Below are 70,304 nucleotides of genomic sequence, written 5' to 3' on the forward strand. Positions count from 1 at the left end.
CCCAGGATGTCACATTAGGGTGGGGAGTTTGTTTTTCTATTTATTTATTTATGGCTGTGCTGGGTCTTTGTTGCTGTGTGGGCTTTCCTCTAGTTGCGGTGTGCAGGCTTCTCATTGCGGTGGCTTCTCTTGTCATGGAGCACAGCCTCAAGGGTAAGTGGGCTCAATAGTTTTGGCTCCCAGGCTTTAGAGCACAGGCTCAATTATTGTGGTGCTCGGGCTCAGTTGCTCCATGGCATGTGGGATCTTCCCAGACCAGGGATTGAACCAGAGTCCCTTGCATTGCAAGGTGGAGTCTTTACCCACAAGTTACCTGGGAAGCCCCAGGAGTTTGTTTGGGTTGCTGCCCTGTGTCTACTAGACCCAGCACAGTGCCTGCACTGAAGAGGGGCACAAAGGTAGAAAATTCTTTCCCCAGCTTTCAGTCTCCTTCCCACGGACTCAGGCTGGTCCCACAGAGGTGGGCCACCTCCTGCTTCCAAGAGGGTGAATTCTCCCACCCTGCCCACATTACTTCATTCCCTGCCTGGTCCGGCAGTGAGCTCTGCCCTTCCTCATCACTGAATTCCCAGCATCACATAGGGCTGTGCCTGGCACACATAGGGTTGCCAGATTTAGCAAATAAAAACACAAGCCATCCAGTTAAATTTAAATTTCAGATAAGCAACACATAAATGTTTAGCGTAAGTATGTCCCCAATACTGCACAAGATACACTTATACAACAAGCTGTTCATGGTTTGTCTGACATTCACATTGATCTGGCAGCCCCACGCACTCATGAACTTCCATGAGTGTGGGTAGTCAGGTGCATGCTTCTTCCAGAACACCTCTGTCCTTTCCTGCTTCTGACTCAGCCAGGGGCTCTGTCATCGTGGGAAGACTTTCCAGTTGTCAATGCCCTCATCTGTAAAAGAGAAAATAATATCATACCAGTTTCTCCCCTCCCAAGATTCTATGAGGATTAACTAGCCTAACTGCTAATAAATAGATTGCTGGTGGCTCAGACAGTAAAGAATCTGCCTGCAATGCAAGAGACCTGGGTTCAATCCGTGGATTGGGAAGATCCCCTGGAGAGGGAAATGGCTACCCACTCTAGTATTCTTGCCTGTAGAATCCCATGGACAGAGGAGCCTGGTAGGCTACAGTCCATGGGGTTGCAAAGAGTCGGACACGACTGAAGTGACTGAGCATGCATGCACGCTAATATATATTCAACCCTCTTCTTACCTACTTCCAAGCCACTGCCTCCTTCACCTCTTTGGATCACCCCAGGCAAAGGCACTATTAGCATTCCCATTTTGAAGAGAAGGAAACTGAGAGATGAAAGTACTCGCTGAAGTCACATGACTGTGTCCCACTCATCTTAGGAGGTGCAGTTGCCACCACCACACTGACGCCCTGCATTAGGCCTCCAGGCAAAACTCACTTTGGAACCAGGGCGGAAACCAATAACTCGTCCCCGGTGACACCATCAAAACAGTGTGATCACAGTGTAGGTGCTCATTAAATGTTCCCGTGCTGTTGTCCCAGACAGATCAACCAGAGGTTGATATTGTGGGTTTGTTTTTTTCATCCACTGAATTAACTGGTTATTTTTGCCAGCCATCGGTTTAACCTGGATTGTATAAAATGCTGCTCCATTTCCAAGACAATCAACCTGTGTGATTCTTGTGGCCAGACAGGCCAGATCAGCTGCATGAGACTTCAGGAGGGTAGAGACAGCTGCTCCTGGCCTCAGCCAATTCCTGGCACTCAGGGTTCACTACAGCTCAGGGAATGTCTGTTGTTTGAATGACTCGAGGAATGGCTGAAAGGAGGGGAAATGCTGGTGACCCCCTGTGGCCTGACACGTGAATGGGGCTCAAGGTCATTCCCAGGCCCTGACAACATTCTCACTGCGCCCCTGCACCCCCAGCCCTGCCCTCAAGGAATGCTCAAGACTCTCCTGCTTTTCCTCCAAGCTGCTGAAGTTAAACTGCAGCAAGACCTTCCCCCTCCTTCCGTAGGCATGTTGGTGAGACCTGCCTCTTCTTTAAGGGAGGGGCTGAGACTGCCTTGAGTCTGTGACAGGGGTCCCCTCCATGGTAGGTCCTGAGCAGGCCCTCCCTTCTGGGGCCCTGGGCTTGGCTTCCTCACCAGCAAGTCACCCTGAGCTTGAACCCTCCAGAAAAAGCTTCCGGCTTGTGCTAAGAAAGCAAGAGGCATCACTGTGCCCAGTTGCAGAAGAGACCTCACCACTTCCTGGGCTGGGTTTCTCTGAGTTCTGTGAGATACAGCTACGGTTCCATAACTTTTAAGCCTCCCCCCACCACCGCTGCCTGCCCCCTCCCCGCCCTCTCCCCCCAATGCAAAAGCTGTCTCTATTAAGAAAATTCCAGGCAGTTCTGGGATATGCAGAGGATATTTCAAGAACTAAATATATTTGGGGCAGGGGGTCTGACCTGGGTTCAGATTGGAACTACTCCATGTGTGACACCCCCACCCCGCCAGTTTCCGTGTCTGTAAAATGGGAATAATAATATACCTGCCACCCAGAGTAGGTGTCAGATGGCCTTCTTGTTTGGTAAGTTTCTGGCACAAAGTAGTAAGTACTTGTTAAATAAATAGAGACTCAGGGCAGGGTCTAGGAGAGGACACACCGAATTGTTGAGAGGATGGAGATGTGCCAGGGAGGGGGGCCTCTTACATAATATTTTAATATCTTTTTAATTCCAGGAGAATGTGTTCTTGTAGCACTTGTGTAATTAAAACTTGAAATAAAAGTACACCCTCGCACTTCCTCCCGCGTCTTTAGAACTCCGGAGCCGCTTCTCCCCACCTCGCCCACCGCAGGCCAGTGGCCCTTTGGGCAGCAGACCTAGGGTGTGGATTCCCCCCGAGCCTCGCTGGCCCGGACAGTACAAGTCCCCGACACGTATTTACATGACAAGGGTTTCTGGGCGTTTCTCGGAGCAGTCCGGGGCTTGTCTACAGGAGTTCTAGTTTTCCCCAGTCGACCTCCTCTAGGTCGAGATAAATTGCGCGGGGGGCGCAGTGGACTTGGGGCCTCTTGGAGCTGCAGATCTGGAATCGGGGAGTTGACTGCGAAATCAGGTAACGGATGACCTGAAGGGCTCCCCGCTTTTCCCTAATTTCCCCTGCCCGGAGTCCGAGGGACCTCGTGTTTCTTTGAAGGGGGACAAGCTTCCCCCCAAAGCCTCGGTCAAGGACCTCGGGTTGGGGGGAACGCACCCACAAAGGCTGGGACCCAATCCCGCTCTCCCGGGCCTGGCCTGCGCGGGGCAGAGCTTCCAAACTGACTGCCGTTTGGGAGGGGATGCTGCACCCTTCTTTCGCCGCGCGGGTCCCGGGTCTACGCGGACCGCTTTGCTCTGGCCCTTTAAGAGCCCGCCCCCTTCCCCGTCACCCCGCCCCGCGGCCCGGGGAGGGGGTGCGGGAGAACCTCGGCGGGGATTGGCGCAGCGCGCGCCCCCTCCCCGGCCCCCGCGCGGTGGGAACCGGCAGCCCCGTCTAGCGCTGACGTCAGACCGTCTGCCTGCCTCCGACCGCGGTCTCGGAGCGAAACCCGATCTCCTTGGACTTGAATGAGGAGGAGGAGGCGGCGGCGGCGGAGGCGCTCGGCTGGGGGAAGCTAGCAGCAGAGGCTCAGCCCCGCCGGCAGCGCGCGCCCCGGCTGCCAGCCCATTTCCCGGACGCCACCCGCGGGCACTGCGGACGCCCCCGGGGCTGCGGAGGGGCAGCCGGGGGGGCGCAGAGGAGCGCGGCCCCGAGCACTGAGTCCCGCGGCGCCCCGGTAACTTGGCAGCGCCCGGAGCCCGGCGAGCCGGGGCGCGCCTTCCCCGCTGCGCGCCTCCTGCATGCGGGGCCCGAGCGCCGGGCGCCGGCCGGAGCCCCCCCCGGCCGCCCCCGAGCCCCCTGCGCCCCGCGCCGCGCCGCCGCGCCGTCCATGCACCGCTTGATGGGGGTCAACAGCACCGCCGCCGCCGCCGCCGCCGCCGGGCAGCCCAATGTCTCCTGCACGTGCAACTGCAAACGCTCTTTGTTCCAGAGCATGGAGATCAGTGAGTGACCCCGCGCCCCCCTCCCCGGAGGCCCCGTCAGGTTCGGACCCCGAATCGAGATGCAGATGCGGGCGGGGGCCCGGGCCGTGCGCGCCCCCTCGGGCTGTGCGCCCTGCGCCCCGGCTGCGCCCGCCGCGCCCCGGGCGCGCCCTCCCGGCTCGCGGCAGCTGGCGGCCGGCCCGGCTTTGTCCCGCGGCGCTGAGAGCCTGGCACGGCCCCCGCTGCCCGCGCCCCGCCCGCCGGGACTCGGACCCGGGGCCGAGCGGCGCAGAGGGCGACAGGGCGCCGTGCGCGGGAGGGCTGGGGCGGGTGGATCCTTGAAGTTTCCATTTTATTTCCCTAAGGGGCAGTCGCAATGGAGCAATTAGGCCGGCTCTTTATCAACTTTGGCTTGGGGGCAGCGGGGGGAGTCGGGCGTGTGAGACACTGTCTGGCCTGCGCGGTGTCTGGAGCTCCGGGTGTGTGTCTGGAGTGTGCGTGGCGCTGTGGGTCTCGGTCTGTGTGAGTGGGTTTCCGTGCCGTCCGTGGAGTGTGCTCTGACTGTGTGTCTCTGTCTGGGTCTCGGCTTCCCTCTCTGTGTCTGGCTGCCCCTGGAGTGTGTGCCCGAGCCTTCTTGGTCTCTGGGTCCCTCGGTGTTCCGATCTGGGTGCCTCTTTTGAGTGTGTGCGTCTTTCTGAGGGTCTGGGGACCATTTGTGTCCAGGTTTCTGAGTCCAGGGCTCAGCGCTGGCGAGACGTGGATCCTGAGTGTGTGTCATTGTGTGAGTGTCTGTGTCCCCGACGCACCTATAAATAGCCTCTGTCTGGACAGCTTGGCTCAGTCTGGCTGGGACGGTGGTTGCAAATGAGTCAAAGTTTGGGGCTGTCTGTATTTGGGACTGACTTGCTCCGAAAGGGGGAGGTAGACTTAGGGTGGGGAGGGGAGTGTTTGAAGCTTGGTGCTAACTCGCCCTGCACTCGAAGAAGTTGAGCGGGGAATAAGCTTGGAGTCCCAACATCCGTAGCCCACCTAGGTGGGCTTTGGTCTAGGTGGTGAATTGACTGCCACCCCCCAGGGGACTGCCTTCTAGCCTATACCCCCTTCCCCTGCCCATCCTTTTGGGGACCTCTTGCCTCTCTGAGCTTCACATTCCCAGTCTTTGCTCCCAGTCACCCCAGGCGGGGGTGGCACACAGCCCTTCCCCGCAAGGGCCAGCCTTCCAGCTGGGACCAGGAGTCCAGAGGCAGCCGCCACCAAGGCGAGGGCAGTCACTGGGTGACTCATAAGCCAGTTTCCGCAGGCGGCTGCCACAGTTTTCGGCCCCTGAGCCTGTACAGTGAAGCGCAAGAGGTAAAAATAACCCGTGACCGGCCAGGCTGGGGCAGGCTGGCTGGCTTTGGTGGTGGGTCCTTCCATCTGCCGGTCCCCCCCCCGCCCCCCACCTTCCCCGCCCTCCAGTCCTGGAATTGAAAGCCTTGCTCCCCCCCACCCCACCCCTCCCAGCTGCCCCGAGCCAGGCCAGTGAGATGCCAGGAGAACCTGCCCAGAGCCAGCGTTTGCGGAATTGAGTTGCACTATACCAGATTGCTTCCAAAGGCCCTTTGTGAACTCAGGAGGCTAATGAAATGCACGAGGATATTATTAAAATATGTTCGCACACGTTTGGAGAGCCTCGTCCTTCAGTGGTGCCTTATTTCTTCCCCTCCTGTAAAGCTGCCTTAGGGAGCTCCCCCTGCCCCACCAGAGGTCGGCATTGGCAGCCAGAACTTATCCATTATGAGGGCTGGGCACAGTCAAATGTTCCATTCTTCTTCCTTTGTGTTCAGAACTTTTTAAAAAATTCATTTTTATTTCTGTGCCTTCTTGGGCTAACTAGCCCTAACTTGGCTGACACGGAGGGGCTGTTAAGTCTGTTGCCTGTTGTGACTGCTGCTCGTCGGCATCCGAGAGGGACCCTTGAGGTTAGCGCCTGGAACCCGGGCCTGCTCCAGCTGGCCCCGAGGTGGCCCATTAGTCACCATGTTCCGTGTATTTTTTACACACGGCCCCTGCTTCCTGGAAGAAAGCCCAGGGCAGGGAGGGAAGCGGACTGTAAGGCGCAGGTATAATATAACAGTTTGTTGCAGGTGCTAATCAGGTTTCCCGGAAATGGTCTGATGAGGAAGCCTTTAAGGCCTGGAGTTTCTTTATACAAAAAGGAGGAAGGAAGGATGAAAGGAAGGAAAGAAATGGACAGTGGCCACTGTGCACTTCCCGTGGTCTCAGTTGGGGGTTCAGGTAGGTCAGAGTTGGATTTGGAGGTGGGCTGAAGGGCAGTGCCCAGGTGGAGAGAGATGGCCCTTAAGTCCTCTGGGCCTTAGCTCTCTCATCTGAAAAAGGACACCGTGATGGTTGAAAAAAACAAACAAATTCTGCCATCTTTCATGATGAGACCTCTCCCCTCCAGTGTCTGGCTTGAGTAGTGCTGGGCCCTGGTGTGGACTTCAGTGGCACCAGATTTCACACTCGGGGTTCATACCCTCAATTCAGAGATGCAGGGAAGTGACAATGAGAAAAACTTTGCCCAGGCCCGCAGTCAATGCTTAGACATAGGTACTCGTGGAATGCACACTCCATCTTGAATATGGAATGGGGGCCCCAGAGTAGGAGCCCACCCACCTTCACCTTGCGGGCTGGAGATCAGCAGCATCTCCTTTGCCTCTGGGAGACTGGGAACTGGGTGGGCTCTGAGGATCATCTTGACTTTGACAAGACACTGCCCAGACTCTCCAGGGGCCCACCTCTTTTCTGAGATTCAAGGAGGGCTGCAGTCTGACGGGAATTCACTGTTCCCAGAACATACCCCTTGAAAAAATATACCCGTTTTGTAAATGAGCCAGGGGTCTTGGAATCAGACACAGCCAGCTCGAGTGACAGCCCACCAGAGGTGATCACTGAGGAGTCAGATGCACTGACTTTTGAGGAAAGTATTCCTCCTGGCACATGTTTGCATTTTTCTTGGCATTCTTTGACCTCTTTTTAGTTCTTCTGCGTCTGTTAGAAATCACCCCCTTTCTCCTCCAGCTTCTGCTTGAGACTTCTGGGGGCAGACAGGTGCTCACTCTGCTTTCTGGACAGACTGAATTGTGGGGCTAGACAATAACCAGCTGTTGGTTCTGGTGGCAGTATTTCAGGAGGATCCTGGGAGGTGCCCCTGCCCTGACTGTGCCCTACACCTCTGCGGCAGTGTCTAATGTGGGAGCTTTTATTTTTTAAACACTGGCATCATGAGCTTCTGATTCCTCTTCTCTGACCTTTCCTCCGATCCCGAAAATCTTCTTGGGCACCAGAGACTCAGAAACTCCTAGGACAACCCAATTTTCTGGCAGTTTGTGTGGCACGTGTGCTGTGCATGTGTAACACTTGAATCCCGGGGAATGTCAACCCAGGCTCTAGGATGCCTGGGCCAGACAGTTCCTTGCTGGGACTAAAGGGACGGTTGTCTTGGGTGTTGGCGTATCACCCAGCATCCTGGCCTCTACCCTCTAGAGATCAGGAATAGGATTGTCCTCCCCCCACCAAGTTGTAACAACCAAGAATGTTTCCAGACTTTGGCAGGTGCCCTCTGAGAGGCACATTGTCCCTGGCTGACCATCGCTGTTTTAATCAGTTACTGGCTTTTCCAAGGGGACTGGGTTGGGGAGGAGGGCAGAGATGATCATCAGTTTCCTTCCGAAACCAGTCCCCATGAAGCCCAAGTTGGCATCTGCCACTCATCCACGTAGCCTTTATTGAGGGCCTGTTGTGTGCCACACGGGGAAGATTGGGGCTCCTTCTTGATGAAATTTCTGGTTTTCACCTTGAATTTGCTTTTACCACCATGAAAGACGCAGGCAGCCGTGAAGACAGATATTTCAGGTTTCTGGTTAAACTATTGATTCAACACCAGCTTTTATACCCGTGGGCCCTCTCAGTTGGGACTTTTAACCCACATGTTTTCTGTCTGGGTTTTAGGTTGAGGTGCTGCAAGAGGCTGAGTTTTGACTGGATCTCAGGTCAGGCCCTGGGCCATGTCTTCCCAGGAGGCCTGGGTCAAGCCAGCTATGTCGCCCAGTGTGACCTGAGGTCAGGGGTGAGCTTAGTGTTTGTCAAAACACAGAATAACTAGTGGCTCTTGTGCACACATGCTTACACAGGCACACACGTGCATGTGCACACACACCCCTCGGCATGCAAACACACACACACACACATATGGGTTCACACAGTCAGCTGCTACCCCTTTCTGCCTTTCCTGCCAGCTTCTCTTGGGGTTGGGAATGGTTACAGCTTCTTCTGGGCATGTGAGAAAAATAAAAAGGGAAAAAGTGCACACACACTTCCTCCCCGATGAGTTGTGCAAATATATGCACTCTCCCTTCAAAAGAGAAGGGAGACAGAGCTGTGGGTGAGGCTGCAGGGGAGAGGAGGCTGGTGGCAAGGAGTGGGGGGGAACTTCTTATGTTTGGGACTGCAAGATGTGAAAGATCACGTGCACCCCAGTAATCCCAGAGCAATCAGCTCAGGTGTGCCTAGGTACCCGCCTCCATGTACCTGCCCCACCTCATCTAGCCCAGGGCCAGGGTTTTTAAATGCTTATGATTCCAGCAATTGTCAAATCATAGGAAAGTGTTGGAGAGGAGGGTGCTGGTGGTGGACCCCCACCAGGAGGGCCCGCGTGGCATTGTCTCCTCTCGTGTTATCACCCACAGAGAAGTTGGCAGGCAGCTGGGCACCTGGGATCCTGAACAAAGAGGAGCTCTGACAGGTTGAGTGTTGGAGGCTATATTCCTGCCGGCCTTGGGCTCTTGTGTGGCGCATGTGCTGAGTAGCAGATCAAGGCTAAGGACCCATTCTGTGCTTTATAAAAGGAGTTGTATGCACGTGTGCCTGTGTGTGCGTATGAGGTACCCTTGGTTGGGGTAGGGCTGGGTGCTCTGTGTGCCACATGCCCCTTTGTATTTGTGTACCTGTGGAGCAGAAAGGATGTACCTGCTGCTTGGGGGCTTCCCGAGGCCCAAAGGGGACGGCTCAGGGTGGCAAACTTGTCCTCAGGGCGGGGGAGGGGGGGCTGCAGAGAACCAAGGACAGAAGTGCCGCCGAAAGGGACATGGACCCCGTGAGGCCAGATCTCCCAGTTTCAGGGGACTGAGCTAGATTTTGTTGTAAAACTCCTGGATTTTAAGTACAAGCAATTCCTTGTTTTCTCACCTGCTCGCAGACCCTTTCCAGCCAGAGGACCGCAGTGGGTTCAGAGCCAGAGGGATGGAAGCTCCGCCCCCATATCAGCATGCTGGCTATGTCCCTTGTCCCTCGGCCCATCTGTCAGGCTAGGTGACAACAGCTCCCATGTGCTGGGGTGTTGTGAGAATTCTCGAGGAGTCTGGCCTGCTGTTTGCACCCTGTGTTCCTGGGGGTCGGCGGTGACATTGGTGGACTTGGCCCAATGACCTACTCGTCCTGTCCCCAGTGGTCACACTGTGGCCCTTCACCTGTTGAGAAGACCTTCAGAAGAGGGTTTCCCCACTCTGAGCCTGGGGTGCCAGAATTGGCTGGGAATGTTGGAATGAACAGGCCCACGCGGGACCATGACCTTGAGAATGGAGGTGACTGAATATTTGTGTGTGTCATAGTTTCTGGCTGGCAAACCCCCAGCACATCCGCCCTTGGTCTAGAAGCTCCAGACATCTCTTAGGGTCCCCTGCTGGGTTCGTGGAGCCCACAGTCCACTTTGGAGGCAGAAGCTGGGCTCTGGGGCTGTGTGAGGCCCTGAAGTCAGCACCACCCTGACCTCAAATACCCACTGGATCCATTCCTTAAGATGGGAGCTCACAGCCCAGAGACTCAAAATGGTGTGAGGCTCTTGTTTTGAAAATTCATTTCCATTTTTAACAAGTGACTGTACGGGGACCAGGGGGTGTCCATCATAAAGATACTCTAATCTTCTTTTCGGGGAGGGGGGCAGATCCTCACGTCTCAGCCTCTGAGCCACCTGCGTCTGAAGTCGCGTCAACTTCTCTTTCGTTTGGGTGACAGCACAAAATCAAACCCTGACACCATGGGATCTCGCCAGGGCCTCCTCAGGCACCCGTGAGGTGTCTGTCGGCAAGCTGGGAATTGGCCTGGAGTGGCCCCAACAGGAGCTGGGGCTTCGGCACCCCGAGAGAGGCCGAGAAAGGTTTGGGGCATCCCCAGGCTTTCCCAGAGCCACAGAGCAGCTTCTGTCTTCTGTTTCCAGGGTGACTGATGGATTTTTGTTTCCACTCCCTTTCCTAGCTGGATATGGAGAGCTTATTATGTGCCAGGCACTGGTGACGCATTTTTCTCCATCTTCAAAACAACTCTGTGAGAGCTGTTGCTGTCACCAATTTGTAGATGCAAATAGTGGGGATCAGAGAGGGTAAGACACTTGCTCCAGGTCACACAGCCAGGAACTGATGTTTTGCTGGGATTCATATCTCAGTTCCCTGGCCCTGCAGCCCATGCTCCCGTGATTTCTTCCCCATGACACCACGCCAACTCCCATTCATTAGGGAGAAGCACCAACAAATCTCAGGCACACAGTTGTGTCCTTTTCACTCTAACAGTGCGCTGGCAGACTGTTCATTGGAAAGGTCTGCATCAAACACATGTCTTGCATCAGGCTATTGCTGTCTCCAGCTCCTTCCCCCACCTCCAAACTACCACCATCCGATCTGGTGTCAGGGGCTTGGAAAGTCACCCAGGACTGTCCCTGGAGGGGCCATATCTACTTTTCCAGAATTTCCAGGTCATCCGGGGTCTGGGCATGCCAGCCTTCTGGCCAAGGTGAAATGATGAGTATCTAGACTTTACAGGGGACCTGCGTGGAGCAGGGCATCCCAGACTAGTCATTCCTGTTTGGGCTCCAAGAGCCCTCTGTGGGTCTCTCCTTCCAGACCTGTCCGTATTGTTGAATGTTGTGTAATGAGTTGTGGCATCTCTCTCTCTTCTGGTTACCAAGTGCCAAGAGGTTGGAGATAGTATCGGTTTTGTTCATTATATCCTGAACCAGGTTGGTACCTTGTGTATGAGGGGGGATGGAAGGGAGTGGGGCGGGACAGACAGACTCCTAAAAGATTCCAGGCAGGACAGGATGTGGTCAGGATGTAGACCTGCAAGACCATCCTTTTGGGGTTCCATCCTGGGCCTCCACTTGCCCCTCTGCAGAACAGAGGGCAAGCTAACACCTACTTCAGAAATTGTCAAGACAGTTGCCCAGCAATCAAAAGCACCTCTGGCACAAAATGCCGTTTTGAATACTAGAGAGATTTCCACTGTTTGGGGCAGGAAGTTGTGCCCCCTCCCATCCTCCTCCCACCATCTCGCCTGAAGACCTCAGAGCCGCACGTGGGGGCAGGTGCAGAAGCCCACGCAGACACGCCCCTGCCACCGCCGCCTTGCCCAGGGAGGTTGGGGGTCTCCCAGTGTCACTTTAGTGCCACTAGGCTTCCCAGGTGGTGCAGTGGTAAAGAATCCACCTGCCAGTGCAGGAGACTCAAGTTCGGTCCTTGGGTCAGGAAGATCCCCTGGAGAAGGAAATGGCAACCCACTCCAGTATTCTTGCCTGGGAGAATCCCATGAACAGAAGAGCCTGGCGGGCTACAGTTCATGGGGTCGCAAAAGAGTTGGACACGACTGAGCACACACGCAAGAGCTTAGAAGTGACAAAGGCATATCACCAGGACCTGCCCCACATCCCCAGAAGGAGGATTTCCAGGGCACCTCTTTTCTGCACACACTTGCTTCAGACTTGGGGTGTTTTTCAGTTGCCCTTTCCACTTGATGTTGGCCCCAACGTGACTGTGAGACCCGTGGATTGGAAGGGGTGAGGCAGCTACTGTGAGGTTCCAGGTATTGACTGGATCTTCCTAATTTTCCCATAGAGTCTGATAATGTATTTGTTTTTCATTGGGGTAGGGGTGGAAGGAAGAAGGGATAAGTCTCTGGACTTATTGTCGGAGCCTCTCCACTACACTTGCTCCCATGTTGAAAGCATCAGGAAATGTGGAGTCTGATTTTCTCTTCTTTCCCTTCAGATGTATTTATGGGAAGAAAAAGTGAAAGTGCTTGTCACTCAGTCGTGTCTGACTCTTGTGACCCCATGCACTGTAGCCCACCAGGCTCCTCTGTCCATGGGATTCTCCAGGCAAAAATGCTGAAGTAGGTTACCATTCCCTTCTCCAGGATGTCTTCCTGACCCAGGGGTCAAATCTGGGTCTCCTGCACTGCAGGCAGATTTTTTACCATCTAAGCCACTAGGGAAGCCCTCAGATACATTCATAACTACAGTCAGTGTACTGTTGTATCAGTGGGCTTGGGAAACGGCTCTCCGGGCAGAAAAGAGAGCTTTACTTATTTGGTAATGAGTGTAAAATCTGAGTGACTCTGACCTCCACAAGCCAGCTTTAATGTCCCACTGTCCACTGTCCTCTAGAAACACCTCCTGGTGCTCCACGCGTGGCACCAGTGCTCGGCTCCCCAGGGCTGGATAGGTACAACTGAACCATTAAGAGTCATGTGGATTTGAGGCACCAGCTTCCCTTCGATGTTTGGAGAAGTGGTCCCGTATCTTTTGTCCCTGATATGGACTTTGGTGGTGATGGGGGCTGGCAGCAGTGCCACATTCTACTTGGGATGGACATCACTTCTGCATGATATTGGCACAGAGTAGATATTCAATAAACAGTGAAACAGTGGGTGAAAGAGTAGATTATGGTGTTCCTTCATTTCCCCCAGGGCCACTGGGAGCCCACAGTGAGGTTCTGTAAACTCCTGGCCCTTGGCCTGCCTGCCAACCTTGACCATACAGATGGGGGAACACGTGCAGGTCACGTCAGGCTTTAGGAACAGGAGAGTCTCTGTTGGTCCTCAAGGTCTACAGGAGCTGGTGTTTCCATCCCTGGCTTTGCAGGTGGGGACCAAAGTGACACATTCAGCCATGAATCTGTTTGGGTGTCAGTGGTTAAGGATACAGAAATACATGTTTTAATATATAAAACCATGTTCATGCATGTTTGCTCAGTTGCTTCAGTTGTTTCCGGTGCTTTTTGGCCCTGTGGACAGTAGCCATCCAGGCTCCTCTGTCCGTGGGATTCTCCAGGCAAGAATACTGGAGTTGGTTGCCATGCCCTCCTCCAGGGAATTTTCCTGATGCAGGGATCGAACCCACATCTCCTATGTCTCTTTCACTGTAGGCGGATTCTTTACCATGAGCCACCAGGGAAGCCCATAAAACCATGTATCATTGGATATAAGAAATACATATATTTGTAGGATAAAACATGCAGAAAATTTTAAGATGGGTGCATTCCACCCAAGACTAGGAGACATCTCTGAGGTCCCTCTACTCAAGGCCGTGGGGGGACCTCCCCACCTCTCCCTGTGCTCAGGACTGAACCTGAGGCTTTCCTTGGCTTTGCCCTGGGCTCCCTTGGAGACGAAATCAGGCCTCTCAGGCTCTGTCTTCGGAAGCAATAGAAGTGGTCGCTGAGTCCGTTTTCCTGCACATGTGCGGCATAGAAACTGTCCTTTCTCTAAAGAGGTTTTCTCAGCCCCACTCATCTTGGGTACCTGGTTGCCAACTGCTCATCCAGAGTGGATTTTGCAGGACAGCCCCACTGCCCCTTTGTCCTGCATTGCCCGAGATGGTCCAGGCAGCTGCTGGTAAGACGGGCTGCCGCCCAAGAGTATCAGCCAGCGGTGAGCTCAGGTTTATTCTCACTCATGGGACTTTGCCCACCAGAGTCAGACACTGCTGATGGGGATGCTTTCTGCTGTGCTCAAGCTGCCCCATAAGGTTCAGATGCCTGGCCCACAAGCATCAAGTCACGGGCTCAGTTCTTGGGTCAGGAAGGTCCCCTGGAGAAGGAAATGACCACCCACTCCAGTATTCTTGCCTGGAGAATCCCATGGACAGAGGAGCATGGCAGGGAGCCACAGTCCATGAGGTCGAAAAAAAGTCAGACACGGCTTAGCAACTAAAGTACAACAATAAAAGCTGCCCCATAAGGTTCAGATGCCTGGTCAACAAGCATTAACCCAAGCCCTTGTGGGTTGATCAGTCCCAGAGGCTACATGTCCACTGGGGAAGCTCAGAATTTGCACGTGGCCACCACAAACTGTTTCTGAATCAACCCAAATTTTATGCCAGGTAGAGTAGCCAATATTCCTCCAGTGGATGTCAGTTGAGAAGTGACAGAAGAGTTTGGTGACTGTAGGTCATGTGTTTCAAAACCCTGACCAGGGAAAGGAGAATCTGTATGGTCTGTTGTGGCTGCTACACTTAGATAAATGAAATAAACGTTAATACCAAGACATTTGGTAAGACTCGGTGCATATGTGCTTACTTCCAGACATCGCTCATGTGGCTATACATTTTAAGGTCTTAAACAACTGTCCAAAAGAAAGTAGAAAGTGAAGCTGGGGCAGGGAGGCTCCTTTCAGCCTGGGGAGCCCTGCAGGACTGCCAGCGCCCCCGTTTTGCAAATTCCCAAGTCTGAGAATTCAGGTTGGTCATAGGTCTAATTGCCTTCCTGAAAACAGTTTAGTCGGTAATAATTCTGTAAACCTATGAATCAACTTTGTGCAAACACCCTGAGTAATTTCTTTGTTCTTTTCTTTCTCCTTTGTAATTGGTGTCTGTAAAAGCCAAAGGTTTGGTCCTGGGGAAGGCATGATTCATTTATTGGTGTCTGTGCTGCCCCGTTATCATGCAGTCATTTCAGAATGCCGTCGCGGTGAGCCCAGGGTGATTCATAAGGGGCTGAACCGAGCAGCCGACGGGGGTCACGGCCATAGGGAAACGATTTTTCCTAATCTGTTTATGGTATGGGAGAGGGAGGTGGCTGTATTGAGGTGATGGGGAGGGTGTCAATTACATTGGTGAGTATAACCGATTAAATAACACTGGCCAGCCCTTTGAGCATCCCTACATTTGCCACTGTTGATGGACCACAACTAAATGCACTCCTATCTTGGGTATATCTCTCCCACATTTATGGATGCCAATCTCTGAGCAGGCTGACATGTAAGGACACCCCCATCAAGCCTCGAGCAGAGTTTCAACCCAAAAGCTGCAAAGGCAGAGAATGTTGCCTTTTTAAAAAGTCTCTGCCCTGGGTCCACCATGGAACAGTTTAAATATCCAGGCTTAAGGGTCTTCCTAGGTGGTTCAAGTGGTAAAGAATCTGCCTGCCAATGTAAGAGAGGCAAGCTCGATCCCTGGGTCAGGAAGAGCCCCTGGAGAAGGAAATGGTAACCCATTCCAGTATTCTTGCCTGGAGAATCCCATGGACAGAGGAGCCTGACAGGCTACAGTCCATGGGGTCGCAAAGAGTCAGACACGACTTAGTGACTGAATACACACAATACACATGCAAGGGCCAGGGGCCACTCCTATCCCCTCTCCATTTCTCTAATGAGGATAGTTATTAGATGTTTGCAGTTGTCAAGACTGCATTAACCTTTAGTATGTGAAGACTTACAGGTGGAGCTGCTATTGTGTCTAGTTTTATTAGTTACTTTTGGCCCTAAATAAAAATGTCACTGTCCTCCCATCCGGAGTGTGATTAGAGTCACCTGCTACGTGGCCTAGAGGTACAATTATGATTCCAACCTCCAATCGTCCACATAAATCTAGGCCCTGCCTGCTAGTGCATAATCCAGAAGTTGGTCTGTTGAGATAAGGAATATTCCTTCCTGCGGCCCATTCTCCCGATGTCCTCTTGTCCGGTTTATTTTGTCCGTGTGACTTGTTCCATTATTTCCTGTCCTCTGCATCAGCTCAGGTATCTGTGGATTCCCAGCTCCTCTATGTCTTTAACATAGTTAGAAGAGAATCCAGCTGGTACCTCGTGAGCTGCTTTGTGACTTTCACAGTGTGGATCAAGAATGAGTACATGGCATTTGAGCCAGCACTCCCCTTGTTGCCCGTGACAGACATTGCTAATCGATCCCAGCATGGGGGAGCAGCAAGGGCTGTGGAAATCCTGGAAGAGGAGGAATCACTCCTGAACACAGCCACCGATACTCCCCGTCTGCTTAGCATGTTACACGGAGGCCCTTGGGCTGCCTGACAAGTCAGGAACCGTCCCTACTGTCAGATCTAAGGCTGTGCCGCCACCTCGATGTGACCCAAATCCCAGCTTCCGCTGTCAGGCCTGGGTTCCTCACAGTTCTCTGGACTTGTTCCTGGTGAGATCTGGAACGAGACCCCTACCGGTGTTACTCTCACCCCCCCAGACAGTACTTCAGTTGTCTTTCTTTACAGTCAGGGTCACCAACTCAAACATCACAGAAACCTCTGTTTTCACCTTGAATGTGTATTGTGGAGTTCCTTTACACTCTAGTGAGAATGAGCTCTGGACCCTTCTCTGGAATAGACTCAGGAGATGGGGATGGGATTCAGAAAAAAGAGCAGGAGAGGAGAGAAGCTGGGCAGTCAGTATCTGGGGACTGAGCTCCCAGTGACTTACTTTGTTTTATTTTTTTGGCGATCGCCTTCGTGGCTTTTCGAACCCCAGCTAGTCCTGCTGATGGTCTCGGATGCTCACTGAGCATCATGCACGCCCTGTGGCAGCCTTGTTGGCATGGAGGAGGCGGAGCCGGGGCACGTGCCAGGGTGCGGAGATCGCCAGCCTGGAGCAGAGCAGGACTTGATCTTGGGCCGCTGGGCTCCAGAGTGTCTCCCCCCAGCTTTATAACCACCTGTCACCCGTGTGCTGGTGTGGCTGACTTCAGGCCTCCTGCCTTTGCCCTCCGGCTTTTGCAGCTGGCCTGGCGTCCTGTTCCTCCCTCCTCCACACACTCTCCTTCTTGGAATGGTCATGGGCAGCCATCCCGGGGCTCGGGGCCAGCGGGAGCAGGGCTCTATCCTGGGTTGGATTGCCGCTGACAGGAGAAAGGGGTCATGATGACCTGTGGGGTGCTGGGCCCTCGGCAGAAGCGTGAGAAGAGGGTCCGGAGACCATTCCCACCGAGGACCCTCTCCAGTCCCCTTCTCAACCCTGCTCTTCTCCGTTCTGCTGACTGTGGAAGCCACAGCCACAGTGCCTCTGCAACCCTGATCCTCAGACGCACCCCAGGGTGGGAGCAGGGCTTCTTAAAACTCCCCAGGGAATTCCAGGGTGCAGCTAGGGTTAAATCCCACTGGGCTGGCCCCCACTCGGCAGTGCTTGCAGATAGAGGAACTGAGATACAGTTGAGGAAGTACCGGAAACCTGGGCATGAAACCCTTCTGTGGCTGATGGGAGCACTGCCACTAATAATGTCATCACTGTGAGGACAGCGGGCTGGCGGGACTCCACGCAAGCCAGGCTGGAGCAACGCTTGCAAGCTGCACCATGAGTCGGGCAGACGGGCCCATGGGGCCCGGGCCTTGCCTTCCAGCACCCGTCTGGAGTTCCAGGCCAGGTGCTTGAACAGCCAAGCAACACCTGAGGCCTCTGTTCGCCATGTTGCAGGGGGTTGGTCTGGGGCCTGGTGGCTTGAGTGGTAGCCAGGGGCTGTATGTTACTGTCTGTTGGGTAACGGTGGGGCGCCTGGTTTCACCAGGATGAGGATGAGCACCCAGTGTCCTGGCTTCCTCTTCTGCTCCCTGTGGCTGCCAGACATGGCCTGAAACCTGGCCTTCGACTGGATCTGCCCCCTCCTTTTACCTCCTGCATTCTTGGTTTAACTCTCTGTGGGTTTCTGCTTCATGGGGGTGGCACCTTGCTTCTTGAAGGGGCATCACACAGAGGCGGGAACAGGGCACTGGTGGGCTTGTAGCCGAAGGCAGACTATTCCAGACATAAGGTTTTCCCATCACTGAAGCCCCCCGATGATCCCTGCTCATAACCTCTGTCCCCTACCGTCTCTCCCCATCTTCTCCCTTCTTAATTTTGTTCATGTAAAACAGGCTTAATTGAAACCCAGGGTTCTTGTGAGAAGGAAGACACTGCAAAGGCCCAGTCAGATCTCACCAGCTGCCCCTTCTCTTCTCTTCAGTTGTTAAACTTCCTCTTGGAATCTGTGTTTTCCCCTGCTGTGATGTGTTTATTGAGGTATAATTTATAGACACAAAGTGCACAGACGTTAAGTGTACACTGTGATGAGTTTGGGCAAGTGTCTATGTCTCTGACAACCATCCAGGTTGAGAGGAAGGTCCTTCCGGCTCCTCACAAGCCCCTCTGCCCCTTGCCTCTCCGCACCTGCCCCCCGAGGCAGTCACTGCAGATTCCATCACCAGAGATTAAATGTTCCGAGTGGAAAGCTTTGCATAAATGGAGTCCCACCGTATGTTCTTTTTGTTTGCTTTCTTTTAGTCAGCCTCCTGACTTTGAGATCTGTCCGTGTTATGTGTCTCGGTTGTGGTTCCTCTTTATTTCTGAGCAGCTCTCCATTGTATGGATGAACCATGGGCTGCCGTTCACACAGGGGAAAGCCTCGTCAAAGGGGCACATGAACCCAAGGGAATGACTGTTTAATGGTGGAATTCCAGGAGCCTTCATGGGGAAGAGGTTTAATAACCTGAATCTGAGCCCCATAAACAGGCATCGAGGACCTGGGCGTCTGTCCAGCTCCAGCATGGGGGGCTCAGGATGGTGGCAGAGGCGTTGGAAACTTAGCAGGCCATACTTCTGCTGCCACCTGGCACGACTGCACCAGCCGCAGAGGCCAGTCCTCCAGCCTGCCTCACCTGGCCCGCATTCCTCTGCAAGGAATGAGGATGTGGGTGACCCCAGACAGGTGTGAATCATGTCTGGGAAGGTGGTTACTCAGAGGCAGAGAGCACTGAGGCTGAGTTCCTGCTGGCTGACGCCGATGGACAGTTCGGACCTTGGGATGGAGCTGTGTGTCCTGGGGGTTGGGCATGCCTCATTGGAGAGTGTGGAGCTGGCAGAAGGGGTCCTTGACACTTGGACTCAAGTGTTGCCTGAAGAAGGAAAGGACCCTCGCAGAGTGGCTTTAGAGACAGAATGCGTTTAGAATCACAGCTCTGTCACTCCCCAGGCCTCAGTTCTTCATCTGTAAAATGGGGATGCTAGTAAGTGTTCTGACTCTCTGGGCTGCATGTGACAACACACAGCTCACTTGCAGGTATTTACTGAATGCCAGGCACCATGCCACATGCAGCTTTGCAGGAGCTGCTGTTACTAGACTTGTTTTTCAGATGGGCAGACAGTCCAAGGCTCAGAGGACAGGAGTCACTTGCCAAAGGGCACACAAGGATAATTGACTGAGTTAGATCTGGGACCCCCATGATACCACTTGAGTCATAACCTCCTGACCTTGTAAGTTCAGAGAAGTTGACAGACCCCAAACCGACTGGCAGCCCATGAGAAAACCTTAGATGGCATGTGGACGGGCATTTTAGATTTAATAGTTATGTTTTTAGGTTAAAAGATGTTGAATGTAAATTAGGAAGGATGGGACAAGCAAAGTGCATCATTGATTTCATGAGTGTTGCTTAAAACAAGGCTACGTAGTCAAAGGGATTGAATATTTACTTTTTTTAGATATCAAGAAATTTAAATTCCTGTAACAGGGTATTTGGAAATGGCAAAGCTCAGGAAAGCTGGTTGAAGTGATGTTTAAGGTGCACTTACCAAGGAGTCCTCGGGGGTCTTTAATAAGCAATTATAGGCTCACAGCACTTTGCTCTTTGCCCCTCTAGGGTCAGCTGGCTGTTTAAAGGTCGGGGTCAACTCAGTTCTAATGAGATCAAGGTCGCAGGGTCATGTCAGAGGTGGGAAGCCAAGGGGATAGTTCATGGGCAGGGAGTTATGGATGGAGGGGGAAGCCCCCGTCCTTCCCCTAGACACACAGCTCCAAGCAGCTTCCTGCAGGTGACAGGCTCTGGCTTTATGCTCAGGAAGGTGGGGAGAAGCCAACCCATTGCCCTGGCATCAGTGACCTGCTCCGCACAGCTGTGTATCCTCGGATCTCTGTATGTGTTGGAATCAAGATTTCTGTGTTCTTTCTTTGTAAAAGAAAAAAAAAAAAATCTCTGTAGTTTAATTGCCCTCCAGTGCTTGGAATGATGTGATATTTTGCAGAATAGACCTGATTTATTGTGTAGGCGCCTAATGCACCTTTTTGGCTTTGGGGAGAGGCAGGCATAAGGGAAGTACAGAGTCCCATGGGTCCCAGCTCCGTCCTGGGTCTCACAGTGGGGCATGGGCTCCTGACTGGCTATCTGCTGCACTGCCCCCACCATCCCCTGATTATGTCTGGGATACGCCCCTGCATTGGGGGCAGTCCTGCCGCCTGTCTGACTTGGGGGTTGGCAGAGCTGTGTTTATTTCGACTATTTTCAAAACAGTCAAAGCATGTGACAGACGGTGGAGGGAGCTGTTTGAAGACCCCTTCTGAGGCTGGCATTGAGCGTCTCGGCGGGTGTCACAGCTCCCTGGTGGGCCCCACTGGAGAGGCTGGTCTGATGGGGAGAACTGGGCTTCCTTCCAAAGAGCCTCAGACTCGGACCTTCCTGCCCCTGCACCCCCAGTCTCAGATCCCAGGCCTGGGGCCAGCCTGAAAGATCTGAGAGGAAAGGGCAAAGAGGCCGCTCTTTCAACCCACTGGCCTTACTTGTGGGAGCACACAGCCTCGGCTCCCCTGCCCTCTGCTCATCCGGGCCTGCCGCCTCCCTGACTACCTGTCTAGGAATTTTTATTGCAGCCCACAGAGGCATTGCAGCTCAGCTGGAATGTGGAAGATCCTGGGCGTGTGGCAGGCGTCAGACCCATGGGTCCTGGCCCCTGGGTGGGAATGCAGGCTCAGCAGCCCCTGGCCTGCTCACCGGTGAGCTGGGCCAATGCAGTTCCACTGCCTGGGGGCCCATCTGGCCTTTGCACCCCCTGGTCCCACCTCCTTGATTCTGGGTAGATTTTGGTCTGACCACTTCCCCAAGACCTTAACCCAAGCCAGGGGCTAAATCAGGAGCTGATTGTGATCAGGTGTGAAAGCCAGGAAACTAGTCTTAAGAGTAAGAGCTCTGTGTCTCAGAGAACAAGGGCCAGGACTCTGCCTGTAATGTGGAGTCCTCCCGGCATCCCCGGCAGGACTGTGATCACTAGGTCCCTTGTATAGACACGCACACGCTGAGGCTGGGAGGGTGCTGCCTGAGGGCTCATGGCTGGTGAGTGGTGGGCCGGGCCCTGCACCCCAGCAATCTGGCTCCCATACTTATCTGTGTGGGCTACAGGCTTGGCCAGGGAATGGTTATGGTCCTTGTGGATCTGATCAGCCTTGCCATTCAGCGCCAGGAGGGACCAGCCTGGCCAGTCCAGGGTGGCCTGGGGTCGCAGAGCTCTGCCCTTTCTCTCGACTCTGAAGAGTGTCCAGGTGAGGTGGCAGTGGACAGAGGGGCCCCAAACTCCAGGCTGACTGGTTCCAGCTTCCATGGGTCACCCCATCAGTGGGTTTCAAGCCAGCAATGCCAGCCGGCATGGGAGAGCCGTCCTGCCTCTTCTCCATCTGGCAACCTCGGCTCTAGAGGAATTCTTCTGCGACTAGGAGTGGCCGTGTCCATCCCTTGCCGGCCTCAGGCCACGTGGACACCCAGCTTCCCTGAAGGAGCAGAAGAGGGGGGCTTCTGGGGGAGGGGCCAGGCCCTTGCTCCTGGCTGCCCTGTGGGTATCAGCCCCACCCTGTGGTTCCAGGGGCACATCTGATGTGCATTGAAGAGGAGCAGCCTTCAAAGTCCTTGTTGAGGCCAGGCCTGGAGTGCGGGGAGTGAGCAGGCAGCCGACCCAGATCCAAGGAGAAGAAATCCAGGCCCCGACCTCTGAAGCTTAGGAGACTGTCCTTGGGGCAGCTGCCTCTGCTCTCTGAGCTTCTGTTTTCTCCTCTGCAAAATGGGGGTGGTGAGAGCCACCCACGTTATGGGGTCGTAGTGAGGACTGCGGGAGAGAAGACTGTTCAACTGAGTGACGGGTACCTCGTAGATGCTCCACCAGTGCAGCCTCTCCTATGGTTAAGATGTGGCCAGTATTGAGGGAGAGATGGCTTTGGGAATCCTAGGACCTGCCCACGAGAAGGGAGGAAAAATTGGCGTGGGAGCCCTTGGCTCCAGTGGGGAAAGTTAGACAAGGGTTTGAGGCATGCATAGGAGTTCTACCTAGGGAAAGTTTTCTCCCGTGAGGTTAGAGGTACCAGCCCCTCCCAGGAACATTCAGGGTTCTCTTCACCCCACTGTCCACAGGAAGTAGAGGCACAGTGGGAGTGGCATTAGAACTGAGGCTGTGGGTACTAGGGAGGTGGTCTGAGCCACCTGTTGTAGGTGTATCATGGACGAGACCTAGACCTGGAGTTGTGGACCTGGCCTCAGCCTGCTCTCTAGCCTCAGGCCATGTCTTCCCTGCTCAGGGAGGGATGAGGGTGCTGGCATCTACCAGTCTCCACTCTGACCCGTTTCATTTTCCACTGCAGAGGAGTGCTTTCTTTGGGGGAAAGTTCCCTCTTCCCTCCCCCCAGAGGCCAGGAGAAGAGTTCTGAGGAATGGGAGCTGCTGCTTAACAGGGGGCCCCCCTGCAGACCCTGCCCGTGGGCCTGCTTCCCTGGGCTCCCCGGGCACCTCCTTCACCCTTGTCTCATCCTTCCCAAGAGACCCTGGTGACCCAGTCCTGCGGCACGGCGGGGGACCTTGACTCCCGTGAATCTGCCCCTCTCCCTTCAGAGCCTGCCCCAGGCCTGTGCCCACCCCCCCCCCAACTCCAAGCCCTTCTGTGGATGCAGGAAAGGAGCCCTCAGCCCATCCTAACTAACAGGTGTGCTGGAAGGCTGGGGTGGGTGTGTCATCTATTATTTTGTGCTCATGTAGGAGCCTCACTAATGGGTAGGTTGCCTCAGTATTTCATTCGTGAATTCAGCACATTTACTGAGCACATTTACTTCCCACGTGGCTCAGCTGGTAAGGAAACTGCCTGCTAAGGCAGGAGACCTGGGTTTGATCCCTGGTTCAGGAAGATCCCCTGGAGAGGGGAACGGCTACCCACTCCAGTATGCTTGCCTGAAAAATCCCATGGACAGAGGAGCCTGGCGGGCTACAGTCTGTGGGGTCGCAAAGAGTCAGATGTGACTGAGCACGCACAGGGGACCACGCTGAGCATCTACTGTGTGTTGGGCCTAATGCTCTGGAAGGTCACAGCCACGAGAAAGGCAGCCCCACTTGAGTGGGGCAGACAGGAAGTAAGGAAACCAGTGAACGTGAAACAGCTTTCCCCAAATCCCACAGGAAGAGATGGGAGAGGAGGGCCTGGAGGCCAGGGCTGGCTTTCTCTGTTTCCTCTGCTTTTCCATCAACCTTGTAAACGGGGGTGTCCCATGGGACCAGTGCAACCCGTTTTATCAGATGCATGGGTTCTTAATTCAGATGTGGAACTGAAAAAGAGAAACTTCTGGACTTGCCCACTTGGGTGCTGATCTGGAAATTGGAGGTGTGCCAGGAGTCAGCATTTTTATGTTTTCTTGTAGGAGATACAGGTTCGAGACCCCACGGTCCTGGATTCTGATGAGCAGGATCCCCAGCAATGCCGGCGTCCAGGGCCTCCCCCCCATCCACCCAGGGGTTGTGGTGGGTCAAGACTGGCCTTGAAGCCCTTGTGCCCTCACCGAGCATTTCCTAGGACAGAGGCCCAGCAGAGGAGTCACCGGCTAGCCCGTGCGCTGCTTTTCAGGCTTCTGCCTTTTCCATGAAGACCTCTTGAAATGCCCATAGCAATGTTTACCCACCCTAAAGAGATAATGATAATTTCACAGTGAACATAGCCTGATTCTTCTGATAGAAAAAAGTGATACATGCTCCTTATTTAAGAAAAATTCAAAGAATTTGATAAATGACAGAGACAAACGTCTAAACGCTCACAGCCCCATCACATGGAGATTAGTTCGTTCCACAGGCCTGTCTCCAGGCACCTGCAATGCAGGCTGATAAAGGGGGGATAGCAGTGGTTGGAGAGATGGGTGCAGGGCCCCCACCATGCCCCAGCAGTTTTGGGGAGGGGGAGGGAGACATCCCCTCTGGGTGGCCTGTGCCCTGTCTCCTCCCTGAGACGTGGGGTCTGAGGCTGGTGTGGGGACTTCCTGCTCATCCTGGCTGCCTGGGTAGCAGCCTGTGCCTTTACGTCTCAAACAGGCTGATGCCCATTGGAGAGGCCGGGCCAGTGCCCAGAATGAAACAGGTGTCTGCTGCTGTGGGGGGTGGTTGTGCAGTCTCTTACCTCCAGCCCTCACACTGGCCAAGCAGTGCTGCTTCTGTATCCATTCAATAGATCAACGGTCCTGAGTCAGACTTCCATTAAATCAAAGGTCTCCCTGGTAAAACATAGTCTGAGAAACCACAGATCTTACTCTAGCCTCTTTTTACAAAGGTGTCCTAGAGGCCCAGAGAGGGTGAGTAGGAAGGTGGAGTCACACAGCCAGTGTTTGCTGCCCAGATGTCCGAGAACACATCCCCTCCACTACTCGAAGCAAGGCCTTCCAGATGCACGAAGACACTCCTCACCTCCAGGGTCCCTGCTCGGGACTCCCCAGCCTGGCCACCTCAGCCCAGAACACACTTGAAGCTTCTAAACTGGTCATGATAAACAGCTGACTTATTTTATCTGCGTGCGTGTGCGTGTTCAGTCACTTTGGTCATGTCTGACTCTGCAACCCTACAGGCAGTAGCCCACCAGGCTCCTCTGTCCATGGGATTTTCCAGGTGAGAATACTGCAGTGGGTGCCATGCCTTCCTCCAGAGGATCTTCCTGACCCGGGGACCGAACTTGTGTCTGCTTGTGTCTCCTGCATTGGCAGGCGGATTCTTTACCCACTGAACCACCTGGGAAGTCCCTGACATTTCTGTACGTGCCTGCATTCAGGCGCTGCTTCTAGGGCTTCCTGTGAATTAGTTCCTTGAGTGAATTAGTTTTTAGCAACGGGCCGAGGGATTCCCTGCATTTCATTTGGAGATGGCACATCCAACTTGGCAGCCACCCAAGCCGGATCCTCGAGGCTGGGCTCTGGCCACATCCCTGTCCCCCAGGAGTGCAGGCAGTGCCTGGGACCCCAGAGATGTTGGGTCCTCACACACCCCTCCCGGCCACTGCTGTGCCCCGACCTTTCCACCAGGGAGGCCAGGGCTCCGTCCTGGTTATACAATGCCCTCTTCTCACGTTCAGACCGGCGGTCTAGACGCTCACGCTCCCTTTTGTTCTGGAGGGTCAGGGGTTGGAGAGAGGCCCCAGAGAGAGGGACTTGGGCCGAAGCAGGAAGAGATCTTCCCCCAGAGAAGAAAGGAGAGGGGAAGGGTGAAGGGACACCCATTTCAAAGGAGGCAGCCCATTGTCTCCCCTCTTCGGCCAGTGACCAGCCTCCCAGAAAAACGCACTGATTTGTAATGCTGGAGGCCGCTCCCAGCGGAGACGCGCCGTGAAACCCGATGGAGCTACGCCCACTTGGGCCTGTGTGCCCGGAGCTGCCCAGTAGACACCATCTAAATAAAACCCCACAGCCCGTGCCAGGAGATCTGGGCCAGGCTGCCAGCCGGATCCCAAGGGTAGCGCTTGGCCCGGCCTGAGCCCAAGAAACCCCGTGGGAAGAGACACAGCTGTACCACATACCCCAGCCTCCAGCCTTTGTCCACCTCGTGTTTTCCCCATGTCTGGGTGCTTCATCCGGGGTGGGGTAGACCAAAATGTCCCTAAGACGCCTTGTCTGTGACCGTTGGTGACAGGAAGCTCAGGGCGTCTCTGCCTGGGAGCTGGCGCTGACCAAGGAGAGAGACAGTTGGAAGCTCTAATTCTAGGCCTGGTTCTTAACTAGTGAGGTCTGTAGGCACTAAGAGCCTCAGCTGCCTCATCTGTAAATTGGGACAAACATGAGCTAACCCACACTCCCTGAGTGGCATCCCTCTTGACGTTGGTAACTGTGACATTGTTTGTCTTGGGATAGAGCCCCCCACCCCCCCTGGTGAATTCAAGGCCAGGAGACAACCTGAGCAGAGGCCATGGCAGTCAGGAAGAGAAGCATCTTAGGGTGCAGGATGGCATCGGGAGGTGGGGGCAGCTGGGGAAGCAGGGCTGGGTTGGGGGTGATGTGCCCAGGATGAGAATCAGCCCAGTGGGGCTGGGCCCTGCCAAGGACTTGTGATGCAGCCAGTCGCTTGCTCTGAATGACCCCTCCCAGCTCTGCTGTGCTGGGGAGAAGCTACTAGAATTGGGATGCCTTATGGTACCCATCACCCATTAAGGCCACAGTACCTATTGGTGCAGCCTTGGGGAAGGAGAAGCAAGATTTCATCCCAGGGATGAAGAGTTCCCGCAGAGGTCAGAGAAACTGTGTGTTGCCTTTGGGACCTTCAAAGCCATCAGGATGGCTGGAGCTGAGGGGTGAAGCGGGGGCTCTTAGAGTTCGGAGGATGGGGCTGATCTCACCAGGTTTCAAGGGAGTTTAGAGTTGATGCTGGGGTACTGGGGAGCCCTGCAAGGGTTTAGAGCTGGAGGGGGAGGGGTAACAGGGTCCAAGGGACACCCATCTCCAGCTGCAGCATGGAGAATGGGCTTGAGACAGGGCAGAGGTGGTCTTGCCATGTTCCAGGGTACCAGGGATGGCAGTTGGACCTGGTGTAAGGGGAGGGAAGGCAGGGTCAAGGTTATGGTGAAGGCCCTGGACCACCAGCTTGACCTCAAGGTGGTCACAGCTGAGAGCAAGACAGGGACAGAGGACCTGGGATGGTCAGGGTCAGAGGCCGTGGTGAGGGGAACTGGGCTTTTGTCCCTTGGACACTTTCCTCCTCTCATGGGAAGAGCTGCTCCCACTTCTCAGGAGCCATCTGGGAGGCCTTGGGGGTCTGAGATGTGTCTGGGAAAGCGGAACAGGATGGAGAGGCAGGCAGAGCAGGAGCCTGTGTGGGCGAAGGTGCAGAGAGATGTGTCTGGGTTTTTGTGATAATCCCTGGGTTAGGGATTATCACAGTGGTCCTCCTAGCTTCCCTAGACCTTGTCCTTCAGGACTTCTCCTAGTTACTCCCCATATTTTATCATTTCCTTTCAAAGACTCCCCACGTCTATGTTTGGAGAAAAGTTTGCAGAAAAAATGCTTCACTTAACTTCCTGGGACTCTGGGGACAAGAATCTCCCCGAGGCCTGAGCTGGGCTGGGGGGGGGGGGGGGGGCGGCGCGGGGGAAGTGCAGTCATTGATTAGTAATGTCTGCTGTGGTTGCCGGATTAGACTGGCAGCAGGTGTGTGTAGGAGGAACTCACAAGTGCAGGAAGCATCTGGGTTCTCTCTAGTCCTGGGTAGGTCACCAGGCCAAGTTGCATCGCCAGTAGCCTTGGAGTCCAGCTGTTAGCAGTGCTGACCAAGCGCTGGCCCTGCCCCAGGCACAGGAGACCATGGGCTCCCATTTCCTATTGCTCCGGTTGAACCCTTGACCAGAGAGAACACTGTTCTAAACCCCAGCATCGTATCCCCCACAGCAGTGGGTGTCTTCCAGAAACTTCACATCCGTGTGTCTGGGTGAAACCAGGGGTTCTGCCCACAGACGGCGGAGCCCGTGGGCTGTTCGCTGTGGGAGGAGCAGAGATTAGAAGCAGCCTCTTAAAAGCAGTTATTAAAGATGAGTCTGGAAACCAAAAACAGAACAGGGGGAAGTGCTTGTCATGAGTCCTCTGACATGTAGCCCACAATCAACCCCCCTTTATTTGAGTGCATTGGGGTCCCTGTAAGGACCAGCAGGGGAGGCCACTGAGGCTTTTTGTCATCTGCACACTCTCCTCCCCAGTGGATGGCGTAGACTCTGGGACCCCAAATCCTGGTGTTTTTTCCCACTTCCTCCCCCTCTCTGCCTATGAGCAAGGCTGTACCCACTTGCCAGGTAAGGGCAGCAAGACCCAGACCGGGGAGTGGGCCTGCAGGGTGTGGGGCCGGTGGCGGGGGCATTTAGTACTCAGGGCGGCCCTTTGGGTCAGGTGGCCAGGACCCCCTTTCAGAGGTGGGGAGACTGAGGCTCAAAGAGACCAGAACCCCAGCACCCTGGCAGAGAAGGCAGTGAAGGTTGATGGAAAGAATGACTCTTTGTTGGGCACCCAGCGGGTGCCAGGCCTTCATCTAGAAGTTGGCAAATCTGAATGGAAGAGACCAGAGACCCCATGTCAGGGACCCCCCACCCCCCACCCCACATCTGGCCACCCAGGTCCTGCCCACACCCTGGGCGGGGGCCCAAGACCTCAGGTGCGGTGTCTCCTCCCTTTGACGCGGCCTGGCCGAGTAGACACGTCTCCTGGTTTCTGGTCGTGTTTGGAGTACCCTGTGTGCCTGGCATGCGCCCCTGTGGCTAGCCCACTCCCATCCCGTCTCAGCATGGGGAAGGAGGACGTTTCGCCTTTGCCTGTTTCCTGCCGACTCTGCGGCGGGGCAGGGGCGCACCTGCACAGCGCAGTCAGAAGTACTCCAGCTCCCCCCGCCCCCTTCTTCTCAGCGCCCCCCAGAGGCGGGTGGAGACAGGTTCTCATCCCACCGCCCCCGGCCCCCCAGCCCCGCCCCGGCATTTCCCCGTTACCCTTTCTGCCACCCCTTCAAGCGCACAGAATCTGCCCAGCCTGGGTGTTAGACACATTTCAGCAGCCGGCCCCTTCAAACAAGAAGATCGAGAATCGTTTGCCAGTGGGCCGCGGACAGTCAGTCAGTCCTCTTTTCTGCGCAACCTGGAGGACGGCCCAATCAGACAGGATGCGTTTTCTATTTCTCCTGGGGCAGCCTGACCCCGCTCCCCGCCCCGTCCACCCGCAGACCCCGAACCAGACCGTTAACTTAGCATTTCCATTGAAGTCCATCTGACAAATGGTTTCGACGGAGAAAGCAACACTGCATCTTTAAATGGCGACTTTGTCAGCGCGTCTCTGGGCGCCGTAAAAAGTCCTTTGTTATCTGTGTCTAGACAGCACGCCAGCGGGATATTTGGTCTGCGTGAGGGAGAGAGATCTGACAAGGTTGAATTCATTTACCGGCTTATTTAAAGCAGAATTTCAAAACACTTGCTCATAAACTGTTTTCGGCCTAGACTCCCCCCTCCCCCCGCCCCACTCGCCCCGGCCTCCCCCTCGCCCACGCTGGCTTTTCTTGTTTTTATAATTTTTCGCCTGTTTGGGCAGTGAGCGGGCTGCAGTCGGGTGCCCTGGAGAGGAGGAGGCGAGGGGTGACTGGGGCTTGCAGCTTTTTTCTTTCTTTAATTGTCCTCTTTATGACCGTCTAGACGCCCTGCAGATGTGCACTCCCGGGGGGAATGGCTTTTCCCTCTGGTTACGGGACGCTGAGTAGGAAGGTTGTAGACGCCACCCCCTCCCACCATCTGACCGCCCTTCTCCCCCCTACCCCTCCACCCCCCCTGCCCAGAACCTTCTTCTTCCGCCATCTTCCCTGTCTTAAATTAAGGCACTTCGCCTTCTGGCAGCGTCTTTGTGTTTATAACACATTTACTTGACTGTGCTAATTTTATACCATCACCGAAAAAAAGAGAGAAAGTGACATCCAGGTTTTCTCCTCTCTGAAGAGTGAGCGGAGACCCCTCCCACCCCCTCCCTACAACTTCCCCCACTTCTTGTCACTCTTTTGCATTCTTTTTTTTTTTTTTTTTGGTGGCACATATAGACTAATGAAACACCAGAGGTTAGCTTTTTGAGGATGAAAACATTAATATCAGGGCAACTTGAATGGAGTCCCGGGTTTTAGTTATTCGAAATAGATGCATGTATTAACCTCGTTGCCATAGTGACTAGGTGATTGTTGCCTCGGTGAAGTGTGAGGCTGGAGGGTCTTCGGACCCCAGAAGCCAATCGCCAGCCCTGTAGGACCTGAACCTACAAATAGACATTGTCCTGCCAGTGATTTGCAAGTGGCCGCTCTGGTTTCCTAACCCTGTAGTGCGAGTTGCGGTGTGTTTTGGGGAGTCTTCTCAAACTCTCCTCCCCTTTGGGGCAGCCACAAGGTCCAGGAGTTAGGAAATGGAGTGGAACTGCCATCCAGCTGGAAGACTTGGGAGGGAGGCAGACTCCAGAGCTCCCCTTTGCAGGATGGAGAGCCCGCTGTCCTGCCTCCTGCTCCTCCCCCATCCAAACCCAACTCCAGAACCATTGTCATCACTGTTGACCTGGCTGCCAAGCTGTAAATTTTCACCCTCCACCCCACACTCATCAATCTGCCCTCTGGGTTTTACATGTAGGGGGCACAAAAGGAGGGGGTTGGGGGCGGCCAGCCGACCAGATGTCTCCTGGGATCCCTAAACTGCATCTCATTTTTGCCAGGCCAAGCAGATCCAGCACATCAATCTACTTCTTTGGGCGGGTTGGGGAGGGGCCGGTGGGTGGGCTTGGACATTTCATCTGCAAGAGATGGGAAATCTGGCTTCTTGGCCCAATCCTTTTATTTCTTCCCCCGAACAGACAAAACCCACAGGCAGGAGTGGCCCGTGACACGGTATCTCCCATTGTGCCTGGCACTGGTTTATTACCAGCTTTGTGGGGGCAGGTGAACACAGCGCCGAAGGAGAACAAGAGGGCGGTCTGTCCTGCTTGTCACCTCAGCCTGAAAGTCTCTGAGTCCTGATCTGTAAGTTCTGATTTGCGACTGAATTGTAATATTTTGAGTTATACAGTCACTGGGGTCTCTACGTGCCTCCACATTACTATAACATCCATCTTGAAGGAGAAAGATCCAAAAGGAAAGTCAGGGGCCTCTTTTCAAAATAAGAGAGAGAGCCCAGAACAGCATCACCAAGTGTGTACTGCCCCCGAGCACACTGCTGGCCCCACTCCCCTTACCAAGCTCCTGACCAGGGATAGTCCTTAAAGAAGGATGGGCTATTAAGTATCGGATACTTGGGCTGGCAGACATGTCTGCACTTAATTGGGTCTGTCTTGGAGTAATTAAAGCAAAATGATGATATTAACCCAGTCACCAAGCCAGCGTGGCATAGAGAAACGAGTGCCACTGCTATTGATGTGCGCTCCAAAAATTGGCCTTTTTCAGCACATCAAAAATGCACTCTTGGCTTGAGTTTGGGGGGACTTTTTTTTGTTGCATTTTTATACTTGATCATATGTCTCCTGGTCTTCTTTTTCTTTTTAAAGAACAGCGGGAACCCCATTCCCTCTAATATAAGCAGCTTCTGTTCACACTGGGAGATGTGAGCTTTGAAAGCCGAGTTTAAGGATGTGCGCGTGGCTCAGACGCCCCAAGAGCCTGCAGCTTGAGAGACGAGATTGAAAAAAGTCTCGTGTCGGAGTCTCAAATCTGGGAGGCCTGGCCTTTTTTTTTTTCCCTTTTCTTAGGGAAGCTGGAGTTTCAAGACTGCCTTGGTGTGCGACTTTATTTAGGAGGCGAATCGCTGCTCATTTGTCAGGCAAAACAGATGTGGCTGGGAGACAACATCTATTTTCATAATTCGAAACAAATCTGGTGGGCCGCCTTCCTTTTCAGTGGGGCCTGCTGAGCCAGAGAGCCCAGCTCCCCGGCAGAACTGAACAGAAATATTTATAGCTCGTCAATTGAACTTTTCTTCCTCCAGAAGTTGGTTTCTCCTGGAGACTGGCAACACTGACTCTTGCAGGCAGTGGGTACTTGGTAGGGATTTTTTTTTTTTAATGCAGGATGGGGGGTGCCAGCATGGCAGAGCAGCCGTGCTTCACCCCATCATCGGGTCTTCTCAGAGTGGGCTGTTTACTAAGGAGCCCCGCTTTGCTGTTGCTGTTTGAACCTCTGTCAGAAAGGGCAGTTGGAGGCTGGTCTTGGGGGGGCCCATCTGGGCAAGCAACTGGCATTAATATGAAGACCTAGGACCTGGACCGCGTACCAGTGGGGAGTTCATGCTTAGGTTTGCAACGGAACATGGGTGTCCATTCCCCGTTTTATGGAGGAGAACACTGAAGCTCAGATAGATGCAGCCTGCCCAAGGTCAGGTGGTAAATTGATGGTGGAGCTGGTCCCCTGGCTCTGGGGCTGGTTCCGGAAGTGACCCAGATTGTTCAGACTCGACTCAAGCATTCATTCCCAACTTCAGCCTTCCACATAGCATTACTCCCAGCTAAACATAGCCTGGTGCCTGTGTCCATGTGGCTTGTGGAGGGAAGTGGGGGGCAACCCCGGTGTCTGGGGAACTGAACACTGTGTTCATCCATCAGATGGTCGAGTTCCGACTGTGTGTGCCCCTGAGGCAGCTGTAGATGGACAGTGGTGACTGAAAAGCATCTGTGCCGATCCTCAGCGGAGCTCAGGCTCTAGTGGGAGAGCAGAAAGTAGTCATTTCAGACAGTGGTAATGCCAGGGAGGAACTAAAACAGGGTCACATGACCATGCCAGAGGTTGTGCTGGATGGGAGTTGAGAAGCCTCTCAGAGGGGCTGACATGCGTGCTGGGACTTGAAGGTGGGACCCAGCCAGCAATGGAAAGATGTGGAGCAAAGAATATCAGGGAAGGGGTGATGGTGAGGGCGTGGGTGGTCTTGTGGCTGTGAAACCTGGATTGGGGAGGAATCAGATTTTAGTCCTTGGTCTGTAAAACAAGGATTGACTAAAAGGTAGGGAAGTTTCTGATTCACCTGGGAAAGCCACAAATGATGCAGTTTTATAGGATGCTACGCAAAGGCAAAAAGATATGGCACTGGAAGATGAACCCCCTGCCCCAGGTCGGAAGGTGTCCAATATGTTACTGGGAAGAGCGGAGGGCAATTACTAGTAGTTCCAGAAAGAATGAAGCGGCTGAGCCAAAGCAGAAATGACACTGTGTTGTGGATGTGTCTGGTGGTGAAAGTAAAGTCCGATGCTGTAAAGAACGATATTGCATAGGAACCTGGCAAACTGGGAGATAGTGGAGGACAGAGGAGCCTTGGGTGCTGCAGTCCATGGGGTTGCAAAGAGTTGGACATGACTTAGCAACCGAACAACAACGACCATTGAGGACACCTGGACTAAGGGTGGAGGGAGATCTCGTTATAGGATGTAAATCTGCAGTTATCCTCAGAATAAAAATTTTGTCCTAAAAAGAAAGGCCTGGGAGGACCCCTTCCCTTCTCATTGCTGGAACCACCCTGCTGCAGGTCCCTGAGTGTCCTTATCACTGTGGCTCAAGAAGAAAAAAAACAAAACAAACTTATGTTCACCTGCAAATTGTAGAGTCTAGAATTAGAGGCTCAGGGCAGCTTGCCCACTGCCCCTTACTGCCCTGGCAAGAAGGAGACCCACGCCAGGGTCAGGGTGCCCTTTGGGTCTCAGGTAGGCAGCAGGTTTGGAGGGCATAGCAGATCCCAATGAGGCAGGGTTTCTTGTAACCACCAGAAGTTGGAACCATATGTGTCTTTTCTGTGTCCTGCTGGCACCTGGGGCAGACATCACTAATCGACCACGGCACACTTTGTTGTAGGCCTGGACACAGCCTCACCCCATTGGTGGTAGAACCTGGGGTGGATGAGTAGGAGCTCAAGACTCGGGAGGACTGGCCAGGAAGATGGCCATGCCGAGTTCCCCAGCCATCAGAGGGCCCTGCTTTACATCTGAAGGCTATACCCCGGGCCACCTGGGGCATTGCAGCTCTCTGTCAAGGCTGAATGAAGACACTGGGTTTCTTAGAGGCACCGGGGCTTACAGTCTCTCTGTGTTTGTGTTAAAGGGCTGTCAGGTAGTGACTGCTGTTTGCATAAAAGGAGGAAGCCGGACGTTGTCAGAAACCCTGGTTTTCCTACGGTTGACATCTCATCTAAAGATCCTCTTTATCACTGATATGGGGCCCACACATGATTGGTTCATTCTCCATCCTCCAGAGAAGAGCCTGGAAACAACACAGGCTGCTTTCTCTCATTCTCACTCATGTACTCTTTCACAGGGCTTCCCAGGTGGCTCAGTGGTAAAGAATCTGCCTGCCAATGCCGGTGATGTGGGTTCGATCCCTGGAGAAGGACATGGCAACCCCCTCCAGTATTCTTGCCTGGAGAACCCCATGGGATCACAAAGAGTCGGACACAACTGAGCACACGTGCATCTTTCACAAGCATTTATGAAGCACCTACTGTGTGCCTAGGACAAGAGGGAGTTGCTCCATCTCTAACCCTCAGAAACGTATAATCTGGGTGTTCGTTGAGCAAGGGCTTTTTCCGTCATTTGTCTGTTTTCACATCAGATTTACAGACTGAGCTGTTGTTAGTCCTTAAACCAGCCACGTGTAACTCATGTCCTTGCCACTGTCTCCGTGTTGAGCCTAAATGAGGACTCTCGTGCTGCCTGACTGCTGTTTAGGGAGCAGGTTTTACGTACCAGGCACTGTGACTCCAGAGTCTCTGGACCTCGGCACTAGCAGCATTGGGCAGGATAATGCCTCTCTGAGGGGCTGTCCTGTGTGCTGTGGGGTACTCAGCAGCATCCCCGGCCCCTTTCCCCCCGTGATGCTAGCAGTACCCCTTCCAGGTGGGACGACCAGAATGTCTGCAGGCATCGCCAGAGGTCCCTCACGGCAGAATCGTCCCCAGTGAGAACCACTGCCTTTACCCTCAGAGCCTGCCCTCAAGGTAGTGCATGAGTGTGGGCAGGCTGGCGGTCTCTGCATCTGTCCAGGTAGGCGATGACAGAGAACATGTGGCTGGTTGGGAGCCTTGATTGGCAGATAGACAGATAGATGATAGATGAATGATAGATACAGATAGATGATAGATGAATGATAGATACATATAGATAATTGACAGGTAAGTAGATAGATGTAGGTACATAGCTTGCACTTAAAGCTTAAGCACAGCCCAGCCAAGTCATAGAAGCTACAACGTTCCCCACTGGTGTGTCTGTTGGGCAGAAGTTATGCCTGCCATTAATTTATCACACCAGGCTTCCTTGGGGCTTTCAGTGACGATGAGGCAGGCTCATTAAAGGACAGGCAGGGTCATGTCCCTTATTCTCTGGAGTGGTGCATCATGCTGACCCCGGCCATGTATGCCAGGGTGGGCACTGGTATCTAAGGGACTGGGAGGCCTGTGCTGGCCCCACCCCCAGCCTTGCCCAGGTAGCTATGTGACTCTGAGCAACCCTCCTCCCTCTGTGGTCTGTCGTTTCTGTGTCTGACCATACTGGGGATTTCCAAGCTGCTGCCTCCCCCAAAGGCCCAGCATCTCGTAGGCTTGTTTTCGGCCAGCCTCATTCATGACCCCCTTCGCTGCAAGGTTCTCTGAACCACTTAGGTGTCCACCCCCTCCTCTCCCTGTCATCATAATTAGTTTAAATATTGTGTACTCAGACCCATGGACTATAACCCGCCAGAATGCTCTGTCCATGGAAATTTCCAGGTGAGAATACTGGAGGGTTCTAGCTTCTCCAGAACTACCACAGGGCTGGGCTGAACCCCAGGTGAAGAGGGACCAGCGCTCATGACAGGTCAACTCCAGATCCAGTCAAGTTTCTGGAGAAGACAGGCAAACAGTATTTGAGAGGACACTCAGATGTCTCCCAAGATGCCCGTGTTGCTCACAGACGCCTGCAGTTCCTGACTCTTCTGTGCCTGAGGTAGACTGGCAGCAGAGTTTGCAGGCACTTCGTCATTGGCGACACATAGACACTTAGCAGTGATGCTTTACTTTGTGGACACGTGACACTTTGCCCTGCAGAACTGGGTCCTGGGTTGTATTGGAGATGTGGTGATACTTTGGGGAACTCCAGCTGCTCTGCCTCCCTTTGGGAAGGAAGTAGGAGATGCTTTTCTCCTTGCTGGTGGGAAGACAGGGCTTAGAGGTTACTTAAAATCTTCTTTCTTCGTTTCTAAATTTTAAATGGCATGTTTAGAATTTAATCTTCAAACCTGGGAGCCAGACCTGCAAGTTGAAAGATGACAGCCGAGAGATGGTTTCGTTTGGCTGGCTGCAACAGCCAGATGGCAGATGCTGTGAGCGGGAGACGGAGGGAGGCTGGCGGGGTGGGGGGAGCGGCTTCTGTTTCAGCTCCTACCCCCCACCCACGAGTAAACCACTCACCCAGCACCAGTCCTGGGCTGTGCACACCCCGAGGGTCACTTGAAGTAGCTGGTATTGCCCTCTACCAGACGGGGCCCCCCATACTCCTCACTTTTCTTTTTAAACTTTTTATTTTGAGATAATTGTAGATTCACATGCAGTTGTGAGTAATGATACAGGGAGAACTCTTATATGTATCCTCCGGCTTCTCCCGGTGCTGACGTCTTCCATAGTAATAGTTCAGTATCCCAACCAGAAATTGACATGCACTGACCTTGTTCCAGTTTCCTCCGTTGACATGCATTCATCTGAGTGAGTGAGCATGTGTGTGCGTGCATTTGTGTGTGCTTGTGTGCATGCTTAGTTCTATGCAATTTTATCAGATGAACCACTGGCAACCAGTAATCTGTTCATCTCTATAATTTTGTCATTTTGAGACTGTTATATAAATGGAATCATACCGTATGTAACCTTTTGAGATGGGGTTTTTTTTCTACTTGGCATGACTCTATAAAGATCCACCCAGGTCATTTGATGTATCAATAGTTCATTCCTTTCTGTTGTTTCTATGCCACGGAGACACCCACGGTAAATTTGACCACTCACCTGCCCTGGAGCATCTGGGCTGCTTCCAGTTTGGGGCTGAGACAAATAAAGACCCTGTGAACATTCACGCACAGGTTTTTGTGTGAACATAAGTTTTCGTTTCTCTGGGCTACAAGCCCGGAAGCGTAATTGCTGGGTCGTATGGTAGTTGCAGATTTCGTTTTGTGAAAAGACCCTCCACGTTTCATCAACACCCATCTATCCCCTCTGGGGGAGAGATGTGAGTCCTGGAGAGTGGACCTTGGACATGAATTTCTTCCTCCTTCAATTATTAATTGACGGCAGCATATTGTGCCAAGCATGGTGTTGCCCTCCAGGGATTCAGTGAGAATGAGATAAACAAGGGTCTTTGCGTGGAGCTTTCCTGCTGCTGAGGTGAGATCAGCAGTCAGCAGGCAGGCACGTCAATAAAGACAGTTACTCATATCAGGCCCTGTCCTTCACACCAGGCACTCTTCAGGTACATTACTGTCCTCGAGCAGACCACGGAGGGACTGCCCTTTGCCCCTAGAGCCATGGTGCCCGCGTGTGTAACCAGTCATATCCAACTCTGCAATCCCATGGACAGGGGAGTGAGGCGGGCTACAGTCTATGAGGTTGCAGGGTCGGGTGGACTGTAGCCTGCCACACTCCCCTGTCCATGGGATTCTCCAGGCAAGAATACTGGGGTGGCTTTCCATTCCCTTCTTCAGGGGATCCTTCTGACCCAGGGATCAAAACCGCGTCTCCTGCACTGGCAGGCAGATTTTTTTACCACTGAGCCACCTGGGAAGCCCTGTGGGAAAGAGCGGACAATCCAGGCTCCTAACTTACACTGCGTTGCCCCTCATGGCCAAGGCTGGCCGTCGGGAGATGCAGAGCGAGGTGAGACGTGAGTATGTTTGGGATGGGGCCACTGGGAGGCCTCTCTGAGGTGGTAGAGGTGTTGATGTTCAGTCGCTAAGTTGTGTCTAACTCTTTGAGACCCCATGGACTGCAGCACACGAGATTTCCCTGTCCTTCACCATCTCCTGGAGTTTGCTCAAAATGTCAGAATTTGCTCACAGAACATGGTCCACTGGAGAATGGAATGGCAGACTGCTTCAGTATGCTTGCCTTGAGAACCCCGTGAACACTGGCTGAGGTAATCCTCAGTCATCCTGGCAGGTGATGCTGTTACTGATCTTGCTTTTTACGGTACGGAAGCAGAGCAGGGGGCCAAGGTCACACATACAGGAAGTGGGACGTCTGGACTCAAGTCTGAAACCAGGCCGCTTGCCTCCCACAGCCCTGCTGGTCCACATCTCAGTCCTACCATGAGCCTCTGCGTCCCTCAGAGAACCTTGTTCTTTCCATTGTTTGGGATTTCTCTGCTCCTGGAAGATGTTCAAGAGGAAATGATACAAGGGCTGGAGTAGCCTCACCCATGGGGTGGAGACCATGGAGTGGCAAACCGCTTTCGGGGAGGCGTCTGGCGTCTGGGAGGCTTGTCACTTGCCCTCTGGGATTTATTTTGTTCATCATCTGAAAAGGAAAGAGGAAGGGATTCATGAGCACCACAGGGAAAGACTGGACAGATTTGGACACCAGACAATCTCAAACACACACACAAACACATGTGCATACGTGCACCCACAGGAGACCCTCAGAAAGACAGACAGCCCAAAGAGAAGGACATACGGACACAGGAAGTCAACAGTGGGACACAGATGCACAGACACCCTCAGACAGACCCCGACCTGCGGACCCTTGGAGAGAGGCAGAGACGGACGCTGATGCTCCCACCTGCTGGGGTGTGGGGGGTGGGGTTCTGCAGGGGTGAGGTCACCCCCCAACCTGAGCTCCTCCCAGCCAGGGGTCCATGCAGTGGCCAACTGTCAGTGTATCCTTCCTTGGTTCCTAGAGTCCCCACCCAACCCCCCAAGCCTGTAAATAAACTCTCTGTCAGGGATTCCTCCTCCTGGGTCCGGACTCTTCTTGGACCTGCATCCCACATCCAGGTGATGAGCCATCCTACCTCCCTGGCCAGCATGCATGTGTCACCTTTCGGTCTGGCCCCTGGTGGATCGGCCTTTGCCAGCTGCTGCTCTTGCTACGAGACAAGAGGAAGTGAGCCAGAGTGAAGGACCACTTCAACTGGGGCTGCCGGGAGGCGGTGGTTTGTGCTGTGGCTTTGTTGAGTTTCTGGTCCAGAGGACAGCAGTTAGGACTCCAGGCCCCATGTAGAGATCTGTGTGAGTTCCAAATCTCAGGTTCCCTGTCCGTGTAACAAGGGTGCCATAGGACTAACCCCCCAACCCTGGAGCTGCTAGGAAAGGTCTGTGAGATGACAGCTCAGACCTGGGAAGCCCTGGGAGCTGGGGCCATGCCCACTGTAGGTGTGTTGTTAGAATGAATGGCCTTGGGAGAGTCCAAACCGTCAGTCGTCTGTCCCAGAAATACATTTAGCCAGGTTTCTGGCAGCACAGACCTGAACCCTTTTGCTGTGGAGAGTAGGATTTATTTATCACCCTGAGAAACCTCAGTTCCCAGAGTCTGGGCCCAGCACATAGCAGGTACTTGGTGAATGCGCTGCCGGAATGATCGTGTGGGACAGCAGGGTCCTGAGGTTGGAAGTAGACCACAGAAAAGAACATCCCTCGTGGAAAATAAGATCACACAGGCCCTGGGCATTGTGCATGGTGTTGTGAGCGGACTGCTGCTGTGCCCACAGGTGCACTTGTGTCTCCATAGACCCATCCCCCCTCCCCTGCCATCTGCGCCCCTGCCCAGGGCAGGTACCCCCCTTCCACAGTTTGCAGCCAGCCAGTCTCCCTGCATCAGCTCCTACTATTCAAGATGTGTTAGTGAGCTCATGTCTAAGTTCAGGGTGCCCGTGAGGGCTCTTCCTCAGGCATACACGGCCACCTTCTTGCTGTGTCCTCAGATGGGTTTTCCTTGGCATGTGTGCAGAGAAAGTGAGTTCTGTGGTCTCTCTTCCCTTTTGTTTTTTCTGTTGGCCCCACTGTGCACCTTGCAGGATCTTAGTTCCCCAGTGCAGTTCACAGTTCAATCACTCAGTCGTGTCTGACCCTTTGCAACCCCATGCACTGCAGCACACCAGGCTTCCTTGTTCATCACTAATTCCCGGAGCTTGCTCAAACTCAGGGATTAAACCCAGGCCCCAGCAGTGAAAGCTCTGAGTCCTAACCACTGAACCACCAGTGAATTCCCTTTGATGTCCCTTTTCATAAGGACACTAATCCTATAAGACCAGGACTCCATCCTTGTGACCCCAGTTATTCTTAATCACTTGGAGGCCCCATCTCCAAATACAGCCACACTTGGGAATTATGGCTTCAATATATTATTTTTTGGGGGGGGGACACAGATTCAGTGCATAATACAAGGTACCCTTCTGCTCCAAGCAGAGGATTTGGGAAGGCAGGTAAGAACTGCCACTCCTTGTTGGTTGATCTTAGCACCAGCCCCCCACTGTAGGTCTACATCTTGAACCCTGCACTGCTCTGGAGGTTCCAGGCTCCTGGCTGCTTGCCTGACTGTGTGTTGACCAAAGCAAGTTTCTTTGCTGCCTGAGCACCAGGGTAGGCCAGATACCAGGGAGAGACCAGTAAAGGGGATGCCTTCTTCTTTGGAGCTGGGAGTCCCACATGGTGATGGTCAGGGTTTGGCACTGTAATAGGATGTAAAAGTTGCTCTGGAACAACCATAGCTGGACTTTGAGGGTTGAAGAGGAGTCCTTCAAAGACTGGGCAGAAAGGCTCCTGCTTGCCAGTCTCATGCTGGCTGTGGGGAAGCTGCAGGACAAGGAGACCGCATGCTGATGGGCAGACGGATAGTGACAGTAAGACACAGACCAAGTCATGACACATGCATTTTCTTGGAAGTCATAGCAGATAACCTGGGTGTTATATGAGAGAGCTTACAACTGCCAGAGAAAGCCAGAGAAGAAAGTGGCTGCAGGGGCAGTTGAACCTGGGGTCAGAAGCTGGATTAGGAGGAAGAGGAGGTGACAGGACGTCCCAGGCAGGTGGATCAGCCTGGACAAAGGCCCTGCCAGAGGGAAGCTGAGGTTCTGCTCAGAGGGCACCTGAGATGCTGCCTGGCCGAAAGGACCATGCAGGCTGTCAGGAGGCAATTGGCATGAAAAGTGGGAGGCCAGGGTCCCAGGAGAGGGTCACACTAGTCCTTGTGAAATAACAGCTGATGCTTATGGGCTACTTGACATGTACTGGGCGCTTGATAAGGAATTTAGCCATGTCCTTAGGTCACACGTCTGGCCATGGGTAGATCTGGGGTTTGGGTCCAGGCAGCCAGCTCCAGGGCTTCTGCTCACTCTGCTCCTGGTGTTTGCTGAATCCGATTCAGTTCCAGGGAGCCCAGGGGTTCAGGGGAACCCATTCTGCCCTCACAGTTTCTCCGGCCTCTCCTGCCGTGTGACCTTGACCATCATTGCATCTCCTGCCTCTGCCCTGCGTGAGACCTAGAATAGCTGGGCCCCCCGTGGTCCTAACGGAAAGGGGCACCCCCGGCTGGCACTGAGACCCCTCCTGACCAAACCAGTCCCGCCGACCCGAAGGCCCCCAGCATGTGGCCACCGTTTTGATGGAGGAGCTATTGAGCGGTGGCTCAATCCCGGCTGCATTGTGGGCTGATTCAGAGCTGAGCTCTTTGTCAGAGAGGCTTGGAGACCGAGCCCCCTTCACTTACCCTCTCCTGGCGCTGCCCCCAAGCCCCTCCTAGCTCATGTTGGGAAACACCAGGCTCTTGAAAATCAGTAATTGAGAGAAACACTGCTGGTTTCCAAGGAGCACACGGTGACTCCCAAGTGGCGAGGGCAAGCCAGAGTCACCTTGTCACCACGTTTGGAAACTCACAGACACATACACAAGAGCACGCGCCCCGGTCTCTTTGGTATGTAAATTAGGATTGGTGAAACTAAAGCTGTCCATGTTTGTTATAAAAAATGCAAGCAATGTAGAAATACAAAAAGTATAAAGGGTTAGATGCCTTCTGTCAGTAGTCGTCATCATGAACAATTTGATTTTTATCCTTGTTTTTGCTATAAAAATGGGTGCATATTATAGATACTGTTCCAGTTTCATTATTTCTGCTTGGCAATAATTTCAAAAATAGCCATCCCTCCTCAAACCTATATAGGTCAGCTGTTCTCAGCCATGCATGGTTCTGTGTTCCCCAGGAGACACTGGGCAATGTCAGCAGACACCTCTGGTTGTCACAACTTGACCGTGGTGGTGCTACTGGTTTCTAGTGGGCAGAGGCCAGGGATGTTGCTAAACATTCTACAGTGCACAGGCACCACTGCAGAGAATTATCCAGCCCCAAAATCTCAGTAGCACCAAGGCTGGGAAACCCCACTGTCGGATTACCTCTCTTTTTGTGTGTGTGTAATTTTTATTGGAGTTTAGTTGCTTTACAATGTTGTTAGTTTCATTAAACAGTAAAGGGAATCAGTTATACCGATCCACATATCCACTCTTTTTTAGATTTCCTTCCCATGGAGGTCAACACAGATCATTGAGTGGAGTTCCCTGTGCTAAACAGTAGGTTCTCCTTAGTTATCTGTTTTATACATAGTGTATATATGTCCATCCCAGTCTCCCAGTTCATCCCACTCTTCTTCCCACCTTGGTACACATAGGTTTGTTCTCTATAGCTGTGACTGTGTTTCTGCTTTGCCACTACGCTCATCTGTATCATTTTTCTATATTCGACATATAAATGATATGGGCTTCCCAGGCGGCACAGTGGCACAGAATCCACCTGCCAATGCAGGAGACGCAAGGAACACGGATTTGATCCTGGGGTTGGGAAGATCCCCTGGAGGAGGAGATGGCAATCCACTCCAGTCTTCTTGCCGGGAAAATTCCTTGGACAGAGGAGCCTGGTGGGCTACGGTTTGCAAAGAGTCAGACATGATTGAACATGCATAAGTGATATTTCTTTTTCTCTTTCTGACTTACCTCACTTTGTATGACAGTCTCCAGGTTCATCTAAGTCTCTGCAAATGGCACTATATTGTTCCTTTTTATGGCCGAGTAGTATTCCATTGTATGTATGTATTGTGTCTTTTTTATCTATTTCTCTGTCAGTGGACATGCTTCTATGTCGGGGCTGTTGTAAATAGTGCTGCAGTGAACACTGGGGTGCATGCATCCTTTTGGACTATGGTTTTCTCTGGATACATGCCCAGGAATGGGATTTTTGAGTCATATAATGGCAAGACAGTGAGATACATATATACGAGGGTTAGTTTAGTGGAATTTAGATGTTCTCTGGTTGTTCACAGTCACAAAAAAACCCTGCAGAAGTGTCCCCATACGTGTATGCTCTCAGGTCCTTCTGCGGATTTTTCTGTTGGATACACTTTTGGAAGTTAAAGTTGCAAGCTGGAAAGGTAGCGTGCCTTTTAGATTTTGATAGGTCCTGCCACGACGCCCTCCAAGCTGATTATGGTCATTGACGCTGCCACCGCAGACAGCTCACTCACCCACGCCTCCTCTCCTCAATTAACAAAGCGCATTTGATTTATTTTAAATAACTTTCCGTTGCACCTCCGTGTCCATTGACAGACACAGCACTCTCTCACCGCAAATTCACTCCATTCTGCCAATAACTCTCGAACGGTGATTGATATTTTGCTGACAGTGGGTGTTTAAAGATGTTCGATGTCGGTGACAATAGGAAAAAAAATCCCATTAGTTCTTTCCATTTGGGTAATAGCAAGAAAGATAAAAGGCACGGCTTTGTCTTTCCTTATTGAAGGAGCGTTTAATCATGAGGCTCTAAAATGATTACACAGGCCCTCTGCTCGCCCTGGAGTTGATTTTACCTCCCCATTCCCACACACACTTTGAGACTCAGGGCTCACCCATCACCTAGCTGCAGCCCTCTCTCAGGTGACCTCCTGCAAGGTGACATCGGGATGTGTGGGCTGAAGCCCAAAAATGAGTGAAGTGCTGCACACTTTGCCACTTGGGTTCAAGAAGGCAGTTGCCTACATGCAGGACTAGGTGTCTTACTAGTTAAAGGAGATGCACAACACAGAAGGGTATGTGGGATTGATGACTTATCGTTCACATCCTTTAAACCTGGCCCTGTATTTGTTGGCTAATTAGTGCACCTTGACTGTCTGGTCCCCTGGGCTTCCGAATGCTTCCACCGACACTGGGACAGACCAGCGTGGAGCCTTCTCTGTTAGGCTCTGCTGGACAGGCTACAGAGCTGAGATCTGGTGCTCCCATCCTGAGATGCTCTTGAGCAGAGTTGGGTAGACAGGAGTTGAGAGGGTGATGCCTGCATGCTGGGGAGCTCAGGGAGGGACCGGGGGAAGCCCAGCAGGAAAGTGTGTGTGTGTTCATGCATACTCATGTACGCAGGTGCAGTCCAGCGGGGGAAGAGGGGAGGGAGGGAAGCAGTCAGCCAGGCAAGGAGAGGCTGGAGGTGGCTCAGGTGGACGGAAGGAGTGGTGTGACTGTGGCCCGTCTTCTGTCGTCCCGTTTGCTCTACCATACAACACTTTCATCCCCAGAGTGGCCGTCAGTTCAGCCGGTGCTGGAGAGAGACAGGAGACACAGTTTGACAAGGCAGCTTTGTGTTCAGCCACACTTGTGTCCCCCTTCCAGGCGAGGGAGCTGGATGACCACCTGGCATCTGGGTATCACCTTGGGCTCCTCAGCCAGGGCATCATGGAGTGGTGGTCAGGCCCTCGCCTGCCCTACGAAGAGCACCCCTAGCTCAGCACCTAAACTCCCAGGGCCCATCAGAGGCACCCGAGGCCAGGGTTCCACTGCCCTCAGTCCCAGGCTGAGGGGCTTGACCCAGCCTCCCCTCATCCCCCGAGAAGTGCTGCCAGACCCAAGATGACAGCATCTTTGCCAGGAGACCTCTGGGAAGCCCCATTCCGGGGATCAGCTGCCTGGTTTGGAGACTGACAGTCGCTTAGTCTCTTACTGTCAATGTAATTGCACGTGCTTGAAGGTGAATGTGCAGGAGTGTGTATTACAAGGAAGGAGCCATCCCCTCTTAGGCACTCCCAGGGTAACCATGCCTGGCCCTTGAGTCATGTAGGTGCATGTAGTCACTCACAGAAGTATGTATGTGTCACCCGAATCACTTTTATTTTAAAATATACACGTCTGTGCTTTTAAACAAGGATGGTCCTGTCTCATTGGATAGCTTCTCTTGCTCAGGGAGAAGCACAGATCTGTGTACAATTTGTCGTTGCACACAAATCTGCTGGCAGTGCCTTCCTCGGTTGTGTCAGCCCCTTGGAGGGGGGACGTTTAAGTGGTTCCCAGGGATTTTGCCTTTTCACCTGCAGTGGGCCTTCCTGCGCGCCTCTTTATATTTGAGAACGCTGTGATCCTTTATGCCATGCATTTCTTGTGTGCCTGCTCTGGGGAAGGTGCTGGGGACACAGAGAATGAGCGATGGACCCCTGGCGTTCTGGGAGGGAGAGGTGCAAGCCCCTAATGAGAGCTACAGAGAACCATGAAGCAGTCTTGGGGCATGGGTCCCAGGGACCAGGGCAGACACTGATGCAGACAGGATGCTTCCTGTGAGCATGCTTCCTGAGTGAGTGACACTGGAATGGAGACCAGGAAGGAGCAAGCACAGGCTCGTGGGTAAGACCATTCCAGACAGAAGGAGGGGCTCATGCAAAGGCCCTGGGGTAGGCTGTGTTTGGGCCCCTTACAGAGCACAGGGGCTTCCCTCCCTGCCTGGTGTCTCAGACAGTGAAGAATCTGCCTGCAATGCAGGAGATGCTCACTCCATCCCCGGTCGGGAAGGTCCTCTGGGGAAGGGAATGGCACCCCCCTCCAGTACTCTTGCCTGGAGAATCCCATGGACAAAGGAGCATGGTGGGCAACAGACCATGGGGTCAAAAAGAGTCGGAAACAACTGAGCGACTCATACTTTCACTTTTTTTCAGAGAGCACAGAACAAAATTCTCATTAGAGCAGAGAGAGCTAACGGCAGAGAATCCCAGGAAACCTGCATGTGGAGATAAATACCCCGGAGGTGATTTGTCTGGTCAGGGGTTCTCGCTTCAAAGTTTTGAGAGATTGTTACTTTGCTTGTCGGAGATGCTCCCAGCTTGCACTGTCTATCAGCTATGGTGCCGGCAGAGGGACCCACCTTGCTGGGCCTTCTCCAGCCACTGTGATTCCACCGCCTGGCTCAGGACAGGTGTGGCCCAGAGCCTGGGGTTCTGGGTTCCACGTAATGAGGCTTCCCGGGTGTTCTCCTTGCAGAGGTGCTGCAAGCCTGAGTCTGTGGCTGCAAACTGACCCATACAGTTCTCACCACAGCCACCGGGGATGGGGACTGGGTCAGCCCTCCTTGTTCTCGCCCCCAAATGAGGACACTAAGTGATGTGCCTGAGGTCACAGTTAAAGTGGCAAAGTTGGGATTCGAACCCAGGAATCTTGGGGACACACTTCATGTTCTGAATCAGTGCCCTGAATTCTGCCATGGGCAGCAATGCGTGGAGCCCCAGTCCCCAGTGCAAGGCTTGCCCCCGCCCCCCCAAAACAACACTGGACAGCATCGTGGACAGTATCTCACGGTTATGTGCTCCGTTATCAGGCGCCTGGCGCCCAGCTGCATGCTTGGCACAGAGTAGGGGCTGGGTAAGCGTACAGTCTGTCTTTAAAAATGAGAAAACTGGCCTAGATTTCTGCCCACCTCCCGAACCTTAACAGAAAATCCGTTCTTTTACTTACAAACGGTCTTACCCTAAGAAAATCAATGTGCCGTCAGGGGTGTTTGAAATGGCACCAGGAGTGATCAGAAAGTTATTCCTTTGACGTCTGGCTCAATTTTATTTGAAATTCCAGGTTGGGGGGAAGGAGCTGGGTTCTTATTCAAATGCAGTGGGGGGGGAGGGGCAGTAAATGAAGTGGCAGGAACCCCAGGCTGGCTGGGGCTCCTCAGAATGACAATGAGGCCTGCCCCGGCCAGTCTCATCCAGGCAGGCCTAACGAGATTAGATTTTCATAAATTTCAGACAGTGCCAATTCCTAATTCCTCAGTGTGCGGCCAGGAGGCCAGACAGGGCCGCCTGCACGGACTGCTTGTTAACCAGGGAGCGCGCCGGCTGCCCCTCCGCCTGGAGCAGACACAGGGCGGGGGGCGGTGGGGGGGGTCGTCTGGTCTGGAAACCTCCTGTGGGCTGGCAGGAGCTGGGTGGACTCTGGTCCAGCTCTCCAGCCAAGAAAAGAGAAAAGATCTCCCACATCCGGCTGTTTCTCCGACGATTAACTGAAAACGCAGTGACGGTTGCGCCCACACGGTGCATGGCAAATTCTGCACCAGCCCTCTCCCCATTTACAGCCGGGAAGCAGCTGGACAGGGGTTTGAACTGAGGCTCATGCGTTTGGTTTAGGTCTGGCTCCATCACTCCGAGCAGGGGCCCATAAACTTGGTTGCAAAAGAATTGCCTCTTTACCTTAGCCACCCCTAACAGGAACACAGGTACCAAACCACAGGGCATCAGCAGCTACTTGCAATCTGGTCGCCGGTAGAAACCACAGACTTCCTATTCATGGAAACCTCCCAGGTCGCATTTAATGTGATACTATCCCAGGTCACTTGTGTGATCCTCTTATGTTCTTCCTATATCGAAAGTCTGGTTCAGAGTTTGAGAACTATATTTTGATAGAGTTGGGTTCCTTTTAAAGCCTCACATGAATTTTTATTTTTAATTTTATTTTAAAATGTGCATTCTGAGAGCTCATCCTGGCTCCCCCAGCTGCCAGGGAAGGAAGCCATGGGGTCTGGACTGCACTCTGACTCCTGGCCTGACAGAGCCGACACTGCCCCTCCGGAGTTTGTGGGGACTAAGTGGGGAGGGATGTCCTATCCTGGGCAGGTGCTTATCACTCAGATAGAGACAGAGGAGAAGGCAGCTGTGTCTTTATGCAGTTTCGTGGGAGGTGCCCAGAGCTCCCCCAAATGCATGGCACGAGGCCTATCTAACAACCATCCTGTGACTTTCCTCTGTGCTGGTGGGGAGGTGGGGACCACTGGCCAAGATACTGGCTTCATGGACCACATGGCAAGTGATGCTCTAGGCAGTCTTGATCTACCCTGGCAACCAGTCCCATTCCACACGAGCGCCTGACTTGAATCAACACTGTTCCTGACATTCTGGGACCACGGTACCCAGGACCATTGGATGTGGGGCTGTCGGCCTAACCCATCCCTGAAAGCACAGGCTTGGGGGTCTGGGGTCTTGAACTGTGTGGCCTTTGGCCAATTATCTCCCCACTCGCAGCCTCAGTTTCCTCATCTGTAAAGTTGGCGGTGGGGGTCATATTGGTTTCAATTTCACAGGATGCCACTGAGGGTCAATAAGATGATACCCAAAGAGATTCAGGCCACACCTGGCCGTGAGGGGGCTCCCAGACGCTACCCCTCACTAGTGTCAGGTGAGCTGGGAAAGGACCAGAGACGCCTGTATGCACACCTCAAAGTGACTGCATCATCTCTGGAGGGGACACAAAAGCAGTCAGGCTGCTCCAATGAGGCTGACGAATCTGTTAATTTGAAGTTATTCATGAGGAAAGAAGATGCTCAATTAAATTAGAGTGACCTTACTTTGCATGTGGAAGATGGGCTTGGCCACCCCCAGAGAACTTGCCGCATCCATCACGACCCCAAGGGGGAAATTACCAAGAAAAAGGACAGGACCGCTCCCCTATGGTAAGCGGGCCTGTTGCCAGGAACAGAATGAGCAAGTGTGATGTTTCCTCCCCAAAGGCTCCTGTTCTCTGCACAGGTCCTCGAAGCGGGGACTGGTGCCCGTAAGTCCAGCCACCACACTGGGTGACCTTTTCTGACTGACCCTGGGACAGAGGCCCATGAAAGCATGCTCAGTGTTTCCAGGGCATCAGCCTGGATGAGGGGTGCCTGCTGTCCCAGAGGCATGTAGGGGGTTGTGACAATGCTAACAGTGGATCACCCACTGACTCCTGCCCTGTTCTGAGCCCTTGACACGTACTTTTTCATCTTTCCTGGAGCTCTCAGGGCTGCATATGCCCAGGGTCACACGCCCAGCAGCTGGCAGATGCAGGCATCTTCTGAGGTGTTCCCACATAGGAGGGGGAACTGACAGATACTTCGGGAAAACTGGGAGCATTTAGCAGGAGATAAAGGCCTTTTCCCCTCTCGTTCCCTCAAGGAGGCTCTGGATTTGGGACCGGCCCTGCCCTTTGATCTGGAGGAACTTCTATCTGTGCCTTGGTTGGCTCGTCTGCACAGTAGCATGGTGATGGCTCTCATAGACCTGAGGGAGGTGGGCTCAGCACAGGGTGGTGCACGTGTTGTACATGACTAGTCCCAGTGAGTGGTTGCTATGACAACAGGGAGTTTGGGCTGGGAACCAGCCCGCCACCCCCTCCTGCTCTGATTCCCCTTATTTGTGACCAGGCTTTGCTGTGAGCCCCGTGGTCACAGGAGACTTGAACTGAGTGGGGGGCAGCAGTTGTACCTATCTCTTCCGCCAGTGTGCTGGGCACTTGGCCCCGTGTCCAGGTAAAGGGAAGCCTGTGAGATCGAGGACGCTGAGGCAGGATCTGTGTGGCTCTGCGTCTTGGGGGCTCCTCTCTTGGCTGGAAGTCTAGAAGCCACCCATCCTGCAGACTTTGGCTGCTCGTTGCTTTTAAAACTCTTTGAATATGCTGCCAGCGTTAAAGGCCAGGCGGCTTCACCAACAGTTTCTAGGTTCTGGAGAAATTGGCAGTTGTGGCTGCACTGGCCCAGCCTGCCTGGGGCTGTCTGGTCTGCTGGGGTTTCAGGTAGCAGTGCATGTCTGGAGCACTCTGTGGACCTGATGAGGAGGAGCTCTTGCTCGATTAATGATGCCTGCAGTGGAGCAGGAGTGAGGAACTGGGCATAAAGATCCACAGGGGCCAGGCAGGTGAGGTCAAGCAGAACTAGGGCCCAGGTGGAGCTTGGGGCAAGTGGATAGCACAGCCCGTGTTAAGAGGGCCACCCACAGCTCTGTTTGTTATTTTGGATGGGGACAGGACTATGGATGCAAATGCCCTTAGGCCCCCCATTTGCCCGTATTCCTGCAGATACTTTCTGATGCATGTCCCAGAGAGGTGGGTTCATGTCCCCTGAAGGCAGAGTCTCCAGGAAGGAGACTCAGACTTTCACACTCAAGGTATGAAAGTTCACTGTGCTATCCAGGGGACCAGAGCCCCCTCACCCCATGGCCAAGGTCAAGACACCCAGCCTAGGCTTATTTTTGCCTTATGGGTTGGGATGAATCACCTGCTGGCTGGGGGGCCTCTCCTGACCCCCTCAGTCCCCCTGTCCCTGTGCTTCCGTGTCTTTGTGCATGCCCAGTTGCTCAGTTGTGTCCAACTCTGTGTGACTCCATGGACTGTAGCCTGCCAGGCTCTCTGTCCATGGGATTCTTAAGGCAAGAATACTGGAGTGGGTTGCCATGCCTTCCTCCAGGGGATCTTCCTGATCCAGGGGTCGAACCCATCACCTGCATGGGCAGGTGGAGTCTTTACCACTAACACCACCTAGGAAGACCCTGTGTCTTTGCACTCCCTGGAATATCCAACTGGGTCCTGCTTGACCCTCTCTTTTCAGACATGTGGGTTTGGACTGTCCTTGTTTGCTTTGGCTGGTGTGCTAGGGAGCCCCTACTAACCATGGTCACCTTGGTTCAACTCATAGTTCCCTGAGTGCTGGCCATGTGGACCCCCACACGGCCTCCGCCTTCCACGTGGGGAAACCGGTATGGACTCAGAGTGAGTGAGGGTCACAGAGCCAGCCTGGGCATCCCCATGGAATGCTGTGCTGGCCCCGGACCCGCCTCAGGGACTCTGCAACCCTTAGGAGTCTCCCCTCCCTTCTGGCCACAACCCCAGGCCTCTGGCTTCCAGAATAGAGCCTGGAAGCGCTTTGTGGTCTCCTGAGAATTTCACTCCATCGTCCCCCATGTGGATTTGTGTGGGGCTGTGGCCCAGGAACCAGTGTGGTCATGTTAGTGCCTTCAGCACCCTGGGCTCCTTTCTGGGGGTGATTCTCTGACACTGCACCCCAAAAATCAGGTCCTCCCGCTCTTTGGGGGTCGGGAGAGCTGTGGGCTGTGCTCACACCCACTCAGCCTGTGGGGCCTCATCTGTTGCCCCATTTGAGCACCTCCAGCCCTGTTGCCTTCGCCAACGGATGTTGCCTGGAGGAGGGCAGCGGCCTGGCTGGGAGCCTTTAGGCCTCCAGGCCTGGGACAGAGACACAGACATCTCCCTTGCTTCAGGTCAGGCATGGGCAGGGCCCCTGGAGACGGGCGGAGGGGGGCAAGGGTGCCTACCCCCAGGCCCGGGCCGGGGTGAAGAGTGCACGGTGTTGGGGGAGGGGCTGCAGGCCCCTCTGAGGAGGGGGCGTGGGTGCTGCACAAAGCCAGCCTGTGTGTCCCCTGAATGGGCAGCTTTATCCCAGGCCCTAGTGCACAGGCCCTGGACCAGCCTGTCTGGGGAGGCAGGAGGTGTGGCCACAGCCACTGGGTTCAGGCCAACGTCCTGGCCTTTGCCAGCTCAGGCCCCGCACCCTCCTGGCGGGAAAGGGAATGAGTCCCTCTGAGGGTTTGAGGCTTGTCCGATTTCCCGCCAGGCGGGGCCCAGCCTTCTCAGACATCAGGAAGGACTCACCAAAGTCCCTGGCTACTTCATCGTCCCTCCTGGTCCCTCCCAGGGCAAGATAAGGATGTGGCTCCCACCCCCACCCCCCAGGTTGGAGCCAGGGCCCAGGCTCCAGATGGAATTCTGGGTGCAGCGGTGGACATCCAGTGAGGGAGTCAGCAGCAAGGAGCCTGTCACATGACCTGAACCTGAGTCCCCTCACCTGTGAGACGGGATGATGAGAAAGCACCTGTATATACGCTCAGCCCTGCACAGAGATGCTCAGCTCTGGCACATTCTTTGTCCCTATAGTCCTATGGACTGTAGGATATTAAGCAGCACCTTGATTCTCACCCTCTAGATTTTGGGAGCGCCCTCGGCTGTGTCACTAGTATCACCAGTCTGAGCCACTAGTGTTCTCAGACATTGCCACGTGTTCCCTAGGGGGCAGACCCACTCAACTAACAGCCATCAGGCAGACTTTGGCACGTCTGGGCAAAAAGGCTTAACATGGTGGGAGAAGGTGGGTGTCCTGCAGAGCCTGGGTAGGAAGAAGGGGTGGCCGGGGCTCCAGAGAGGGCTGTGGGCGGGCTGCGTGCGGAGGGGTTCTACAGAACCAGCAGGATCCACCCGGGACGCGTCGATCTCCCGCTGGAAGCGGAGGCTGGTGGCAGGAGGGGCTGCCTTCGCAGGCTCTGGCCGGGCCCCGAGTGAGTGGCACATGGCTCACGGTGACACAGCGCACCTCACTGCCTGCTTTCCAGGCCCCACCTTCGCCCGCCCCCACTCCTCCAACTTCCGTGTGTCTGTCTGAGAAGAGGAAGCGCTGAGTCAGTGGCCCCGAGCTTGAACCTGTACCCCTGGGGAGACCTCGGCTAATTGCCTGTCAGTGCCGGGGAGGGGGGGGGTGGGGAGGGGGGAGGGTCTTCCTGCCTGCCCTCTGGGTTCTGGGGAGGCACATTTCCTGGCTCGTCCATGGGCAGCCTTGGACCGGGGGAGGCTGGCTGTGCCCCCCGCCCCCCGCTGCAGCCAGGTCACTGCCCGGGCCCCCAGCCTCTCACCCGCCACTGCTGGGGGCTCTGCTGGCCTGGCGCATGGCCGGCTGCCGATCGGCCCCGACACAGACCCGCTCGAGTCAGCAGAAACCGCCTCGACTCTGGCAGGATCAAAATAACCTCTTTCCTTTTCCAGCACTTGAGGGTTTTTCCGCTTTCTGGGGGGAAAAAAAACAAAACAACCCGAAAAAAAGAAATGAGAGTTGCAGTGTTTGCAACCTCCCAGAATGTGGTTTTTCTGAGGCCTCTTCCTGGAGGTGGGGGTGGCTCTCATACCCTCCCGTCCTGTCGAGGGTGGTGTCTCTGTGCGTCTTGTGTGTATGATAAATATGTCTATGCGTGGGTGTGTTATCTGTGTTTGTGTGTATGGGTGTGTCGGAGTGTTGGGGTGTACAGGGATGTTGGGGTGTGTGTGTGTTGGGGTGGGTGGGTGCTCAGGAAAATTGCCCCGAGCCCCTGCCTGCTCTGGGGTCCCCAGGGTCTCACGTGTCCCCTTGGTCTTGCAGCGGAGCTGGAGTTCGTTGAGATCACCATCATCGTGGTGGTGGTCATGGTGATGGTGGTGGTGATCACGTGTCTGCTGAGCCACTACAAGCTGTCCGCTCGCTCCTTCATTGGCCGGCACAGCCAGGGCAGGAGGAGGGAAGATGCCCTGTCCTCGGTGAGTGCCTGAGCTTCCAGGGGCCTGGACGCCCCCATCAAGTGTGCGTGGTGTTGGGGTTGAGTGCTCACAACTGGGGCAGACGCAGCGGCTCGCAGCAGGGTGGGACCTCGCCCTCCCCCAGATCTCAGCCCCCGTCATTCGCCTGCGCCTTCGGGCCGCCCCTGCCCGCCGGCGGGTGTTCCTCAGCAGATGCACCAAGAGGCGGTGCAGAGTCCATTTCTAAACAGTTTCCATCTCCGCACCTGTGAGGCGGAGTGTAACAACCTGGACAGGCGCAGCTGTGCCCGGCAGGCTGCGGATCGCAGAGAGGGCAGCCCCGGGGCTCTGTGGGGAGCACGTCCCTGGGCCTGTGTTGGCCGGGCACTGGGGGAAAGCGATAGAATCAGGCCCGGGCAGCCAGCGTGGCCTCTCAGCTCTGAGGGACAGCTCTGGTGCCCAGAGTCTGTGGGACTGAGCCGCGTCGGGCTGGCAGGCCTGTTCCTGGCAGGTTTGGGCATCTCCGCCTGTGTCAGGCTTCCGTGCGTCACCAGGCTGCCGGGGCGAGGAGCGTGTTTGCTCAGTCCCTCGAGCGGGAACGCGGGTGCCCCAACCCTGAGGCCCCGTGTGCCCGGAGGGCGCTGTGCTACCGCTTAGAAGCATCTGACGCTCACCTGTGGGTTTATTTGCTGTTGCCCAAGTGATGGTGCCAGCAGCTGCACTGCCACATCTTACAGAGGAGAAATTGGGGCTCAGAGAGGTGGGAACACTTGCCTGAGGCCACACAGCTTCTAAGCGACAGCTTGAGGCCTATTTTACCCCTGCCAGATCCTGGTGCAAAAGAGGGCCCTTTGGACAAACGGGAAGACCGCAGCCCGAGCTGTGCTCTAGGGCAGCATCTCACCCCTTCCGAGCCTCAGTGTAAAATGAGCCTCATCTGTAAAATGAGAGGGGCTCGCCTCTCTCCTGCCCCCACCCCACCCCCCCACGGTCATAGGAAGGGTGATGTTAGTGGTGAGAGCTGGGGAGATGGCAGAGGTTCCCATGTGAGGGATCCTGGTCACCATGGAAAGGGGACAGCCGTGTGGGCAGCACTGAGACTTCGTGCCCAGATGGAGGCCAGGATCCAGGTTCTGGTTCCTGAACATCTGAGGCTAAAAGAAAGTACCCCTCGACATCTACCAGCCACCTGCATGGGCCCCTGGGGATGCCCGGCGGGGTAAACACAGAAGCTTGTTAGACCTGAAGTACGTGTGGCGGCTCCCCTGGGGCCCCTGCTAGACAGGGCACATCGGCAGAGTCTTGGGGCCCCGTGACCTCCCAGAGAGACCCAGAGACAGCCGTTGTCTGCTTGGCGCAGGGCCCACCCCTGGCATGGCCATCCTGCTGTGGCCTCTTTTCAGGGTGACCTCTAAGAGTTCATTTCCTCATCTGTCAGAGGGTGGGGTTCATGTTCAGGTAAGCTCTGTGCCCTGAGACTGCACGGCCCAGCTGGCGCTGCACCAGAAAAGCTAGAAAATACCGCATGATGATGACAACGGAGATGCCAGCCACTGCAGTGACAGACTGCAGCTTGAAGTCTGCAGTTGAGGGCACGTCGGGGGTCACCTGGGTATAGATAGACCTGGGCCGGCTGCCCGCTCTATCAGGTTCTCTTGGCTCATTCCCATGGACTCTTACTGTGGCTGCGTTCACCCAGCAGCAGGCTTGTTAGTGGCGTGACAGACCCCCTGGCCCTTGATGGGGTCAGCTTTTGGACCCCTGATCTAGATGGGGAAGCCATGGGCAGGCTGGACAGGCTTTCCAGGGATGCTTTTAGGAAGAGAAGGAAGTGTTGGGGAGTGGAGGGGGCGAGAGAAGGAGCTGCCAGAAGCAGCACATGGGTCTGGCACTGGTCCCTGGAAAGGTGTCAGGGCCATTCACTGAGTCAGGGAACAGGGTAAGTTAAGACTCAGCCGGTGGGCAGGTGCAGGGCAGCGAGCTGACGCTGGGTTACTCACAGCGGGGCCGGGCTGGCACAGGAACAGAGTTGCTGTGGGAGCCTGGGGAGGGGCCTCTGGTGGGTGGGTGGTCCTTGGAGGCCTCCCTGGAGGAGGAGGTGACCTCCAAGTGCACAAGTTGGGGTTAGTCAGGTGACAAGGATGGCGGTGATTCTGGGGTTTGCAGTGGGGCCTCCCAGCATTGACTGATGTATTCCCAAGCTCCCTGGTGGAGACTCCCTGGGCTAGGGGGTGGGCAGAGATGGTTTGAACCTTGGATGGAGGGCCTCACAGAGGGGTTTTAGGCAAGTTCACATTGATCCAAGCTGACCTTGGCTGCTTGCACCGCTCTCCAGGGCTCCCAACTTGAATGGGGAGCAGGTGGGTGTGCTTCCTCTGTTTTCCTGATGCCCATGTGGGCTGTGCCAGGAGTCCACCCAGGGGCCACAGAGCCTGCTAGGGCCAGCTTGAGTCCGAATGCGTCTGGAGGCAGCAGAAAAGGTTTGGATCCCAGCCCTGCCTCTTACCAGCTGGGCCGATGCCGTTCCGCTACACCGTGTTTTGTCAGGAGAGTAGAATTAGTGCTTTAAAGAGCTGAGCACAGTGTCTGGCACCAAGGCATCCCTAACATCAGTACCGAAACGGCCTGGGTGACCATATTAACAGTAATGGTATGTGTCTGCCCTCTGTATCCCCACACCGGGAATAAACTACACCCCAGAGAGTGTGTGTCGGCTAACTGCTTTCCTGACGGGACGGTTTTGAGACTCACAGAGCCGCCTAGCGGCCACATAGGAAATTGCACTCTTCCAGGCAGCTTCCCCCGCTCCCCATCCCCCAAGACTGCAGGTGATAACGGCCTGACCTGGGGACCCTCAAGAAAACAGGTCCCCAAGGAAACTTTGGGGTGATGGATATGTTCATTATCTTGATTGTGGCCTTCTACCCATACAGGAAGGATGCCTCTGGCCCTCAGAGAGCACGGTGTCAGGCAATGGAATTCCAGAGGTGAGTCCTAGCGCTGCCTACTCTCCATCACTCCCGCAAGTGATGGAGGGGGACTCCCTTCATCCCTTGCCCCCAGGGCTGCTGTCGTGGACGCCCCTCTGCCCAGGAGCTCCCCTTCCCCAGGCCGGAGGCACCTCCCCTGTTAGTAGAGTGGCTGCTCGAGGCCCACTCCTACTCTTCTGTGAAGAATCTCCTGGGTAGCTGGGATGGTCCCCGCTGGGACATTGTGCGCTCCCCACCCCCAGCAAGCAGCTCTCAGTCTCTGCGACACGGAAGGACTCGGGCTGCTCCTCTCGCCACTGTGTGACACTTCAGGGCTCTCCAGGCATCAGGCACTGGACTCCGGGCTCCGCTCCCTACCCCCATCCTCACTCCCCAGAGAGCAGAGTCATAGGCAGCACCCCCACCAACACCACAACCCCCGCCCCACCCCTGGCTGGGCCCTGCTGCGCTTGGGGGAGGGACCCTCACTTGGCTCTTGCCCTCCAGCCGCAGGTGTATGCCCCTCCCCGGGCCACCGACCGCCTGGCTGTGCCCGCCTTCGCCCAGCGGGACCGCTTCCACCGCTTCCAGCCCACCTACCCATACCTGCAGCACGAGATCGATCTGCCGCCCACCATCTCGCTGTCGGACGGGGAAGAGCCCCCGCCCTACCAGGGCCCCTGCACGCTCCAGCTGCGGGACCCCGAGCAGCAGCTGGAGCTGAACCGGGAGTCGGTGCGCGCACCCCCGAACAGAACCATCTTCGACAGCGACCTGATGGAAAGTGCCATGCTGGGCGGCCCCTGCCCCCCCAGCAGTAACTCGGGCATCAGCGCCACGTGCTACGGGGGCGGTGGGCGCATGGAGGGACCGCCCCCCACCTATAGCGAGGTCATCGGCCACTACCCCGGCGCCTCCACCTTCCAGCACCAGCAGAGCAGCGGGCCAGCCTCCTTGCTGGAGGGCACCCGGCTGCACCCCGCACACATCGCCCCCTTGGAGAGCACAGCGGCCTGGAGCAAAGAGAAGGATAAACAGAAGGGACACCCCCTTTAGGAGTCCCGAGGGCAGGCCGGGGCCGCAGTAGGTAAAACCGCAAATCACTCCGCACTTCTTGAAAGAAAAGAGAGAGGAGGCCGGGGCGACACACAGAAAATGCGACGCGTAACCATCCTCCTCCCCCCTCCCCCACCTCTCTGTGTATAAATATTTACGTGTTCTGTCTGGTCTGAATGCACAAGCTAAGAAGGCTTGCAAAAAAAAAAAAAAAAAAAGCAAAAAAAAAAAAAAAACCACACCCCACGTTTCTTTGTTGAGCTGTGTCTTGAAGGCAAAAGAAAAAAAAATATTCTACACTAGTCTTTTCTGTTTCTAGTTGAGCTGCGTGCGTGAATGCTTACTTTCTTTTGTTTGTTTATGATGATTTCACTTAACTTTAAAGACATATTTGCACAAAACCTTTGTTTAAAGATCTGCAATATTATATATATAAATATATATAAAATAAGAGAAACTGTATGTGCGAGGGCAGGAGTATTTTTGTATTAGAAGAGGCCTATTACAAAAAAAAAAAGTTGTTTTCTGAATAGGAGAGAAAAAAAAATGGCAATTTTTGAGTGCCAACTGAGAAAGTGTGTATTACCTTGTAAAGAAAAAAAAACTACAAAGCAGGGGTTTAGAGTTATTTATATAAATGTTGAGCTTTTGCACTATTTTTTAATATAAATATGTCAGTGCTTGTTTGATGGAAACTTCTATCCACCTGTGTCAAGACTTTTAAGGGAGAAATGTCGGAATTTCCCTGTCGACTTCAGGCAGAGCGTGGGCTCCACGCTGGGGCTGGAGAGAGGCTCCCCAGGGCTGACCTCCTGCACAGTGGAAGCTTTCATCTAGTGATAGGTTATTACCTCGGTCTACATTCCCTCCTGAAGGAGACGTGTTTAGCCCTCCTCTGGGCCACGACAGCCTTTGGATCGCAAATGAAATAGGAAAAGTTAACTCCAGGCCCCAAGTTCCAGGAAGGTGGGCTTTGCTCTTCCCGAAATGAAGATTAACTGTTACTGAAGGAATCTTAGTTTGTTTATTTTTTTTCTCTCTTCTTTTTTGAACCATGAAGGTCCCCATAGGAAGGGGCTCGCCAAGGTGCTCCCCGCCTGCATCGCCAGGGCCCTGCCAGAGGCAGTTAGGTGGCTCAGGCATGCAGGATGCTTCGGCAGTTCAGTGGCCCCGCACTGCGCCAGCTGAGGTGGGTGCAGCCTGCTGGCATGTAGGAAAGGCCCAAAGGACTAGCCACGTGACCTCACCCCTGTCTTTATATCGGTTCTCACGTAACAGGCCCATAACCAGAAGACCAGAGACGAAAGAGCGGTATGCCCAGGTTTCTCCCAGGACACTGCGAAAGGGTGAAAATGAGAAAAACCGTCAAACCAACACAGACTCAAGCTTTAGGAAGTAGAAGCAGAATTCTTCCCCTTCTCCTCTCTTTTCGCATTTCATTCCCTTCCCCGTGGAAACCATCGTTTTTGGTGTCTTTGTGTGTCTGTGTTTTCACAAGCGTCTTTGTCAGACACAACTCTTGATTACCAGGATTTTACCGCTTAGATATTGGTGGGACCCCTCGCTGGTGGCGTGCATGTGTGCAGATGGAGATGACGAGGAGAGAGTTGAGCAAATGAGAGTCCTTCCTGCCACCAAGGACGGACTCATATTCCATGGGGTGACGCCCCCGGCAAGAGAGTAGCCCCCCCCACCCCGCCCGCCCATCCTGCAGAGGTGTCTCTTCATTTTCAACAGAATCCCAACTAGCCGGTTAAGAGAAAAGAAAAGGATAAGAGGCAATAACTATTGTTTTAAACAACCTTTTTTATTACTTGAAAAACTTGAGAACAGTTTTGAAGTTCTGACCATTTGAACTATTTCTATCATGTACCTTTTAAGAACATGGTGACCAATAGATGACCAAGGTGTCTGAGTGCCCGCTCACCAGCCTGTCAGAAAGTTCTGGTCCCTTGACAATAAAACCTGCCTCTCTGTGGGGTCTTCAGCCTAAACTCTGCCTCTCTCTCTCGAAGATTCTTTGTAAAGGTCATTCATGCAGAGACATCCCTAGAGTTTGTCCTGAAAGGTACAGGGACACATTTATAAAGTTTTTTAAAAAAAACGTATCTTTCCTTTATGTGAAGCATCTCCCTAGTGCCTTACTGAGGAAGCGGTTGACCCCTTCTGTCCTCAGGCAGCAGTGTTCCTGGACAGTGCCCCTACTCACCTGGGCCTGCCTTTCCCACTCGTGGGCGACAGAGGTGACTGCTTTAAAAACACACCCATCACCCTCGTGCGTGTCCCACCTGCCCTCCCTCCACCCTGGCTGTGCCTCTCTTGGGCAGGCCCCCCCTCCAGCCTCCTGTCCGTACTTAACTCCCATCTGGGTCAAAAAACCTAGATGCGGACCTTGTTATTAGCGTTAGATGAAGGCCAGACCGAGGTGTCCCCAAGATCCCCCTGAGGTCCTTCCTCTTGAGCCAAAACTTGCATCTTGTTGCTGGGGTTGGGGGCGGGGGAGGTGTGGTCTGCATTTGCCAGATGGGCAACGAATTAGAAAAGGAAGCAGGGGAGGGGGTTACTGACTTCAGCTGGCTTGAGGGCAGAGCATCCCCCTCCTTGTGCCCCAGTATTGCAGTCCAGTCCTCGATGCCACAGCATCATGCCTGGGCTCCGTGCCCAGCAAACAGTTGCAGTAGTTCATGGTGGAGCAACTTGTCAGGGCCAGGGCACCTCCCAAGAAGACCACGGGTGTGTTTCTGCAGAGCTCTTGGTTTCCCTGCCGAACCCGGAGCCCTGAGGATACGTCCTTCCTCTTGGTGTTGGCTGTCATGCTCTTATTCTTGAAAAGCCTTTGAGCATCCCTTGAGAGGGCCCCCTTTTCCAGGAGAAGGTGGAAAGGGAGGGGTCCTCGGCAGTGGCTGGTTGGAGGGGGACCAGGCTGGGCTCAGAGAAGGTGGCGGAGCTCAGCTTTTTCTACTCGCATTATTTCCCTGTTTGTCCATCATCATGTTTCCTCTGGAGGAAAACTTTCCCCCGCAAAGCCCAGGTCTACACAGACGGCCTTAGCAGAGTGCACTCAGAGCCGTCCTCAACCTCACATTTTTGCCAGGAGCTGAAAGTGACTCCCCTCCACGTCTAGCGAACACCGGGGCAGGCTGAGGACCGAACCCATTCCCCTCCTTGTCTGTCTGCTCTGTGAATTGTACGTTTCAGAGAATTTTTTTTTTCTACATGCAACACCAAGCTTCCAGATCCATAAAACATCCCGGTGATAAAGGAGAGAAATATTTTGTTCAGTTTGGTTTTCCGGAAACTGCACTTCAAATTTTGCTGTACTATAGAGCTCAGAAGGACCCGCTGCGCCCTCATTTGCCTGCCTGATTCCACGGTGGTTGTGCTGATGGCGACGCTTTTACGTTGCTCCCTTGGTGTTGGAACCGCTCTCTTTTGCAGCCCCGTTTCCCGAGTTCTGTTCAAGTTACATGTGTGTAAACTCCGTGGCACGCTGGGTGCAGTGCCCACGTTGCTGCTGCGTAAGACTCTGTATTTGGATGCCAATCCACAGGCCTGATGAAATCGCTTGTTGTGTATCAGTAATCATTAGTGGCAATGATGACATTCTGAAAAGCTGCAATACTTATACAATAAATTTTACAATTCTTTGGAGCCAGGCTCTTCTGCTTTCTTGAACTGCGTTGCTTTCCCCTGTCCCCTCTGCTGCCCTCAGCACCAAACCCTGGATGCCTTTCCAGGGCAGGAAGCACATTCCTCGGAGGTGCTGTGTGGCCTTGAGCAATTCCATCAACCTCTCTGTTTTAGTTCAGGCAGCATTCAGGGCGCTCAGTGAAAGCCCTTGCACAGGCAGGCATTGGGTCTCATGGGGGTAAAGAGTTTGCAAAACATTGTATATTTCCTCTTGGGGTATCATCTGCCAGGAAGTGATGAAAACTGATAAGGGATGCAAGAAACTGTCTCAGGTGGGGCTCTTCCCAGAGGCCTGTACTTGTGTGAAGATATGTATCAAGGTTGTGGTCCCAAGAGAGACAATGAAGGGAGTCAGGAAAAGGGCAGAGAAGTTGTGCAAGGGGGACTGTTTTAGGCAAAGCCCCAGCCTCAGGCTGATCTCCAGGGAATCTGTGGGAAACTCTGAGATGCAGATCCACGTCCCCTCCCCCCAGGAGAGGCAGTCTCTCAGATGCTCCTGGTTCTTCCTGCCTAAGGGGGGGGGGGGGGGCAGAAAGGGGTCCCCCAGGTCCCAGGGTGGCCCCCTGAAGACGTTCCCAGGTGCAGGCCCTTAGCAGCCACTCTCCTGGAAGCAGGGATGACATGCCAGAGGGTCTGGGTGAGGCAGTGCCCACTACACTTACTGTTCTTATTACTTCCCTGGTGGTGCAGATGGCAAAGAATCTGCCCACAGTGTGGTAGACCCAGGTTCGATCCCTTGGAGAAGGGAATGGCAACCTGCTCCGGTATTCTTGCCTGGAAAATTCCATGGACAGAGGAGCCTGGCGGGCTATAGTCCATGGGGTTGCAAAGAGTCAGACACAACTGAGCAACTAACACTTTTCATGTCTGGTCAAAGTTGTTTTTCTTTTTTTCTAATCTGCCAAAACTGAGTTGATCTCCAGGGATGAACACTTTGGCCTCATTCCAGGGTTTTGTAATCTTCTGGGCCGTAGAGCCCTATGATCAGAACACACCTCTGCCTTACCTGTTCCCCTTATCTAGTGAAGATAAGCCTCAGATTATAAAGAACTGGGGAGACACCAAGAGAGCTCATTACTCTCGGCTGGTGAGAGCAGGGACCACGGTGCTGTGCCCAGCCCAGCTCTGGAACCCAAGTGCCTCTCACTGGTGGCCACTCCCCTTGCTGACCCTCGGTCGCCTGGTCTGCAGAATCGTTAACAGCAGTGCTTGTGAGGCGGGGTCTGATTGGATAATGCCAAAGGGTGCCTGGCAGAAGTAAGTGTTAGCCATTTATTAATAACAGGCTCTCTGGGACAGTTTTCACATCACTTAATATCCCTCGAAGCTTCTGGATTAGTTTTCAGGTCCCAAGCACACAGACAACACCACCTCCCCAAGCCGTAGTGTCAGCGTAGAGCTTGTCCCCCGCCTGAGAGGGGAGTCACGAGTTCTAAGCAAAAAGATGACACCCCTCCCCACTTTGAGTTTAGCTAAAGCAGACGCTGTTGGCCCAATAATGGCTGAAACCACTATAGCTGTTCCTTACTGAAAGGCTTCCCAGGTGGCCCAGTGGTAAAGAATCTGCCTGCCACGCAGGAGACCTGGATTCAATCCCTGGGTCGGGGAAGATCCCCTGGAGAAAGAAATGGCAACCTGCTCCAATATTCTTGCCTGGAGAGACCCATGGACAGAAGAATAGGTCTACAGCCTATGGTGTCACAAAAGAATCGGACACAACAATACTTACTGAGCATCTACAAGCTGCCAAGCATGATGCTAAGATCTGAGTGAAGGGGGCAGCTCCACCTTGCACTCACTGCCCTTCGGCCCCTACAAAAAAGAAAAAAAAAAAAAAAAAGCATTTTCTGAGCCCTGCTGGGGCCTGCCAGTGCATCATACCCAACCCTGAACTCAGTGAGAGTCACAGCCTGGGATGGCTCAGTACAGTGAGGACAAGAAGACTGGGCTGTCTGGAGCCAGGAGAGGTTTATGAAGGCTGGATGTGGAGCTTGGGGACATGAGAAAGGAAGCCCAGGATGGTAGGGACCAAACCAGGTGACTGCATGCGCAGAGGCAGCAAGGGGATTCACCAGGCAACGTGATGCCTTGGAAGGGGGGAGGCTGAGCAGGGGCAGGGTGGAAGTGGGGCGCAGAGAAATCCAGCAGGGTTAGCAACACCAGGTGGACCACGTGACCAAGAGAGGAGTGAAAGTTTCATTCAGAGACAATCTGATTAGCAGATATTTCACACCTTCCGTGAGCCAGGGACACAGGGTGGCAAGACGCATCCTGCCCTCTGCAGGCCCAAGGCTGGTGTGTGCTGCAAGAAAAAGGAGGAGCCCCTCCCTGGCCTCCAGCAGGTCTCACATTGACTTGGGCTGAGGTGGGGGCAGGCAACGGGCCCTCCTGGAGACTGGCGCCTTAGCAGTTACCTAAAAATCAAGTCAACTGGTCGCCTCATCACCCACCATCCTCATGGCCCAAAAACCAAAGTCTCTCAGTTGTGTCTGACTCTTTGCGACCCCATGGGCTGTGGCCTACCAGGCTCCTCCATCCATGGAATTTTCCAGGCAAGATCCCAGGGTATCTTCCCTGATCCAGGGATCAAACCCAGGTCTCCCGCACTGCAGGCAGACGCTTTACCCTCTGCGCCACCAGGGAAGCCGCATGACCCAAAGCCAGTGCCTTCTACCCTACTATGATCCATGGTTCAAATCCCCATCTGCCTGGTTTTGTAATAACATTTTATTGGCACACAGCCATATCAGTCTAGTTACACATCATCTATGGCTGCTTTTGTGCAATAATGAAAAAACTGATGAGTTACTACAGAGACTAAATGGTCCACAATGCCTAAAATATTTACTATTTGGCCCATTACAGGAAAGTTTTCAGTCTCTGCTTTAGAATGTCACATGGCTGCAGCTCCAGGCATCACACTCAAAGGTTAAAAAGAATCCCATTCTTCTTTGCATCTTATTAAAAAACATAAAGCTAAACATACGCCTTATTTTTATAACACTTTTATGTTTATGGAAAAACTGATAAAATAGTAGAGTTTCCATACATCCAGCTTCACCTATTATTAACATCTTGTACCATTGTGGTGTATTTGCTACAATTATTAATGAATGTTGATATACTATCATTAACTAAAGTCTAAACTTCATTCAGATTTCCTTAGCTTTTCCATACCATCCTTTTCCTGGTCCAGGATTCCACCCGGGACACCACATGACTTTTACTCATCACGTCTCCTGAGGCTCCTTGTGGCTGTGACAGTGCCTCAGACTGTCCTTGTTTTTGATGACCTTGACAGTTTGGAGTGCTAGTCAGGTATTTTGTAGGATGTCTAATGTATCAGAATTTGACTGATGTTTTTCTCATGGTTTAGACTGGGGTGATGGTTTTTTGGGGGGAGGAAGACTCCAGAGGTAAAGTGCATCCTCATCACATCCTATCAAGGGTCACACATTTTCAAAGAAATGGTACTTAGGTCAGCCCCATTTCCCCAAACCCGTTTCCCTGAGGCTGTGACACACATTTTCAGATAGTTACATTGTCTTGCCGCATTCTTCCATCCTGAGATCCTCTGACCTCCTAAATGCTTTTTTAATTCACATCCCTCAAGATTCATTCTTTATATTGCCAAGTTTTGGCACATGCATGGTGTCAGGTATCCACCAGTACAGTATCATACACAAGAGATTCACTGTATTGAAAAATTCCCCTAGGCTTCTTTCACCTGTTCCACCATCCACCCCCCAAGGTCCTACAGACATGGGTTGTTTTATGAATCTGAATCCTAGTTTCCTCTGGGAAACAGGCCTGGGCAGTGAGTCAGTGAGTCCTGTCCCCTCACTGAGAACCCCCCTTATCATCTGTAACAGGCGAAGTTATAGTTCTTTTAAATCGTGTATATTTTACATTTTTAATCAAAGGAAAGCAACAAGTCCAAAGCTCCATCTTTCCCAAAATCACAGCCCAGTTCTTGGAGGTGATGACAGTCCTTAGACCTCTTCCTTCTGAGAATGACCACTTCATCATCAAAACAATAATCTTCTACCTCTAAGTCTGTGATTTTCCAAAGTCTAGACATTGCTTCCTGGCTTCTTGCTTTGACAGATGAGGATCTAACACATGGACACTTCTCCCTACTTCACAATAAAGAAATGTTCTCATTTTGGGTTCCTTTTATGATTGTCTTTGTGACTTGAACTACTGTTATCTACGCTATTTTGTGCTCCCTCTAAGGGGACAGGGTCTCTGGACTCCCCACCTGGCAAGTTGAGACTGTGCTGCCGCTGGCCTGGTCTTTAGCTCACCCCCTCTTCCCAATCTTCTTTCACCTCCTTTCTACCTGACTTCTCTCCATTTTTACTTCCAACTTATCAAGACAAGTGACATTTCTATTCTGCCCTCTATCATAATTCAGTCCTCTGTGCTTTATCTGTGAGTTGATCCTAAAACTGAAACTCAGTAAATGCTCTTTACATCGTTGTGACTATGTGTATATTGCTCATTGTGTTGCAAAGTCTCATTCAGTAAAAAGAACTGTTTTGTTATTTTTTATTACAAAGAGCTATGGACTAAATTTTGTCCCTCACCTCCAAATTCAAATATTGAACCCCTAATAGGACTGATTTTGAAGCTGAAACTCCAATACTTTGGCCACCTGATGCGAAGAGCTGACTCATTGGAAAAGACCCTGATGCTGGGAAAGATTGAGGGCAGGAGGAGAAGGGGACAACAGAAGATGAGAAGGTTGGATGGTGTCACCGACTTGATGGACATCAACTTGAACAAACTCCAGGAGATGGTGAGGGACAGGGAAGCCTGGTGTGCTGCAGTCCATGGGGTCACAAAGAATAGGACACAACTGAGCAACTGAACAAAAACAACCCCTGAGATGAGGCCTTTGAGATGCCATTAGGTTTAGGTGAGATGGTGATTGTGGATCTCCCAGGATGAGATTAGTGTCCTTGTGAGAAGAGCCATTTCCTTCTCCAGGGGATCTTCCCGACCCAGGGATCAAACCCCGGTCTCCCACATTGCAGGCAGACGCTTTACCCTCTGAGCCACTAGAGAACTCCCTCAAACTCCCACCTCGTGTTCTCTCTACCTCTTTCTCTCTCACTCAATCTTCCAAGGACACAGTTGGAAAGCAGCCATGTGTCAGCCAAGCAGAGAGTTCTCACCAGAACACAACCAGGTAGGCACACTAATCTCAGACTTCCAGCCTCCAGCACTGTGAGAAAACAAATTTCAGTTCTTTAAGCACCTCCTCTCCACCATTCTTTTGTATATTTTGTTATGGCAGCCCCAGAGGACAAGACATACAAGCAATCCACATTTATTGTAGAAAAAAATTAGAAAATATGGGATACAAATCACCTATGTTTTGCTAAAAGATAATCCATACTCTCTCTAGGCACTTTTCTGTGTTATACGTAATCACATGTATTTAAAAATGGAATCATACTCTAGTTTTATAAACATCTTTCTTTAATATAATATGAACACTTTTCTCTGTAAGTCAGTTCTATATATCACATTTTTTCATACGTCCAGAACATCTATTGTACAGATTTCCAAATTAACTGGTCCCCTTTGGTTGGACATCTAGATTTATAATTCCTTCATATATACATATATATGACTGCAAGGAGATCAAACCCGTCAATCCTAAAGGAAATCAACCCTGAATATTCTTTGGAATGACTGAAGCTGAAGCTCCAATACTTTGGCCGCCTGATGCAAAGAGCCGACTCATTGGAAAAGACCCTGATGCTGGGAAAGGCTGAGGGCAGGAAGAGAAGGGGGCGACAGAGGATGAGATGGTTGGATGGCATCACTAACTCAATGGACATGAGCTTGAGCAAGCTCTGGAAGATAGTGAAGGACAGGGAAGCCTGAGGTGCTGCAGTCCGTGGGGTCACAAAGAGTCAGACACGACTGAGTGACCGAACAGCAACACCTTTATAAACTAAATCGTGATGAATAGTTCATGCATACAATAGGGAATATTATCTCATCAGGATAAAAGAAAGAAGCACCCAATATCGATGTTGTTACAGAACAGAGTGTTCCAAACTGAGGGAGAAAAAGCTGAGGCCATATACCAAGCATGTGGCAAAAGGGTTCTTGTTCTGTCTATCCTCCTTCAAAAATGCTTTCCATCCCTAGATGTCCACCAAGTGGCCTTGAATCAGGTCCTCCAGTATTTTAGTTTTCTGTCTGATAATAATGTATGTTCTCATTAATTCTTTATATAATAAGTGACCCAGGGACTTCCCTGGGTCAGAGGTTAAAACTCTGCCCTTCCACACAGGGTAGGTAGATTCAATCCCTGGTCTGGGAAGTAAGATCCTGCATGCCATGCAGGTGGCCAGAAACAAGTGACCCAAACCAACTGCCACTGTGTTCAGCAGAAGATGGAATAGGTTACAAGAGAAGACTCTTGTAACTGGCTGGGAGCAGGGCTAGACCAGGTCCAGATGTACTCACCATGATGTTAGGAAAGTGTCTGGCTCCATCAAACTGATCATCCTCTCTCCCGATTTCTCTTTCAGGCAGATTATCCTCTCACTGACTTTTCTCCAAATTCATTTCCTGACAGCTCTAAGTCAGGTGAGAAGAAATTTGCTCCCAGTCTTCCGTCATAAGTCCCAGAATAGAATCCTATTGGCTGGCTCAGGTCATGTCCCCATCTCTCAGCCAATCACTGCAGTCACAAGAAGAGAGTGCTCTGATTGGCCTGGTTTGTATGCCCTGCTCTGGACCTGGAGCTGAGGTCAACTTACTCCCATCTATTGTGGATGAGATGGGAGTGAGGGAGTTCACCAAAGGAAACCAGGAGTGATCGTGTCAGAAGAAGGGGGCTGGGTGCTGGACAGTCAAAACCAGCAGGTGCCATTACACTGGATGGACAAGTAAATGCACTAATAATGAAAAAAGAAAGCTTTTTATGAACACGGCAACTTTCTTGCCTTGTGTGGTCCAGGCTGTCTCCTTTGCACCAAGCTGGGGAAGGCAGCAGTGCCTGAACCAGCCCTGCCATTTTGACTGCTTGAAGTTGGTTTAGAGTTGATATTTGTTGAAATTATTTCAGCATGTGTGTCTGGCTTCCTGTCTTAGTCGCAGGCATAGACGGAACGTTCAGAGTGAGGAAGGATGTGTGAGCCAACGGAGGAGGCAGGACACACAAGAAGTCTGTGCCAAACCAGCATCGCATTTTCTTTAACACTTTGTTCAGTTGTCCCGAAGGAAAAGAACTTTTTCTAAAAATAAAACAAAATATTATAAAAGCTATACAATCAAATGATTTAGAACAAATTATGGGTTTAAATGTGCAAATAAAAATTTAAAATAAATATCCATCCGTGTGTGTATGTGTGAATGGTGTGTAAATGGTGTGTGTGTGTGTGTGTGTGCTCATGCCCATGTGTGTGATTTGCCCCCTCCCTCTCCACATCCCTCCACCACCTCTCTCCCCCCCCCTTCGTGCCCCCTCCTTGCCGTGACTGATAACCCTGAAAGCAGAAGGCTGAAACTATGATGTTCAGCTTATTAAAAGGCTTTTATTGAGCTCAAAATAATTAAATTTGTCTTTAAAAGCATCTAACTTGATCGAGTGAGCAAATGCAAAAATGAATTTTTAAAATTCATGGAGTTAGACTCCTGCCTGCTCTTTTCAGGCGTGAGCAAAGGCAGGGGAAGCTGCGAAGGATGGAGTCAGGGTCTGGCTCTGTAATCATCTGATCTGCCCTTGTCCCTGTCCAGCTGGTTAACCCCTTGGGGCCTCAGTCCCAAGAAAAGTGACTTGTCCAGAGAACTGTAGCAAATGCCACTGGTTTCCCCATCGCATGGAACACTGCTTCACCAGTTCCATGTCTGTCCACGTGGGTCCAGCTTCCAGCCAACACCCCTCTGCTCTGGTGCCTGAGGCTTTCTCTGGTCCAGAAGCTTCTCTGCCCACCATGCTGCAGGCCAGATAGCCTGGGGGACTGACACGGTTGTGAGCAGCCTCCTCCAGGGATGGGAGTGGAGGATGAGCACGCCAGCTTCCCCACCCTCTGTGGGGAACCCCAAGAAGATGTGCCCCATGTTCCCAGCATTCCCAACGCCCCCAAGAGTACCCAGGCGGCTTGCTTGTTGGTGATTGGTCCATTGTTCCCCGGTGCCAGGTTCCCACTGCCCTCCCAGGTTTCTTGGCATCACCTCCCAAACAATCACTTGCATTCAACTCTGTGCCTCAGGGTGTGCTTCTGGAGCTCCCAGGCTCAGACAACAAACTGGAAAGTGCTGGCAAAGACACCAAACTATAATGTGAGGTCAGAGCACCTTGAAGAGAAGGGTCCCCTGTGAGGAAGGCATGGACGGACCTGTGTGTGTGTGTGTGTGTGTGTGTTCAGGGCTGTGTGTGTATGCTCAGGTGTGGACATACGGTCACCAAGTTTTGTTTTCAACCAGATATCTCCAAAATACCATTTCAACACAGAAAGAATGTAAAAATTCTGAATGAGAACAACAGTCTTAAATGTTGGACTCTTTCCTACTAACGTGTCAGGGTTCTGCCCCTGAGGACTTAGGACAGTGCTCTGCTCATATGGACACTACTGGGAACTGAAATATTTGGGTCCCCTCAATAAATTCATTTGTGGAACCCTACCCCACAAGGTGATGGTGTTAGGAGGTGGGGCCTTTTGGAGGTAATTAGGATTAAACGAGGTCATGAGGGGGGAGCCCCCATGATAGGATAAGTGTCTTTAAAAAAAAGCTATTTCATTTTATTTATTTTTTTGACCTCTCTGTGTGGCATGCAGGATCTTAGCTCCCCACAAGGGATTGAACTCATGCCCTGACCCCTGCTGTGGAAGGCAGCATCTTAACTACTGGACCACCAGGGAAATCCTGAGACTAGTGTCTTTGTAACAGAATCACAGGAGAGCTTGCTCCACCTCACCCCTACCTGCTGAAGGCACATTGAGAAGACAGCATCTAAGAACCAGGCTTCCCTGGTGGCTCAGATGGTGAAGAATCTGCCTGAAATGCAGGAGACCCAGGGTCAATACCTGGTTCAGGAAGATCCCCTGGAGGAGGAAATGACAACCCATTCCAGTATTCTTGCCTGGAGAATCCCATGGACAGAGGAGCCTGGTGGGCTACAGTCCATCGACTTGCAAAGAGTCAGACATGACTGAGTGACTAAGACTTCACTTCACTTTTTCATGGACTGCTGGGAAAGATTAAAGGTAGGAGGAGAAGGAGGCGACAGAAGATGAGATGGTTGGATGGCATCACTAATTTAATGGCCATGAGTTTAAGCAAACTCAGGGAGACAGTGAAGGACAGGGAAGCCTGGCATGCTACAGACCATGGGGTCATAGAGTTGGACACGACTTAGTGCCTGAACAAATACAACAATAGGATTGCTAGAAGAATTGAAAAAACTAATGTAAAACACTGGAAATGAGGTCTATAATAAGCACTAAATAAATCAGTTGCTATCCAGTTGCTAAGTGTTTTAAGAAACATCTTTGGGTCAAATTGTCGGGTGTGGTTTAGTCACTAAGTCGTGTCGACTCATGACCCCATGGACTATAGTCTGTTAAGAATTCTTTGTCTATGGGATTTTCCA

The 70,304-nt window shown here is 53.1% G+C and overlaps 1 protein-coding gene across 6 annotated transcripts; it reads left to right on the top strand.

Moving 5' to 3' along the window:
• The first annotated feature begins 3,014 nt into the window (after positions 1 to 3,014).
• Positions 3,015 to 60,643, top strand: PMEPA1 (prostate transmembrane protein, androgen induced 1). Of its 6 annotated transcripts, none has more exons than XM_070472472.1 (4): positions 3,015 to 3,095; positions 52,834 to 52,988; positions 55,901 to 55,954; positions 56,444 to 60,643. In XM_070472472.1, the coding sequence occupies exons 2-4, from the start codon at positions 52,878 to 52,880 to the stop codon at positions 56,990 to 56,992; spliced, it is 714 nt and encodes a 237-aa protein (XP_070328573.1). In that variant the 5' UTR covers positions 3,015 to 3,095; positions 52,834 to 52,877; the 3' UTR covers positions 56,993 to 60,643. The 6 variants fall into 6 exon arrangements, with proteins under 6 accessions (XP_070328573.1, XP_070328571.1, XP_070328570.1 ...); XM_070472470.1 differs by lacking the exon at positions 3,015 to 3,095 and adding an exon at positions 3,409 to 4,103; XM_070472469.1 differs by lacking the exon at positions 3,015 to 3,095 and adding an exon at positions 3,410 to 4,063.
• Positions 60,644 to 70,304: the final 9,661 nt, after the last annotated feature.

This window comes from Odocoileus virginianus, chromosome 9 (assembly GCF_023699985.2).
Source record: "Odocoileus virginianus isolate 20LAN1187 ecotype Illinois chromosome 9, Ovbor_1.2, whole genome shotgun sequence".
NCBI classification, from domain to species: domain Eukaryota; kingdom Metazoa; phylum Chordata; class Mammalia; order Artiodactyla; family Cervidae; genus Odocoileus; species Odocoileus virginianus.

What these genes read in the sequence shown, in the direction of transcription:
- PMEPA1 (XM_070472469.1), top strand. Translation starts at nt 3,949, where the DNA reads ATGCACCGCTTGATGGGGGTCAACAGCACCGCCGCCGCCGCCGCCGCC. An exon ending in GGGAAGATGCCCTGTCCTCG is followed by an intron (nt 52,989 to 55,900) that starts GTGAGTGCCTGA and finishes CTACCCATACAG; the next exon opens with GAAGGATGCCTCTGGCCCTC. An exon ending in CAGGCAATGGAATTCCAGAG is followed by an intron (nt 55,955 to 56,443) that starts GTGAGTCCTAGC and finishes CTTGCCCTCCAG; the next exon opens with CCGCAGGTGTATGCCCCTCC.